The sequence below is a fragment of the Drosophila mojavensis genome, unplaced genomic scaffold (assembly GCF_018153725.1).
Source record: "Drosophila mojavensis isolate 15081-1352.22 unplaced genomic scaffold, ASM1815372v1 contig_136, whole genome shotgun sequence".
NCBI classification, from domain to species: Eukaryota; Metazoa; Arthropoda; class Insecta; order Diptera; family Drosophilidae; genus Drosophila; species Drosophila mojavensis.
Window position 1 is genome coordinate 16,426,964 of NW_025318667.1, and position 72,089 is coordinate 16,499,052.

Sequence of the window (72,089 nt, forward strand, 5' to 3'; positions counted from 1 at the left end):
GCGTCGCTGCTGGGACACCACAAGCAAAAACCACTGCTACTGGTTCTCGTGGTAAATGTTAAGCCAAGAAAAAGAATTATATACCCAACGCGGTTGCTTGAAAAACGCAAAAAGAGGCGGCACTCGCACTCCAAAAGGCGGTAGCATCCAGCATCCAGCATCGAAGCATCTCTGCTGCTGCGGCTGCTGCTGCTGCTACTGCGGCTGCTACTGCGGCTGCTGTTGCTTCGTCCTGTTCTCGTTGTCGCCTTTTGCGGCCCGGCCCCACCTCGCACGCTCCTGCGTCCTTGGCCGCCGTCGTGATTATGATGACGCGCCGCTGACTTCGCTGTCGGCGTCGCCAACCGCTCATAGTGGTCGCGTTCATGGTTACCGCAAAAAAATAGTTTAATATCTCCGTGTCGTTTGATTCGATCGCCAGCCAGCCAAAGAGAGCCGAGCCGTTCTCCAAGTGCCACAAAAGCCGCACCAAAACTCAAGCTCAATTTACAGTCGGTTTTATTAATCAGTTGTACGCGCGTGTGTCAGTGTGTGTGTGTGTGTGTATTAGTGTGTGTGCATATTAATGTGCGTGTGTGCGTGTGTACTCATCAAATTGTTATATATCGAATATCATTCAAATATATATAAATATTAAATTCCACGTTCATTTTTTTATTGTGCCCAATTGTGATATAGTTGAAGTCAGATTCTCCTTTTTTTTTCATCATGTAAAATAAACAAAAAATAAATTTAAATAAAAAAAAAGTTTTAACGCTACTTGAAGGATTCAAAACTGAAATACGCCCTATTGGAATATACGCTTAGTGCTAGAAGAAATGTAAGCCAAATAAATAAAATTTATTTAAAGTGAATATATGAAACAGTTGAAATCGATCTGAAGTGATCAAATGATTTGATCCCAAATGCATGCAGTCCATAAAGTAAAAGACCTTGGGTTAAGCTCAATCAATCAGACAGCAGCTCATGGGTTTTGAGTGACCAAAATATCTCTGAGATCGATTTTTCTTGTAACTCTTGTATGAGGAGAAGGGAGTAAATGGGATTTGTGCAATGTCCGTCCGTCATATATATGGTAAGATCTATGGTATCAGGTTATCCTGATAAACTCAATAGGGTCGGTATGAAATTTGGGGATTATATATTTGTATACCTACGCTTATAGGAGGCGTGGCATTCGGATAGATCATCCGTATAATCTTAACGTGGCACACCGCAATTACCTTCAAAATTTTTGATACTTAGCTCCCGAAATATGACAGTTACAACGTTATAGACCCCTAAGAATCCGAAAAAAAATTCGGTATTTTCTAAGCTCACAAAAAGTGGTATATAATTATTTTTCATGCCTCTAAAGTTCATTGGAAAACATTTATTTTACAGCTTTACACTTAGTATTATCAAAAATCATATATTCGCGCCTTTTGAGGGCGTGACTAATCGGAAATGCTATTATGCCGTTATCTCAGATGCTCCGTTACTTAAAATGATACAACAATCTGGAGCTTTTACCTGCGTTGATCCTAAAAAGTTAGAAGATATAGGTTTATCTTGTTTGCCAATAGCCTTCATTAATTTACTTTGATCGTGAATGTATATTATTTTGGGAAAATACTCTGACTAACTTTTGGGGATCATGACGTTACGTAATTGTAATTTGTAATTTATAATTTTTTATATATCTTGGATCCCGAATTTGGCAGCTTGGTTACTGTAGATCCCAGAGAACTGAGTCCAGACGTATTGGAGCAGAGGCCAATCGCTAAAATCGTTCACTTTTACAGTTAGATTTATTCTATAAAATATATATATTAATGCATCTTGAGTGGCTAAGTATAAAAATATCTGTCAATATTTCAGAACTGCCAGCATTTGCAGTTCGTAGACTACGTTTTTTTATTTGAAGTAAAAATTGTCGACTTTGGGCAACCTAATCTAAGCGGAAATGATGATATAATGTACATTTTTACGGACGTGATAGACTACCGAATCAGCGAATTCGTTACTATATTGATATCTTGAGGGCGGTGTATTAGCTGATTTCATGGCTCTGATAATAGCTGAGATCATAGCTCCAAGCAACCTTATGAAGACTGCCCCAATAAGCTGCCATTTGCAATTCCCCTTCCATTTCCATTTGCATTTTGTGCATCAACGCATTTTCCCTCTTTTTGGCCTTCTGCTGTCTGCTGTCTGCTGTCTGCTTTCTGCTGTCCGTTGTCCGTTGTCTGCTCTCTGTTGTCTGTGCTGTTGTTGCTGTTGCTCTGGCCGGTGCCTTTGGCTCGTGTGCCGCCTCTGTGGCCACATATGTCGCCGCATAGTCACTGGACGAGCTGAGCTCATTTGTTGTCCAGCTGCGACCGTTGTGTATGCAAAAATTCAAACGGAAGTTGTAAAAAACGAGTACATATACTACCTACAGATTGTGCACACACATGCAGACGCACACGCACACGCACTCTGTCTGTGTCTGTGTGCGTGTACATAAACAGCAACAAAAATAGTTGTTGCATGGCAATTGCAAAAACAAAACGCAATGCACGGCACGCGTTTCTTTTATATGCAGCTCCAAAAAGTGTGTGTGAGTGTGTGTGCGTGTGTGTATGTGTGATTGCACATTGTTGATTTTTTTTTTTTTTTTTTTTTTTTTTTTGGTGGCCAAACACAAACGGACAACAGCTGGCGCTTTATTATTATCATTTTTATTTATATACAATTTTTTTGTATCTCTGCTTCCATTTCACGTTTTTTTTTTTTTTTTGATGTCCTGGGGATTCCATTAGCACATATTGCAGCTGTAGGCCGCCATCCATCTTAGTTGAGTAGGCCCTCGGCTGGGCTCTCGCCCGTTCGGGGCAGCAGTTGGCCGCAGGCTACGTATTGGCCATGATTTTTAATATTTAATTGAGTTGCGCTCGATGGCGGCAGCTTAAATGCAAATTGTGCGCAAAGGTGCGTGGTCGCACGGTCGTCCACAAGCAGAGCTGCAGCCGTAGACAACACCAACATATTTGCTCTACACACAAATCAAAATGTGACAAGTTTGACCAAAAATCTGTTGCATACTTTTGCGGGCGAACATTTGTGCAAAAAGAAAGTGAGTTGGAGAGCGAGAGACGGCGAGTGAGTGTGCGTCAATGATCTAGCAATATGTGAAGAATTAAATAGTCTTGATCTATGTATTTGTGAACAGAGAGAGAGAGAGAGAGAGAGAGAGAGAGAGAGTGAGTGACACGGAGAGAGAGAGAGAGAGTGGAATTTGTAGAGATTGGAAGATGGAGAGTGAGTGTGTGCTACTGATCCAGGAATTTGTGAAGAATGAAACCCTGCCTAAGTGAAGATTGTGAAGTAAAGAGAGAGAGAGAGTGAGAGGGAGAGAGAGACTGAGAGAATGAAATATGAAAAGAATTGAAGATGGAGAGTGAGTCTATGCCACAAATCTTGAAATTTGTGTAGAATGAAACCGTGTCTCAGTGAATACTGACAAAGAGAGAGAGAGAGAGAGAGAGAGAGAGAGAGAGAGAGAAAAAGATTGAGAGAGAGTGTGTGTCTTTGAAAATGGAATTTGCAAAGAGTGGGAGACGGAGAGTGAAGGTGTATCATAGACTTGTGGAGAATACAACTGAGTCAGATTGATTTATGTATATCTGCAGATTGACCGAGAGAGAGAGAGAGAGAGAGAGAGAGAGAGAGAAAGAGAGAGAGAGAGAAAGAGAGAGAGAGAGGAAGAGAGAGTGAAAGAGAGAAAGTGAAAGAGAGAGAGAGAGACTCATTAAAAATGAGTGGGAGATGGAGAGTAAGTAAGTGTGTGTCATTGATCTAGGAATTTGAGGAGAATGAAGCATAGCCTCATTGATCTATGTATCTTTGTGAAGATTTACAGACAGAAAGAGGTCTCCCTCTTTAAAAATGTAATTAGTGAAAAGTGGGACATGCAAAGTGTTTGATTGATCTAGGAATTTGTGAAGGCTGTGAGACTGATCTATGTATTTGTGAAGATTGTGAGAGATTCTAGGACTCAGACTGAGACAGTCTCATTGATCTTGTATTTTGTGAGCGTGACTAAGCATCAGAGATCTGAAGATTGCAACGGATTTCCGAGTCTTTTTGCATTGTGAGCTTGAGATTGAGTAAGAGTCCCATAAAATGAAGATATGGGGCGATTGAGGCAGAGGCGCATTGAGCTGGACATTTTTGAAGATGGAGACGGAGAGTGCTGTCCCCTGACTAATGTATTTGTGAAGACCAAGACTGAGTGGCTTTAAGTAAAGAATTCGTAAAGAAGAAGACTGAGCAAGGCTTATGGTAAAATGATTTTGTGAATATTGCGTAGAAGAGTTTCTCTGATCGACAAATTTGGAGTCTCTTTATTGATTGAAGACTGTTAAGAAGACTCATTGAACTAGCTTTTTTCAGGATTCTGTGAAGAATGAGTTAAATAAGGAATTTATAAAGATTGAGATGAAGGCAGAGTGTCACTGATCTACGTTTTTGGGATAATTGAAAAAAAGCTTGTTGGGAATTTTATTAAAAAGAGGACGAGAAGATATTGAATTTAACGACTTGTTCCATTCGGCATTTTTGAAAACTGGGAATAAGAAGGAGACATTTGAGATTGGGAATGAGAATGGAATAAGCAATTATTGAAGTTTGAGAATGAAACAAAGTTACTTTGGATTAGGCAGACCCTAAGACAGAGTCTCTTTGTCCATGGACAGAGAGTGCCTTAATGCTCATTTAAGACTCAACTCAACAAGATCATTTAAATTACTGTAAAATGTATAATTCATTTTAATTTAATGTCCATTCCCCCTCCAAACAAATTGCAGATGATCAAGTGCGCGACTCTATGAAGTAGCTGGAAAAGAAATCGAATCGAATCGAGGCCATTAGTAAACATCAATCAAGGACATAAGCTCTTGGTGTTATAAGCAATAATGCACATTTTAGCCGAGGTCAGTTCGACCACTTCAAATCAAACGCATCAGCAGCAGCAGCAGCAGCAGCAACAGCAACAACAGCAGCCAACACAGCAACAGCAACATCCGGCGGCAGCGACAACAACAATAACAACAACGGCCAGCACAACGAAGCGTCGCAATGCAGAGACCAATAACAATAACAATAACAACAACAACAGCAGCACCAACAACAACAATAGCAAGAGCAACAATAACAACAACAACAACAACAGCAAGTCAGTGGACACAAGTCCGTACCTGACGCCCGAGAATCTGATCGAGCGCACTGTCGACGTCCTGCTAGCCGAGCATCCAGGCGAGTTGGTCAAGACGGGCTCACCCCACATAGTGAGTATGGCGACGAAGAGGAAGAGCTCGGGGCAGAAGAAGATGATGTTAATCTTATGCACTCATAATACTCCTGTTATCCCCATCCCCCTCCAGGTGTGCACCACACTGCCCACGCACTGGCGCTCGAACAAAACGCTGCCGATCGCCTTCAAGGTGCTGGCCCTGGGCGAGGTCATGGACGGCACCATTGTCACCATACGCGCCGGCAACGATGAGAACTTCTGCGGGGAGCTGCGCAACTGCACCGCCGTCATGAAGAACCAAGTGGCCAAGTTCAATGATCTGCGCTTCGTGGGACGCAGCGGCAGGGGTGAGCGAGAATTCCAATAAATTTAATACCCATTGCATCCTTTGAAAATGGAAAATCAGTGTATAATGGTCTTTAAACTTGATTACATTGGGAGAGTTGGCAGAAAATGTGGGTTAAGAGGGGCATCCCGTACAGCACCAAGAGCAAACATTTGTTGCGGGTTTTTGGAAAAATATTTTATATACTGAGGGCCAGTGAAAGTAAGGCATGTCTGAACAAGCTCTTATTTTTTTTTTTTTTTTTTTTTTTTTTTTGTATTCCATTAGTGCACAGAATATTTGGTCATGTAATAATAGTTTTGGTAATATTTAGATGCCACATTTAAATTTTAAATATACTTATACAGTTGAGTCTCGAGTCTCGCTTAATCGAAAAGAATTCTATCCGCTTGAATGAAATTCGGACTCAATAATTCTCGATAATTTTAATTTGTGTGTAAATCGAGAAAAAAATTATTCCCTTTAAATTTCGAATTATCGTGATTTTACTGTATATATTTAATTTTCAATTCATGATCATTTCCCAAAATGAGATTCATCTTTTAAAGATCGGCTGCATTTCTAGCTTAAAAAAAAAAAAGGAATTGAATAAATAAATAAAAAATATTTGCATATATTTATATTTAAGGTATGAATATATGGGCAATAAATAATAAGTTTGATTTTAGCTTCTATTAATTTGGTAATTTTTAGGATTTATTGAATTGAATTTATGATTTGAGGCACGCTTGATCTGAACTTATTTGTTTGTTTTAACTATGACTTACAATCTATTTATATCTATTTATAGTTAGCTTCAATACGGTTCCCTGTAATATATTAAAGGTTACTACATCATGTCCCTAATTAAAATTTGAAGAGCTCTACCAAACGAGCATATATCGATTTTTTTAGGAACTCTATATTTGTATATATATTATTATATTCGTAATTTTTTCTTGACTCATCTTCAAATTATTTTTATATTATTTATTTATTTATTCATTTTTATTTTTATTTTATTTTTTTTCCAAATTTAGAATTTCAAGTTTCTACAGTACATATATTGTATATTGTATTGTAGTATATTGTTTAGAAATCGATATTTATCGAAATTATAGCCCTATGGCGATTTAAGTGTTACGCACTAGACATTCATTTGTATATGATAATCTTATATAGTAATAGTAATAATGGTAATATTAAATATATACCTTACCTAGATCAACATAAACACAAGTATATCGGTGCAAGAATAGCGCTCTCTTTATCTAACTACATATCTTAGTTGTAAATACTCTATCTCTCTCAGCCATCTCAACTGAACAAAGTCCCAAACTTAATTTTGCTGCATCCGATCTAATTATTTTGTATACCAACTCTCATAACCGAAACCAGAAAAGGTTTTTTTTTATTTTTCTTTTTAATTTTGTTATTTTTTTCAAAGTTTGTAAAGTTTGCGCTGATTGTCCGATTGTTTGTGGAGAAAGCACCTGCTAAGTAGCGCTCATTAGTGGAAGTACGAAAGGCCATAAAGTTCCAGAGAAGAAGTTCTTGGCTCTTAACTGCCGCCGCTGGCGTTGGCCGTCGCTCTCGGATAATCCCATTCAGCGTATCATTTGGCTTGATTGTCTGCTTCCTGTCGACGCCCCAGGATACTTGTAGCATATTGCCATCGGAATATGTATTCGCTATTCATATCGCCACACGCCACGCACCACCGCATAGATCAAAAGCGGCGGGCAAACTTTTTGGCTTGGCTTCCGTTCATATTGCGCTGGGGGCCCGTGGGTCGCGGGCCTTCTTCAGTCTCAAATCTTGGGCTGGCGTCTGTCTGGATTTGAGCTCCTGGTTTTCTCTGCTGCGACTTCTTTCGACTGCGTCAACAAATAAGATAAGTAGTCTGTAGTTAATTTTTATATGTCTATTCAGGGGGCGCCGCCTTGACAATTGTCAATTTTCTTCGCATATTTTCTGTTCCTGGTGTGCATGTGTGTGTGTGTGTGTGTGTATTTTTTTCGCGTTTCTTTTTTGGTGGCGTTATTGCTGTTCATTTCGTCAATTTATCACGAAAGCAATTTAAAAATCAAATCGAGGGTGACAGACGACATACTGTGATAGAATTTTTTCCTCGCCAATGATTTGGCCGTAGCCCTTGGCCCATAGCCCTAAGCTCTCAGCCCTGGGCCACGGTCGAACCAAATTAAATCAGCGTAACTGTTTATTCAAATCCCCAAACATGGGCTAACAACGGCGACAGCAACTTTTACTTTTCCTTCAACATTTTCTTTGCTTTTCTTTTCTGGTTTTTTTTTTCGCCTCCTTTGGTTATTTTCTTGCAGTCTTTATCATTTCGTCAAGTTATTTTTCTTTTTTACTTGCCGTTGTTGTTGTTGTTGTTGTTGTAGAGGGCGTAATTTTCTAGATCCCGGCATGTTTAAGTGCGCGCTTTGCCGCGGCATTTGACAATTTGCTCATTAAGTTTGTCTGACCCCAACCTGTCGCCAGACGTCGACGTTTGGGCCTGAGCGCCATGGCCAGGCTTTGCCTTTTGGCCTTTTTTTTTTTTTTTTTTTTTTACTACTGGCACGGCGTATGAGAGTTTTCAGCTCTCTCTCTCCCTCTTTCTGTGTCTCTCGTTCTCTCGTTCCGTCACCCTCGTCAGCTTCGACAGATTCTTGTTGGCATTTTTAAACGTTTCAAGTGGCAAATAATTCCTTGGGATTTACTTGCAAATCTTTTTTTAAACATTTGATTATGGGACCCGGTTACAGTTACGCTTCGATCGCCGCTCGCCCAAGCTCATTTCTTACTAATTACCAGAAAAAAAGTAAAAGAAGAAATTGAAAGCAGCGGCAAATGTTATACAAATGGATTTACATTATCTGGCAATGCTATTGGTCCTTCTATTTTTTTTTTTTGGTTTTTTGTTTTTTGGGACTCATTTCATGAATTTTAATGCGCTACAAAAGGATTACGTGGGTCAACTCCACAGAGCTCACTCCGGGCTTCATGTTTGTAAATATTTGCTTAATTTCAATTAGCAAACAAATGCAAATCCCTTGTACTAGAAAAAGTGATGCGTGCAATTGCTGTTGCTGTTGTTTTTGTTGTTAATGTCATTGTTGTTGTTGCTGTTGTTGTCTGCTCAGCGTATTGTTGCTACAGCTAATGCCACTTGCAGTTGTCAAGGCTTCAGCTACGAAATGCCTTTTCCCACCTCCATCTGGTCAGCTACGAATTATGTTTGTGCAGCATTTGCTTCGCTGGATATTCAAGCGCTTATCGAGGGCTGCTAATGAAGTAACCGACAAACGAGTGCAGCTTTATCAATTGAATGTAGCCAAGCGACAGTAAGGCAGCAGTGAGTGAGCAGATTGTCTGCCTAAGTAGAGTAGTCGGTTCTGGAGAGCTATAACCAGTTGTGAATTCTAAGGCTCCAGCTCTGTGAAAAATCATTTTGATTTAGGCTTTTTCCATGAAAACAAATCAAGATCTAAACGTACAGAAAGCTTTTAAATGCGAGACATTTTCATCAAGGCATTCAAATTGTTTACAGAATCTAGCTTCATGCATGACTCACTTGAGCTAAAGCAGACATCAATTAATTTTATGGCGAAAAATGCCAAAATAAGTCCAAAATTATCGATTATCGAATTGAATAAGAAGAATGCATGCAGACATACATATTATGGCAATATAAACTTATATAGGCCAACTTTTGCAACAGCCTTCGTTATTGTTCTACACAATCTCCAAACAAACTAGACTCGAAACTGATGTAGTAGTTCATATCGATTGTAGATAATATCGATTTATCTATATATAAGCTAACTTTTGAAACTGCCCTCGCTGTATTTATACACAATCTCCAAGCTACATATATATAAATCAATAAACAAATCAAATGGAAACTCATATATGTAGTAGGGAATATCGATACTAGGGCATATCGATAATAGGAAATACCTATATATGTATATGCGAACTTTTGAAACTGCCCTCGCTGATCTGCCAAACTACCAGCATAACAAACAAAAAGAATCAATGCATTTAATAATATATAAGCAAATGATATGATATGTTATCATGTTATATATTATATATCTATAGGTAAACTTTTGAAATAGCCCTCGTCGTGTCACATTGAACAATCTTTAAGCTATCAGCTCAATAAATAAACGATATCTTAATCATAATATATTATAAAACAATCTATATCTATAAATATATTGTACAAGCAATATATAGAAGAGGAAAACTTTGCGAACCGCCCTCGCTGCAGCACTTGCATCGTTTTGGGCTTGAGGTTGGGCGTGGAGCAGTCAGTGGCAGGAGTCGGGAGTTGCTTTTGCATTTTTGTCCACTCGTAATTTTAATGATGTGTTCTATGCTGCGTATGCGTAATGTGGGCGCAATTAGATAAAATGGTGGCGCATCGACTGTTGCAACAGCAACAGCAACAGCTGCCATTGCAGCTGCAGCTACAGTTGCAGTTGCAGTTGCAGCAGTTGCATTCAAGCGGAAACTGAATAATCCACACACATGGGAAATGCATTTGGCCGTTGTCTACTAATGAATTAAAATCTTCTGGACGGCAGCACGGCAGCGGGGTAGGCCGGGCACATGTAATTATTGTTGCTATGTGTATGCATGTAAATGAGATGTGCGCTGCATGTTGCACATGGCTGTGTAAGCACATTGAAGTGCATTACTAAAGTGCATTAGCAGCAGCAGCAGCAGCAGCAGCAGCTGAAGTTGAAGCATAAGCAACTGTAGCTTAGTTTCTTCCTCCTCCTCCTGCTGCCTGCTCCCTGCTCCTCCTGCTCCTCCTGCTGCTGAATTTGCAATAATATGTTAATTAACTGGAGTTTGGCGCTCGCTCCGATTATGGCCTGCTTATCGTTCAGTTGATTCTGACGCCTTGCCACTTGAGCTATAAGCTCTCACTCTCTCACTCTGCGCCTCACTCTGGTCCGAGTACAGTTGCGTGGCTGGGCCAATGCGGCTTCATGGCCATGATAATGTCTCCACGCCTCAGCTGCAATTCATTAGTTAAGTGCATTTCAGACCAATGCACCCGATGCCAAATATTTGGTCTTCATACTTAATTAAGTTAGCAAGTGCTCAGCATTCACAGTCCAACGGTAAATACTAATCGAAATTATTAATGTTGGTAGTTAAGCAGTTCGATTTTTTTTTTATTATTGTATATACATATATATTGTAAGAGAATAATCATAGATAATAATATATTGATATAGGCTATGTTTGTACAGCATGCAATGAAATTTGGATACTATTGCAAATTTCCGTCAAATACTTTATTCCGAACCCATTTGACACTGATGCTGCTATTAAATGTATGATATTAAATAAATCATTGGTGAATAAATTCCAATTTTTCATATTACTAAAAAGCTTTTCAAAGTTTTTCAAGTTAGATTAATTTTAAAGGAATTGAAGGAGTGAATAGTACTATTTCATTCTGATCTTTAACGATTATTTACGAATTTTATTTTGTGTATACATAAATAAAATAAAAATTCTCGTATTTGGTTTATAAATAAAATAATATTATATTTTTTTACTTTAAATATTACCATTAAATAGTTTTACAATTTTTGTATTAAAAACAATTGTTGAATGTTACTTATAAACAAATAATATTTGATTTTTTTTTTAATAATAAACAATTTTACAATGTTTGTTATTATAACAAATTTTGTATTTTATTTATAACAAATAATATTACATATTTTTTTATAATGTTAACAATTACCAATTTATTCATTTTTTTTAATTATTAAAATTGTAGTATTATATTTATAAATAAAATAGTATTAAAATGTTTGTTTATGAATAATAATTAGCAACTTTGGTAATTAAATAATTTCTTTTAACTTTTTTTCATATTAACAATTTATATTTGGTAAATTTATATATTTTTTATTTAACAAATTGAATTTTTGGTAATTAATAATTTATAATTTATTTATTCAATGATTTACACTATTTTTTTAAAAAAAGATTTGATCCAACATGATAAGATATTATATAATTTGGGAAGAAGTATCGAAGCATTGGCAATTAATATCCAAGAGCTTCTTTGAGGATTTTGCTGGCCACGTGAAAAGAATTTGGGTTGTAGCATCGAATAAGAGCTTCGTAAAAAATTGATTTTACTCCAAAAATTATAAGATATATTTACGTACATATAGTGAAAGTGTATAGAAGAACGCATTTCAAATATTTTAAGATAGTCGAGGAAGTAAAAAGTATTAACTGAAAGTAAAATAGTTTAGATTTGGTTAGATTTTCGAGAACTACCTTTACTTTTACCTTTAATTTGAATGAATCAGTATTTGTGTGTCTTGTGAGTCATGTAGGACTAATTAGATGCGCATAAGATTGATTAGGGCTCCCCTAGAGCTGAGATGATGTATATACATATATATAATATATACATTATGTAAGTGCGTATATCCGGAGTGCTTGAATTATTGAAGTGGGATGCCTATTTAAGACATTTGTTTGACCTCCGCAATGGTATGCCAAGTTTCGGGGCTTTGAGGAAATGCGCCGGCAGCGGCTCTAAGCTTCAGAGTAAACAATATGTTGGCATATACTTATTTTTGGGGCGTATTCCGCTACGTTGGCTTTTCTCAGCCATCTTCCAGCTGCCATCTTAAAGCTTCCGGCATCCATTAAACTTCATTAAAAATTAAATATGCGCCACAGTGTTGGCAGCGCTGGCAGCTGCCATCTGGCAGCGGGCAACGACGGGCAACTGTTAACTGGGAAGTGCCTGACGTATATTTTTTTTGTTTCTGTTCTTTTTGTATTTTGTTTGTTGGCTTCTTTGTGTAGCAAATGCTATTTTTGGGCGCTGCGCTGGGCGTGGCTGGTTGATCTGCTCTTGATCCTAAGCGACAGCCGCCCACTCATTGCCTGTTGCCCAGGCTGGTGGCTGTGGAACCCTTTTAGCATAGCACACACACATCAATTTGCTGCCTGGAAATGCTTAAGACTTTTAATGAGATGAGGGCGAAATTTCATTATTAAGTTGCCTGGGGACTGGCACGGCGTCAGCCCAAGATGCCTTGGCTAACCCCATCTCCCACCTGCCGCGCGCTCTCTCTCTCTGTCACTCTCCCCAGCTGCCACCCCTCCTTTCTCTCTCTCCCTTTCTCCCGGCCTCCCTCTGCTTGACTGGGTGTGGTTGCGAACGGTAACCTCGTTAAGCTTAATTAATAGCAGCAATGTGATAAACACCCGGCCAAAATGGTTGCACTGAGGCCGACGTCGCCATTTTGTTCGCCCGGCGACTGGCAAAGTTTTGCCAGGTGTCAGCTACAGTGAGAGAGTTGAAAACTGGCATCTAGCCGTCAACTGGGGCACACTTTATTTTCGCTTCTTCTTCTTCCAGTTGTTGTTGTTTTTTGTTTCTCTAATGAGCCAACGTCGACGTCGCCTTGGGTCGCCTCGCGTCGCGTCGCGTCGCTGCTGGCGCTGACATTTGACAGATTTGCAACGCAGCCGCTTAGCTTAGCTTACATTATTGCAAAACAGTTTTCTTCTGGCATTAGACGGCCTGAAGCTGGGCGATTTCCATGAAGACATATATATACATATATGTGTATATGTATATGTATACAAAGTGACACAGAGCACTTTAATAAACTCGCGCGAAGAGCTTCAAAGTTGCATTTATGACTGTTTAGGATAAGCGCCAAATGGATTCAGCTGCAATCGCTAAATATAGCAAAATTTTTTAAATTTGGTGTTTTATTTTTAAAAATAAATAAATATATATTATTTTAAATATGTCTGAAAAATAAATATTATGGTTTTGATTAATGATTATACATTACTGTATATATATATATTTATTCATTAATTTTTTTATTATCCGTTATTTATTTTATATTTATGTATATATTTGCATTTCTTATATTTATATTTATCTACAAATATATATATTTATCTTCCATTTATATTTTTTTTTTTTTTTATAACTTAATATATATATTTAAAAAAAATATTTTTTATTAACTTTTTTATTAAAAAAAATATATATATATTCATATTTAATATATTTTTTGTATTTTTTTTACTTTTGAAGTTTTTTTTTTTTTTTTTTTTTTTTGTAATATTATTTTTATAAATTTTATTTGTATAGTAGCTTCTTCTTCTTCTAGCCTTTTTTTTTTGCTTCAAAATTCCGTCAAATACATTTTTGCCACTTTAAGCTGTATATAACGGCTTTTTAACTGTTATTTATGCCATGAAAAATTCATTATTAAATAACTTCCGGTTTTCATGACCCAATGCAAGAAAACTTTTTAAAGATTGCATGAAGCCAACGAGCTGTAAAAAATTGCTCGCACTCAATATTCCTCTATTGTGTTGTTGCAGTAAGTTAAAAGAACGCGAGGGAATACTATTTCGAGAATACCGTGTATATTAAACATATCGAAACACAAGTAAAAAAAATCGAAATCAATCCTCTACTTATAGAAAACCATCTGGCAGTCTTGAGGAGCACGCGTGATATCGATAATCATCGATATATTAAAGAAGATAATATCTTCTGGATACATATCGACATCATGTCTACTTCTCAGGCTTTGATAAGCTCCTATGTATACTATCTGCCATCTTTTACTATTAATCGGCGAAATATGTCGATAATTATCGATTTTGATAAGACTTAAGAGCTGTGATGACTCTGGCATATTATACAACTACATTTTTTTTTTTTGTGCTGGTCAACTGCATTGTTTTGGCACTGGATCTGGTAGAGCTGCATTTCGATGGGCTATGGTCTTTAATTAAAATACCTATTGGTCAGGGTATTAAAGCGTCATTGTGTGGTTTATTAAAATTCAGGTCTGCTTGTTTGTTTCCTCATAATATTTGTTTGCGGACCATTGGTGACTGAGAGAGATTGTTTGTTTCTGTGTGTGTGAGTGTGTGTGTGTGTGTGTGTGTGTGTGGGCACGTTTGGTCGGCTGGCTGTGTTGGCTGTGTTGCCTTACATTCCTTGTCGCTTTAGCATTTTGGCTAGCAGAGGCAGGCGAGTCAAAGGCGGCGAGCTCGCTGCAAATATTTGCTGAGGGACAAGTATGCGCAATTAAAATTTGATTTAATACAAAAGTACATATACACACGCGCGCAAGCACACACACACACGCACACTCAAACAGTGAGCAATACATACACAAGTTTGTTTGTTTGATTGTTTGTTTGTTTGCATGTTTGCAGTTGGCATACAGTATCCAATTTCCGAAATTACTTGCGCATCATCAGTTGAAAATTCCTTGAGTATCGAATGGAATTTAATTGAAGTCACGATTTCCACAAATTTTAGCAATTTACAAGCACGCACACACATAGACGCTGCCATAACACACACACACACACACGCACACTCACACATGAGCTTAACATAAATAAATCAGATAACACATTAACACTTCTTTCTGGAGATGTGCCCCAGCCCCGAGCCCAGTCCACCGGCTCGTATAAGTATATATTTGGGTTCTTCGTCTCCGTTTGATGTTGACGAATCCTGTGTCGTCCTTCGTCCTCCGTCGCTCAGTTTGATGTTGAATTTTTAATTTTCATTAACATTTGCAGCCTTGAGTCAGCCCTTATGCCACGCCAGGCCCATGTATGCCTGTGCATGTGGCAGCTGAGCGGAGCAGGAGCAGGAGCAGGAGCAGGAGTAGGAGAAGGGAGCAGGGGGCGGCCAGCGTCTGTTGTGCCACGTCTTGTTGCTATTTTTGGTGTTGCTGATGCTGAGCATGGTGGTGGTGGTGCTGGTGTTGCTGTTGGTGTTGGTGTCGATGGTGGTGCTGCCCATGCTCGGTGGTGGCAGCTAGTGTCCTTCGCCTACACTCACAATTAGTATTTGCAATGGGCTTAATTGATATTTGTATAATGAAATGTGTCATGGGCTTTTCTTGCCTGCCCGCATCGGGTCACAGGTGGCGAGGCATCCAGCACACAAGCTGAGAGGTGGCCAGAGAGAGAGAGAGAGAGAGAGAGAGAGAGAGAGAGAGAGAGCACAAGAGCAGCACAGCTGCTTTTGACAGTCTTCCAGCTGGAAGACAATTAAATGGCTTAGCTCAAATCATTTGATGAAACCGGAATAGCGATTCATTGATGAGAGCATAGAATTTGATGTGCAGATTCTTCACTTTACAATAAGAAATAAATTAAATTAAAATAAAATAAAATAAATTTACTTTTCAAGATCAAAGCAATTAGCTTACATCCAGTGTTCGTCCTCGTTCGTCCGCGTTCGTCCCTTCCTCTATCCGTCTGTATAACGTCTGTCTCTTGAAGCTGGCGATTTCGAATTTGTAGTATTTAATTGTCAGTTCTCTCATCTTATCATCATCGTAGCAGCATACCAAGTCGGGATATACTCTATCAGCTAGAGACTTGATATTTGGAATATATGAATATATATATGTATGTATACGTATATGTAGTCGAGTCTCGATAGTTTGTACTCCGCTAAATCGCGATAAATTGAAAAAAAAAAAAAATAATAATAATAATAATAATAATAATAAATAAATAAATAAAAATTCTATTCCCTTGAAAGAAATTCGTTCTCAATAATTTTAATTTCTGTGTAAATCGAAAAAAAAAAAAAAAAAAATAAATAAATAAATAAAAAACTGATCCCCTTGCCATTTCGAATTATCGGGTTTCTACTATATATAAATATATATGTATATTCATAGTTAAAAATAATATTTATTATCTTACCAAGTTGTGCAGCCTCCTCTTTGCCATTTATGATTTTGAGCAGAGAGATTTGTAATTATAATTATTATAATTTAATGCCGTTATCTAGATGCTTTCGCAACAACTTCGTTACACTCCCTATTGTTGCCGCTTATCGTGTGAAATGTTAACAAATTGCTTTGTAGGCCCTTCTGTTGGCCATGTTGTGTGACCCTCTGGCTGAGAGACATAAAAGACAAAGCCGCAATCAATGCGTCTGGCCCAGAGGCCGGCCAAAGGGAAGCAAACAACAAATAAATTTGTTGTGTTATTTTGTTGAAGCTGTCGCTACATTTTATTGTTTGTCGTCTGTTTAAAATGCGATAAATTAAATTAAATAGCGAGAGATGGCGGAACAGGGGCCGAGATCAAGACCGGGACCGGGACGATGGCCAGGTCCTGCTTTTTGGGAGTCACTTGGCTGCGGGCGCTTTTATTTAGCTACTTACAGATTATGTGACATTTATTGTTCACGCTTAAATCTTGAAAATTGCAATTTAGCGGCCTTTGGCTGCTGCTCCCCGTTGGTCATTTTCAAGCTCTGTGAATCTACATTTTGGGCACTGTCTGGGGTTGGGGCTGGCGCTGGCGCTGGGGTTGGGCCTGAGGGCTGTTGGACCTGATGGGCGATTGCTTATCAGTCAGCCAGCATCGGGGCCAGCGCTGCCGTCGGCCAAGGACATTGTTTGCCATTGGCAAAGCTAAGACGGAATTATGTCCTTGGCAGCGTCTGCTTTGTTACTTTTTGCCTTTGCTTTCGCCATTGCTTTTTCCATTGCCATGGCCATCGTCTTTGGGTTTATCGTGAAAGTCGCATTGCTTCTTTCTTGTGCCGCCGCACAAATGTCTCGAGTTTCCGTTTTAATAAACGTCGATTCCGGCTTCCTGTTTGCTGGCATCGCATTCTCGCCATATCAACTCGTATATTTAGCGAGAAAACCCACCACCAGCAGCAGCAGCGGCAGCAGCAGCAGCAGCAGCAGCAGCTATGCCAGCCGACTGATTCAGGCCAAAGTAATTGCTGGTAGCATCGTGTCGCGTCTGCTGCGTCTTCATTTATTGCCAATATAATATTTGACTTTGCTGGAAATTTAATTTCCTTTTTGGCTGCTGCTGCTGCTCTTGCTCCTGCTACTGCTGCTGCTGCTGCTGCTGCTGCTGCTGCTGCTGCTGCATTTCGTCTGTGGTGGCATTTGGGCAATTTGCGCGTTCGCATCATTGGCAGCAACAGTCGACAACAACAACAACAACAACAGCAGCAGTAAAAGTCAACGTCACTGACACTGCCCTTGGGCCATGTATTACAAATCGGGTTAAACGGCTGCCAAAGAACAAAACGGATGTCAGCATAACAAAAACAACAATAACAACAAAAACAACACTGAGAGCAAAAAAAAAAAAAGCAGCAAGTGTCGCGCTAAAAAGGGTTAAAATTTATGATTATTAAACCATGCCCTGAACCCCAACATCCAGCCTCCACCGCCAACCGCCTCCTCCATCTCCGCCCTCACATTAGTGAAAGCCAACGGCAAAGCGGCGACAAATGCCAAAAGCTGAAAACAACAAATGTATCACGAGCACAAGCCAAACAGCAAAAGAACAGTTGGCTACCCTTTTGCCGAACGTGAAATACCCTAAGTCTATGGCTAGATGAGGGGTATCTGTCTTTGAGCAAAAGCTAGCTGCTAAGGCAGAAGATGACAGATAATATATTCATAAATATATGGTAACTATTGAGCTTTGCTCACTGCCCAAATGGTCTAAGTATACTTCACTCAAACTCATAGGATCAAATATATATGTATTTATATCGATTTCATGGGAAGTAAGTATCGAAGAGAACTCAAAATATTAAAAAAAAAAATATTTTACATGTTCTGAGCTAAATAAAAAACAATTTCGCAAAGGAATTTATGAGCATTTCGAGTAGGTTACACTTCGAGTGCTCTAAATTGCATAATTTTATGTTAGTTTACATTTCTAGCTAACATAGGAATTGCATACATGCAAGTTGTTTCCGAGAAATGTAAATGATTAAATTGTATACAAATATTTGGTTTTATATTTATATTTTTTGAATAATTAGCTGCTTTATGCTTGGCTCTCCCAGAGGCCCGACTTTAAAGTGGTTTACCAACGCATATGATACCTATAGTTATAGCTATATATTAACTATGTATGTAAAGTTGGAGAAATAATGTTCGAATTTGTTTCACAGTTAATGAAGTACTTGGGTGCTTTAATAAGATTTATAATAAACACAAAATATTAGTCTCAAGGGAAAATAAATTAAATTATTAAAAAATTAATTAATCAATTTTCATTATATTAAATATAATTACGGAGTGAATTAAATTATTAAAAACCTAATTCATTAATAATTATTAATACGGAGTGAGTAATAATATTTTATTGATGCAAAACCCAAACCAAAAGACTTTATTATTATATTAGCTATTTTTAATTTTATATTTAAAATAAATAAATTTATGCTAACTTGAGCAATACTCAGTACTAAAAATATTTCTGGGTTAATTTATAACTAAATATGCAGATTTTTGCTCTATATCGATCTATGATATAGTCATTATAATTTCATTGTAATTTAATTATAATTATAAATGCATTATAAATCAATTCATTTGTCAATTGAAACCCTTTTGCCCGCATCAAAATGTATATACCCACTTGGACACAAACGCAAAGAGGGAAAACGGTTAGTGGAAATCGAAAAACTCTAAGCTGGCAGTTATAAAGCGTGTGGCGCTCGGGTAGCTTGGGCTGGGCTGCCCTGGCCTGGGCTGGGCTGGGTTGGGCTGGGGGGCCGAAGTGAAGACAGAAAGAAAGTGCAGCGTTTTCGTTGGCAAAACGTATAAAATAAACATATGAATATTTATGCCAGACAGAGAGGAAGCTGGGCGGGGTATGGACAGAGCCCGGAGAGCTGGTGGGAGAGAATGAGGCACAAGAATAAGAAACAGTGAAAAGTCTCGAATTTTCGTTTAGAGCGTGTTGTTTTAAAGCTACTTGAAATGCAATTTGTGAAGGAAGTGCAGAAAAATGTTCTGAGATGGGATGAGGTAGACAGAGAGAGAAACAGCGAAAGAGAGTGAGACGGGTAGATAGAAATATATGTATATAGATAGGGCAAGAAAGAGGCACAGGAGAGAGAGAAAGCAAAATAAATGTGTAGAGGAAAGAGATATGTGCAAGAGATAAAAGAGTGAGAGGGAGAGAGAGATGGAGAGAATGAGAAAAGAGGGAAACGAGCAGCGAGAAAAATAATGAGAGCTGGAGAGGAGGAGAGAGATAGAGAAAATGAGTGTTAAATGTGAAAAGAGAAATATAGGGAAATGGAGAATGATAGGGATAAAAACAGCAAAACAGAAAGGAGAAAGAGAAAAAGTAAAGACATGCAAGACAGAGAGAGAGAGAAAGAGATTGATAGAGAGAGATAGAGAAAAGGAAGAGAATGAGATTTATATATACAGAAATAGTGAGTAATATAAAGACACAGAGAGAATTTAAAGTCATAGAGGGAGACCAAGGGCAGTAAAAAGTACTGGCACGTTCAAAAAATATGTTTATGCTGAAAATTATTGGCGTATAAATCGGATTACACAACCCGAATGGGATTTTTATTTGCAATAAGTTGTTCAAGTCTTTTCAGCTAGCAAATAAAATAAGCAAACGAAATCTAAAGAATTCCACTGCTCGAGATTGCCGGCAAATTCCAAATATTTGGGGTCAACAGTGTCTCCCCATAATGAGCCCGCCTTGGTCGAAAATAAAAGCAAACTCAGGTCCGGCTGCAGCTTGAAGTCTGCTGAGAGGCGATTTAATGCACAGGTCGTATTAAGTCTTTGTTAATCTGCAGAGATTCGCTCAAAGTTCTGTCCCCCGCCCTGCCACGCCCTGTCCCACTCTCTCTCTCTCTCTCTCTCGCTGCTTGCTGGCAGTTCCATTAAACGTTCCATGGGCATTAGGCAAAGTGTTAAAATTATGATCTGTTAAGTGTCTAAATACGCACACAGAGCCAAGATGTGCGACTGCTTAATAGATGATGCTGATGCTCGTTGCTCTGTGTGTCTGTGTGTGTGTGTGTGTGGTGGGGTGGCTGGGGTGGCTGGGGTGGTGGGGTAGTTGGGGCTGGTTTCGTTTGTGCCAACGATGGAGGGTTGTCCACTCATTCATTGAATGCCGCCGTTGGAGTGTGTATTTAAAATGTCATTTTGTTGTCAACCTCAGACTTCTTGTCTTATGTCAAATTATAATTATGGCGCCATGCTACTAACGACATTAACACAACAGAAGCAGTAGCAGGAGCAGCAGCAGTAGCAGGAGCCGTAGCAGCAGCAGCAGGAGCCGTAACAGCAGCAGCAGGAGCAGGAGCAGCCGTTTGGGGGCTGCTGGGTTGTGTGACGACAGTGCCATTAAATTGCCTATGCGCAGTATGCGAACCCTCTTGGCACTGACTATGGCAATGGCTCTGGGCTTTGCTTCTGGCTTCATTATCAGCATCGAAAGTTAAAATGCAGACGAGCCAGCGGCAAACGTAACATTTTCTATTACACTTGGCAAAATTGTAACGTTAAACGTTTGAAAAACTTTGTTTTAAAATCACTTAGCGTCTGCTTCACACACACACACACATACACACATATACGCGCGAGCACACACACACATGCATAGTTGAAAAGGGTGCAGAGCTTTTCTCGTCGCTGTCGCCTTTTGCAAAGTGGTGATAATTTTTGCTTTGTTGCGAAAATTACAGCATTTTAACCCGGCTTCTGGCTGCCTGTCAGCCAGCAGCCAGCATCCTGTTACGTCCCAGCTCCCTGTTCTCCACTCCTGCTCCCCATTCTCATTTTCTTGCTCATTCTTTGCTGTGCTCTCCTTTGGTTTGCAACGGACGCGACTTGTGTCGACTTTTAATGGTTTTCATCTTATTAGCAGCAAAGTTCTTTGCCGCCGTCGCCGTTGCCGTTGCCGATGCCGTTGCCTTTTGTTGCCACGCCCATGCCCACACCCACACCCACGTCAGTGGGACAGTGCACAAAATGGCTAACAGCAACAGATTTATTTGCAATATTTGCTCATTTGGCAAAACGCCGTCGACGCAACATTCAAGTCTTTTGTCTTAGCCACTTTGTGCCCCATCGGCCTGTCGTCTCGCCTGGCGTCTGTTGGCTGTTGGGTGTTGGGCTCTCCTTTAGCTTACCACTTCGTTAGTTTGTTGACGCTTGCTGTAGCTGCTGCCACGCCCTCTCGCCAAAAACCAACTACCCATGGCCGCTGCTCGCTTGTTGCTCGCTCGCTCGCCTACGACTTGGGCTGGCTGTGTGGGGCGCATAATTAAAAAAGTTTCATTTCATTTTGTTGGTTTTCTTGGTTCGTTTCGTCTGTTTATGTTCATTTGTTTTCTTGTGTAGGTTTCTTGGGTTTTCTTCTTGACTGCCGCATGCCTTACACCATTTGCCGCCTCCCGCCTCCCGCCTCCCGCCAGCCGCCTGCCCCCCTGCCTTCTGCCACAAGCAGGCAATATATTTGTTGGCCGACCCACGCTGGAACTTGGGTGGCTCCACTCCTCTTGTTGTTACCGCCCCTGCCCTAATGATTGCCGCCCTCCAGCATTTTTTGCATGCTTCGTTTAATTTAATATTAATCTAAGAACTTTGTTTGCTCTTCGCGTGTTATTCGTGTCCTTCTGCAGCAAAAACTTGCAAATGAGTTACGGTCTGGCCATGTTTCCGATAGGCAAACAAAACATCACTCCCATCATCAGCGAGAGTCACTCTCCCATGTGGTTAACTAAGTCAAGTTTCGCTCATGAGTGGAAGTGTGTGTGTGTGTGTTTGTGTGTGTGTGTTATAGCTGATCGTCGAATATGCCAATAATGTTTTTTAGCAAATACTTGAATTATACATATGTATGTACGTATGTATGTATGTCTCTATACATCAGTCTGTAGATTAAAGATTTCGCTTACTCTACGAGCTTTGAAAACTATTTTAGTTCAATGCACGTTTTGATTTTTGTTTATAATATATTTAAAGAAACGAGCTCTTTATATGATTTGCTGTATATATTTTTATATATTGTAAATATTTATGCTCTTTTTGTATGTATAATTTTTTTTTTTTCATAAATTTGAAATTAAGAAAGCCAATTTATAATATATTTTTATATAAATAATTTTATTTGAATAGATTTTTATTGTGTTGTTGTGTTTGTTTAATTTTTCTTATAATTAAAATAAAGAACAACAAATATCATAATAGAAATTTATATTTGCTAATTTTCTAATATTTTCATTCGAAAATAAAAGGTTGTAGAATTTTTTTATTGATTAATATCTGGAAAAAATATTTTAAAATGATTTTTCTTGGTTTTTATATTTTATTTTATTTTTTATTATTTTTGTTTTGTTTTAAAAAATTTAATTTTATTATTCTTTTATATATATATATTTTTTTTATTAGTTTTACACACTTACACTGTATATACTGTATACTTAACAAATGTTATAGTTTCTTTTTAAAAAAAATTTAATTTCTTAATAATATTTTGAATTCTATGGTAGCAGTATTTCTAGAATTTTTAAGAATTCTTCAAATTTTCTTTAGTTTTCTTATTTCGGTGCTCAAAACACAAAATCCTAATATTGTTAAGGTATACCTTTAAAAATTATATATATTTTTCTGTTATGAAATTCTATATTTTAAAGATTTCCCTATGTTTTCATAAATTATCTCATAAAAAAAACTATATGCTAACTAAACTATATACATTTAGTACTTAGTTTATATGAATACATATGTTGTCACTTTAATATTGTGTCGTATACCTAGTATTTCTAAAAGTATTTTCACAGAGAATTTCTATAATTTCGTCTCAAAAGTCGCACTCAATTAGCCTAGCTGAACTGAGATGAGATTGAGTGTTCGTTCGGACAAGGTTAAACGCTTCAGCCTCAGCTAAACATTCATATTTGCTGATTAACTCATGCGTTTGGCATTCAAAGTGTTTGCGCCACGCATTTCGTATTTGCGCCCCTTTTTCGAATGGCAGCTAAGGAGTGGAGTGGAGTGGAGTGAGCGATGTCAGCGATTGCGCTGGGAAATGGCATTTTCATTCTTGTTCACAATTCGAAAGTTCATGCCTTATGAATATTTCAAATATTTCAAGTTTTTGGTCTGGGCGTGGGCGTGGGCATGGGCGGGGGTGTGGGCGACAGCCCCGGGGGGTCCATTGACGTGCTGGCTGTTACTCTGGCAACTCTGGCATGCGCAACCACTATGTAGGGTTGCCATGCCAAAGTTACTTAATATTGCAGTTCACTGTCTGACCAATGCATTTGCTAACAATCAGACAAACACACACATACACACACACACACACCCAGACACACCTCCGAACGTTGCCTGGTTAATCAATCAGTTCAATCATTCAATCATGTATTGTCTGCGCGGCTGCTGTGTTTAGTTAATGATGATGCTGCATCAGTTCGGAGTGACTTGGCCAATTCAGTGCGGGTTAATTGAGCGTGAGGCATGCTGCACATGCCACATGCACTTCAGTTCACGAGTGCATGCGATATAATTAAACAACAGGCAGAGCCTCTGGAATGGGTTGGATAGACTTGGATTTCGATTTCGATTTGCTTTAAATCTTGTTTTATACCCAAATCACATACTCAATCCCTCCCATCCTCTCTCTCTCTCTCTCTATCTCTCTCTCTTTAAGGTAAGAGCTTTACGCTGACAATTGTCATCTCAACGAATCCGATACAGATCGCCACCTATACGAAGGCCATCAAGGTAACGGTAGATGGGCCACGTGAGCCACGCTCGAAGGTGCGCCATCAGGGCTTTCATCCGTTCGCATTTGGACCACAGCGTTTTGGCCCGGATCCACTTATGGCCGGATTACCCTTTAAGTTGCCAGGTATGTAAGCCGCTTTCCTCCTTCCCTCAGACACCCCTCAGTGCCCCCAGGCGCCACGCTGCTCGTTAGGCCAGGTATTGATGTCGTTACGCACGATAAGCCTTAATCATTTGTTTATAGAAACATGTCTATTCTAAGGGTTAAACAGCAGCGTGGGGCGCATTAGCTTCATCTACTCCATCTGCCCAGAGGCAACGGAGAGTTTTTTATTAAAAGCGGATTAGATTACTTTATTACGAAACTCAACTGATGACAGGCAATTAGATATGCCTAGCTGTAAATTTGGCTATTATCCAAGTCAAATGCCAATAAATGGATTAAAGGATTGATAAATAAGAAGAAGATTTACATTGCATGAAATGGAAATCGATTACACTATAGAACGTATTTAAGAGTTGGCTGCATCAACATTCACTTGGACTCTACTTAGATGCCACTAGAAGAGAGAAGTCTGATTAAGTGTGCTCAGAAAGTAGCAGACTATAATATCAGACCTATAAGTGATTTAGTACTTAATGAAAGGAGAGTATATTTCTATAAGGAAGGTGTATAAATATGGACTTGGACTCTTGCTTAAATCCACGAGCTTAGACAGTCTTAGTCTCTTTAGAAATAATCAGACTTATAAGAGGTGGTGATTTAGTAACTTATGAAAGGAAAATAGATTTCTGTATAGAAGGTTCATAAATTATGCACCTAGACTCTTGCTTTATTCCAGGAGACAGTCTTAGACTCCTAGGAAGGAATCATTCTATATTATTGGACTTAAAAGTCTTGTGTTGAGGTAGTACTGTATGAAAGCGGAACTGCTTAGGGGATGTATAAATATGGACTGTTGTTAGATTCCACGAGTTGAGACAGTTCCTAGTCTTTTAAGAGATAATCAGACTTGTCACTGTCTGCCTCACTAGACAGACTTGCATAAGTTTATGAAAGGAAAATAGATTTCTGTATGGTGAAAATATGACTGTTAGACTGTTGTTTGATTCTACGAGCTTAGAGACTAGGGACTGTAGTTCCTTAAGCATACACGAGTATGTAGTGTTAAGAGAAAAGAGTTAGAACTCTTGATTGAAGCAGAACCATATTCAACTTTTCTGTAGGGCTTTCGATTCGGGGCGCAAGGTATACAATTCGTCATGTAGGTGTATATGTGCTAAAAATGTGACACTGGATTTTCTACAGTATTACAGCCGGAAAGTCGGGATTTATATTTGTAAAATTAACGACTAGATTACATTTTATATTCTCTATTAATATGAGTATTTGAAAAACAAATAGAAAATTTGGAAAAAATTGAAAATTTAGAAAATTCGTAAATTCAAAAAAAAAAAAAAAAAAAAATTTTTGAAATTTTGGAGCTCTAAACTGGAGCAGTTAAGTTACTGTAGACTTCTGAGTCCTGTTTGCAGACCATTAATGAGTATTATGAAGTCGGTGGCGCCCTACTGCAAAGGCTTTACTTGTTCCTATGTTCCTATCAATATAATTATGAGATGCATTGCTCTACTTGACACGCTAACTGCATTGTCAAGAATTTATGATGTCTTGACAGCAGCCAGAAGACATTCATGACGATAGAAACTTTAGAGTGCCAACATCCACATTAACTCTACCACCTAATCTCGCTACAAATACTCTACCTTTTTGAGAGTTCAGGGGTTTTTTAGTCATAACCAGTTTTCGCTGGCACTCGTCGTCTTAGAGCTGTAGCTCCGTGCTGGATGGCAGCTATCATTAACAGTCGAAGGACATTAGCATACGGACGATGACAAATGCGTGCTCAGTCAGGCGCCGGGTCCTGGCGACAGGCGTGCTAACAGATTCGCGCTGCCTTTTTGTTAAACCCCAATGCATCTGTTTGCCCTATTTATGCGCCCATAATGACACACACACACACACACACACACACACACACACGCGCGCATACATAGGGAGAGAATAGAGGCGACAATTATATAACAAAACAACAGCTTGAAAAATCCATTAAAATGATTTTAATCCTTTAACGAGTCACAAAACGGCAGCGGCAGCGGCATCAACTTCGACTCGCACAATTCGAAGATGAGCAGCAACCCCCGAGCCATCAGCCGGAGTCACCTCCCCGCAGGCAACCCTTAGCAATCAGCAGCAGCAGCATCAGGCGTAGACTTAAATTATTTTAAAGCGCGCGGCGCGACTGTTGCAACAATAAACACGCGATATAACCAGACTGCGAACAAGGATAACGACGGCAAGGACAATGCCGAAGACTGCGAAAAGTCGCTGCTGTCGCCGTCGCCGTCGGCATCGGCATCGACTTCGACAGCGACAGCGACAGCGACATCGAAATCGTCGCCTGGTAAACAAATCCCGTTTGATACGCTTTGATTTTATTAAAATTTAACAATTTCACTATGAAATTTATGAGGCGACAAGTGGGTGAATGCCTCGCTAGGTGGTGCAACCACCACAGCCATCACCACTGCCACTGCCACCGCCGCCCCCGCTGCTCTCGCCGAGACCACTGGCACCATTCATTTGTCTGTTGCCCGCAGTCTGCTGTCTGCTGTCTGTTGTCTCTCTGCTTCTATCACTTTCCCTTTTGCCTCGGCTTCTTATAAACTAAGCCAATTGAAATCTTGGCTTTCAACATTTCCAATATGAAGTTTTCGACCAAGTTTTCCAGCTACACAAACGTAAATTTCTATTTGTTTTACCAAATGCATTTCTTAGGATATTCCATAGTTTATTTATGCATTTGTTAATTGCCTTTGATTTGTGGAGTGTGAAGAGCAATATGATTAATATTTTTTGTCTTAGATTTATAATCGAAATAACATCGCATAGACAGCATTAGATTTGCTTGAAATTGCTCAAAGGTTTTTAATTTGATGAAGCTGAATCAGATGACAGAAATACTCAACAACTTAAATTGCATTAAACATCATGAATTTAGTCTGAGAGTAGGAATCTCATTCTTATATAGTGCATTTATTAAGCTGCTCCATAATTTGATGTAGGCAAATCTGCATAGCAATCCGATTCCTTAAAAAAAAGTGAAATAAATTGAAATTTAATTGAACCGATTCTTTTTTTTATGGTTTTTGATATTTATATACATATACGTATATTTAAATATATTAAAAAAATAATCAATTTTTGTTTTGCATATATAAATGAAATCAATATAAGAACAAAATTCCCTAAGTAAAAAAATTTATAGTTTTATAATTTTTTAAAATAAAATATAACAATGTATATAATTTCAAAATTTCAAATATATAAATAAAATAGATTTAACAGTGATAAAAATTAATATATATATTTTTTTAAATATAATATTTTATATATTTTTAAGAGTATTGATACTTAATACTTTTATTACTACAAAAAAAAAAAAAAAAAAAAATTAAATATAAAAAAATTAAAAATGAAATATAATCAAGTGCTTTTGCCTAGATACATGTTTTTAAAGGCTCTTAAATCTAATTTTAAAATTTTCAAGCTGAATAATAATATATATTGAACACATTCTAAATATTTTACTCATTTAATTTTTTATGTCAAATCTCACTATTCTTTGTTTTCTAAACAAGCTCACATAGTTCTGATATTTATTTATTGTACTTGATTTTATTTTTGCAACTAAAATACAAATACAAGAAAATCAATAACATATGAGATACATATTTATTTTTCTGTCTTTGCTTAGGATTTGCTTATTGTTTTTTAGTTTCTAAATGAGTTTAGTTTTGTTGAGGAATGTTTCGATACAAGCTGGAGCAGATCATTTTTTATTTCATTTTATTTTATTTATCTTATTTTATTTATTTTTTTTTTTGAAAACTTTGACGCCCCAAAAGTTTTTTGCTCTTGCGAACCGAAACTGCAAAGTGACACAGCAGCAAAAAAGTGTCTCAAAATTACATTAAAAACTAAAAGGCTCTAGCCATGAGTGTGTGTGTATGTGTGTGTGTAGTTTTGGCATACACAAAATGTAGTTGACACTGGAGTGCTGCGTGTCACAGAAAGTTTGCGAAATGATTAAAAGGACTCGACGCTGGTGCCTGCTGCCAGGAAAATAGTTGAGCTGGCTGGGAAAAAGCGAAGCCAAGTGCTTTTCTTGATGGAACGGAATAAATATTAAATGGCGTCGTAAGCAGGGCACATTAGTGCCACGCCTCTAGCCATACAACCCCCTCCCCCCCTTCCCACTCCCCTCTCAGACCCCACCCCAGGCAGTTTGGTGCTGCCGGAGTGCAAGGTGCCCGCCCGGGGGCCACGAGTCACGAGTCACGAGTGTGTGGAAAGTGGAAAATTTGTAACTTCCGCAGCGGATATCCTGTTTCATACACGCGCGGCCTCTACTGCGTGTGTGCGTGCCAGTGTGTGTGTGTGTGTGTACTCTGGCAAGCCTTTTGAAGTTGCCTTCATCAGCTACAGCAGCAGAAGCAACTAAAAAAGTTTCGCGTTCGCGTTTTTAGTGAAAATTATATTAAAATTTTGTGCTTGATGTAATTTATGTCATAAAACCCATCTGAGAGTAGACACACATGTGTGCATAATTACACATAGACGCTGTGCATGTGTGTGTCTGTATGCGGGTGCTAATGGTTTAAATTAATTTTCAGCTTGAAATCATTTTCAGCGCATTGTCTTGAGCTTCGCAATAACAAGCTAGCTGCTCATATCATATATAGCTACTATATATATATTCACAGTATACATATATTTATATGTATTTAAAATTTCGGGCAAACGTATTTATTTAAAACCCTTTTGCCGTCAGCCGCTTTGTGCTGTTTGCCTTGCAGGACCTTGCACGAGGCCGCACGTCAAAGGCAGTGCAAAAGGCAAAGGCAAAGATCAAAGTGCGCACCACGCACATCATCATTACACACACACACACACACACACACACACTCCAGTCTATTTTTTACTTATTTATATATTCACTTGGGGCCTTAGGCCTATGCTTAAAGCTAGAGCTGTGCACTTTTTATAAACTGTTTTGCCCTATTCATATATAAATATATATATAAATAAATATATATATAAATATACATATATTTTTTTAAATAAAATCTTTTCTTGAAATCCTTATACAAGAGTTTTAAAGTGAATTAAAATTTGCATTAATATTTTAGAGTATTAAATTATGGACGATTTTATTTAAAATAAGCATAGTTTAAAATTTGTTTAAATATAATTTTTGTATATCCCATATTTTTATTATATACTATCTTCATTTATATTTGCTTTTCTATTTTTAATTTGATTTCAAATTTTTAATATCTATTTAATTTTTTTTTATAAATTCCTGCCAATTCTTTCTTTCATTTATATTTTTATTTTTATTTATTTCAGTAAGCTGCTGGGCTTGATTCGTTTTTGTAAACTTCAGTTAGTCTATAAATTGAATAAATATATGATACTTATATAAATATATATATTTTTGTTTAGCTGGGGTTTCTTAATTTTTCGTTACATAAGAAAACAAACTAAACTTCGTTTTAAAATATATTTGGCTGTGTTTCATTGAGTTTGAAATTGACTTGTAATATTCAAAGTCCAAAATTTGTTTTTAAATACATTCCTTTCTGCCTTGTGTAAGGAAGCACGATTAAGACTTCCGTATATAGACCAAAGATCTCAGTATTAGATGACTTAAATAAGACTTAGATGACAAAAAATAAATAAATTACATAAATTACTCAAGCATAAGCCCAAGAGAAGAACTTTTTCATCACTAACTCTGAAATGCCTCTAAGCGCAAAGAAGTTCCAATAAACTTGGCCAAACGTGAAGTCCATCATATGCCAAGTATATGATTAAATAATGATATAGAGTCTATTTAATGCATGCAAATGCCTGCAAGGGTATTCAGTGTTTGCCCTGTCGAATGTATATCAATGCTTTGCTTCTTTCTGCTCTTCTTCTTTTTTGTTCGTTCGCTGCCTTTTTGGATGCTTCGAGTAATACATATAGAGTCGCATGAGGCTGCAGATGTACGCAAAGGGTTAAGCATTATGTCTTTAAACAACTTGATAAACTCGTTCGCTTGGGCCCGGCGCCCTTGTTGTTGTGCAAAAATGAAATGATTTAGTGCAAATAATCAAACATGCAGACAGACAGACAAATTTGCACAGTCATCGTGAGGCTGGCAGCTCCGTGGGGAAGGCCTACAGCTCAATTTGGCTGGCAGAAAGGAAATTTTAAAGTCATCGTCCTTGCTTGTCCGTGGCCCTGACTGTGAGGGCTGTGGGCCTTCACGGTGTTTTGTGTGTGTGTGTGTGTGTGTGCGTGTGTGTGCGTGTGTGTCGTTGCCCCCCAAGGACATATTACAGCATTGATTCAATTTCATGTCAATTTACGTGTCAATGCGACACTAATACGCCAAGGGTCGTGGCTATTGCGGAAAGCAGCCGAATGCCCCGTGACCCCGTGACTCCTGACCCCGCTGCTTGACATGTGGCACGGCTCGACGCGACACTCCGCACTCGACACGGCCGCCGATGGGTGGGCGGGCGGCGTCGGGTGGCCAAGGTGTGCATTTAAAATTATTTATAACATTTGCGAAAATATGTTTGCCAAATGCCAACAACTTCGTAGTTGCCGCCGCTTTGCAATTTCTTTTTGCCGCGCCCCAAAAAGTATGCTACGTTTTTTCATTCCTTCTCTTTTTTTTTTTTTTTTTTTTTTTGGTAATAACTTGCGGCCTGTTACGCACATGGCCGATGCGTGTGTGTGTGTGCGTGCGTGTGTGTGTGTGGGTGAATTGGAATGTGTGTTACGCCAACCCCGGCAATTCCCCAACCACCAGCACCACTCGCATGTGTTGACAACACTTGTGTAACGGTAAATTTGTGCGTATTGTGCGTGCGGAGGAGGCGGCGTCAGAGTGGGAGTAGGAATGGCAGTGTAAGTGGGAGTGGGAGCAGGGTTCGTGGCCGGGGTGCTGGACGGGGGTGGCAAAAAACGCTTCGACTTGGCTTTGGGCTTGCCAATTGAAACTGGGGTCTTTTTAAGCTCGTGTCATGCCCTACAAAATATCAGCAAATTTGCCAAAACAATTTGCAAAGCTACGGCAAATACGCACGTGTAAATACTGATATGACAGCCACTTGACAACAGCAACTGGCTCAGCAATTGATCAGGACCCACTCACAGCTCACCTGTGGCGGTGCTTAAATTGAATCGGACTACGTCTGCCTGCTGCCATCTGCCTTCCGGGCTCTGGCTTCTGGCTTCTGGCTTCTGGCTTTTGTCTTCCGTCTGGCAGCCACAGCTGGTTCAATGTCTTTATTAAGTGAAACGATTTTACAAATTGCCAGCATCAGCTATGGATGCCAAAGCAGGATGAGTGAAAATATCGATAGCCAGCGAGAGCAAAGCGAAAGCAGATAATCATTTTAAGTCTGTTTTGTATACTGAATAACTGTTTGTATAATTAGAAATATTAGGAATATGAAGAGAAATAGAAATAGAAATAGAAAAAGAAATACTGATTATGCTAAGCAGGGATTAGCTAGTATGAAAACGATATATAAACACATACTATAGTCGATATAATAGATAAATCCCTATGACTTTCAAATTATGTTTGTTATTTAAAATTATATTAAAATAAATATTAAATAATAAATTTAAAAATTATGTTAAATCAATAATTAAATTAAATATAAACGTATTTATTTATTTTAAATAATTATGATACTCAAATTAATTAATTTTTATGTATTTTTTTTTTAATTTTTTTTATTTTTTATTTTTCTATTATTTATATAATTATTTCTTGCCGAGGCAAAAGCCTAATTTTAATGTATTATCTATATTCTAAACATTTAATATGACTCTTGCAAACAATTTCAGTATTCGAATTAACTAAGAAGAATAACACTAAATATAATAAAAAAAAATATAATTTATATATTTTTTTTCTATTTGAAATTATGAATTTAATGATTCTACATTTTAAATATAATTAATTTTATTTATTTACAAGCCGAAGTCCTCAGAGCTATACTTTATAGATGTGCTTTAGAATAATGGAAACTCTACGTCTAAATAAATAAATAAAATAATCGAATATATGATTAACTATGATATACTGAATAAAACTAATAGACTCAACGAGATTAGTTTTTAGCATTTTTTCGCTTCTTTACATATTTCTGCGAATTCTATTAAAATGAAGAGAATCTAAAAATTAAATCCATTCGAAGGATAAGCTAAGGATATGACTTATATGGCAGCCATAGGTCACTTTTAAAAATAACTTTGACAACTTGTAGTCACCAGAGTTAGACGGGAATTCGTATTATCCATATGCTATGAAGTCTGTCTAATGCAGACTCAATACAACAGACACTACTACTTAGAATATGAATATTAAATATATAGCTTCTATTTATAGTAAAATCAATTTACAAATCGAAACTGAAGTCTTCAGCTGCTGCACAAAATCAATAGGCTTAAGCCGAGTCAGTTCATAGTTTATACTCTAGAGCTAGACATTGCAGATGTTACCACACACACACACACACACATACGCATACACACGTCAGGGTTTTATCATCATCATTATTATTATTGTTGTGAACTTTAAAATGTAGTAGTCCTTGCTCTTCCAGAGCCGTTCGCCTTGGGTTTTGTTTTTACTTCGGGCCACTTTTGTTGATTGCCCAATAATATATATATATACATGTATATATATATATATATATATGTGTATATATAGAAGAGCATAAGAAAAACAAAGGCAAAATCCGAATTTAAAAAAAGGCCATTTACCGCAAAGTGCGCACCAAAGTAACCAGCATTTGGAGCATTTGCTGGAGCTGGCGAGCGAGCACGCTGAAAAGTAGGCAACAGAGCCGCTCGTTGCTCGTCGCTCAATGTTGTTGGCGCTGCCGCTGCCGCCGCTGCTGCTGCTGCTGCTGCGGCTTCGCTGTCGTCGCCGTCGGCGATGGCAACAGCAACAGCAACAGCTACAGCAACAACTGTTGGCGCAGGCGTCAACTCTGAGCGCAACTCAAAGCGCGCTCTCGCTTTCGCACTCGCTTTCTCTCTCTGAGTGAAATTCCAGCGACTGTTGAAATTGAGTCGAGTTGCTTTCCGAGCCATGTACTTTGGTCGATTTCCCCTGATTCGTTGGATTCGCTCAATGTGCTCTGTGTCTCTCTCTGTGTGTGTGTGTGTGTGGGGTTGCTGCTTACCACGCTGTCACCCACCACACATTGTGGTGAGTTAGGGGGCGACTTGCTTAGGCCACGACGACTTCTACGCGTTTTTTAGCCAAGTCGCTGTCTTGTGGTGAGAAATTGTTGCGCGCTGTTGAGCTCATTTCTTTTGCCTCTGTTTTGCTCTTGCTCTTGCTCTCTTCGGCTTCTTTTCTTCTTCTTCTTCTTCTTCTTTTTTTGTTGCCTTTGGCTTGAGCGCCTTTCGTTTTCATTGCGGGCTCGTCGTGTTGATTGTGTAGGGGGTGGGGGGTGGTGGGCTGGGTATTGGGGGCGTTACGCTTCATGCGGCAAGTGCCTGGCGTCGAGTGGAAATGCCGTCGGAAAAACGTCTGCGCTGTATTGGCCGACGGCAAGTGCGCTTAACGCTAAACACAGCTCGTTTCCAGGCAATGGAATGATGGTTTAGCATCCGCTGGAATGCCAATTGATCCATACACATACATATATACATATATACCCTTCACAGATTACAGCTCGGTCAGTTTTATATAAAATAGATTGCAGAGCTCACACTCGTTCACACATAAGCTGCAATGAAATTTCAGACGTCTTCCCCATGCCCCCAGCTCATGCCGCAATGTGGTGCACAAGGATACAACAACAAAAAAGAAGAAAAGTGAAAAAAAAAAAAAAAACCAAAAACAAAAACAAAAAAAAAAAAAAAAAAAAAAAAAAAGCGTGGGAAGTTGGACGCATGAAAGCTTTTTGTGGCGCACCAATAGCACCGCGTTATGCCCCGCTACACAGACACTGCCACACACACACACTCATACACACATAGGCAAACATACACACAGAGAACACGCTCACTCGTGTATGGGGGCTGGGCTATGGCTGCCACCACACCGAAACCCAACAATCGTCAACAGGCTGGGCGCCCACCTAGCCCAACGGCCCAGACGAGAACGCCCGACTCCGACGAATACCGTTACGTGGCGTGCCGAAGAAAGCCCGACCCCAAACTGACACCAAGCGCGGCTAACCCTTTATCGCACATAGGGTTTCCTTACAGGACCGCATATTTAGGTTTTTGTTATGGGGTTTCACTGTCGCCATCCTTGGTATGCCGTCATGCGGTCTCTCTCACTCTCTCTCTCTCTCTGGCTCTCTTTCTGTGCACATGTGTAAGTGTGAGTGTGTGTGTGAGTGGGGGGGTGGGCTTGGCCACTGCCCGCAAACACACACACACACACACACACCAGCACTAACACACACTCTGACACACATTCATATAGTCTGGGTTACCAAAATCGACGTGATGTTATATTATATGGAAACACAATTTGCTCAATGTCTGCCGCCGCATCCGCCGCATCGAAGTCTTCGTCGTCGTCGTCGTCGTCGTCGTCGTCGTTGCCGTCGCTGCTTCACCGTCGGGTGCCGCTGTCAGCTTCAAATAATTCTCGAGAGCGTGGGCGTGTCTGTGTGTACCATTCTGTGCGTATATGTGTGTGTGTGTGTGTGTGTGTGCTTGTGATCGTCGCAGTTTTGTGGGCTGTTACTGCTGCCATTTTGTGTGACACAGCTGAAATCCAACAAATATGGCCCCAACCATATGCCCCAGCTGGCGATGTACATAGCTGGCGTCATATACCTAAATAGTTTTATCTCTCTATACATATATAAATATCCATATATATATGTATGTATGCATGCATATTTGTGTGTATTATCATAAAAAGGAACAGTGGGTGCACTGAGCCTGCTAATGGCATGGATACACTCACAACATTCTAATGATATACAACTAAAGTAAATACTATAATTAGTGCTAGTGCATGATAATGATGAAAATCAAGAGGCAGAAGAGGTTGCCAATGGAGAATACAAATGATACCACATGGGGAATGTGTTTGACATAATATGGATAGATACTATTTTAATATGAATATTCTTATTGGGAGTGACAGAGAATTTTTAAAATAGTTATAGTAATTACATTTATCCTATAAAAGACGTTTATTAATTGAAATTTAGAAAAACAAAATATTTTTTTTTGTTCCAAAATATTTAGCTGTTTATTTTATGTATTTTTTAATTCTTTAAATATCTGTTTAGTGATTTATTAATAATATATTTACATTTTTATATTTAAAATATGCAACATTAATTGGATATATAAAAATAAAAATATTTATATAAATTTTGCTTAAAACTGTTGCTCTAACATAATATCAGATAATAATAATATTATAGAAACAACACAAAATATATTAGAGGTAAATTTTGAAAGCTACAATATCTGAATTTTGAAAAGAAAAGTAGTTTTGATATCATTTTTAGTATATTTTTAAAATGCTAGAATATATATTTGGATTCTATAAAAATTAAAATTAAAATAAATAAATAAAAAATAAGCAAGGTAAAGTTGGTTACAAAAAAAAGCAAAAATAAAAAAAATAAATAGATAAAAATAAAGAATGCTATATAATACCAAATATTTTACAAGAAAAACCAAACTTTCAATCAATCAAATAAATCAAATATCCAGTAAAGTTAATATGATAAATAACTTATCCTTGGCCTTAAAACAATCATAAGAACAATAGTTGTTAATTATTCTAGAAACAAAATCAATCGAAAAATTTTCAAATATGTATATTGTATTTGAAATTCCTTGGGGCATTCACAGCAAGCAATGTCCATAAATTGAATTAACCGTAAATGTTTTCCTTGAGTGAGCTGCGACTTCAACTATTGTGAATTGCGTTGTCTGCAGTAAGAAAATGAAATATAAAAAAAATAAAAATACAAATATGAACAGCTCAAGTTTTCAAGATCTCAGACAGCCAACAGTGCAGCAGCGGAGCAGCGGAGCAGCGGAGCAGCAGCAGCAGCAGCAGCAGAGTTTGACCTACTTATAGGCACTTGTACTTAGCAGCGGTATCAAGTGTCATATGTGATTTTGAATCAACTTCAACTTGTTGTATAGTTCATGAAGTAGTTGTAGCTGAAAGTATGCCAGAAGATAAGGATAAGGATAACGCAGCATGCCAATCAAGTAATGCGCCAGAGCAAATATAGCCTCAGTCTTGTTGTGTCTATGAATGTGCGTAGCATCTTGGATGCCAGTCCCGTCTCCTCCGTCATCTCCATCTCCGTCTTGCACTGAGATTCAGACTCAGTCTCCTCAGTCTCCGTCTCAGTCTCAGTCTCAGTCCCAGTCTACGTCTCGGCCTCTGTCTCCGACTGTGCGCCCAGAGTCTCATTCCTGTGCTCGGTCCTGTGCCTGTCTGACTGGTTGGTCTGGTTGGTTCGTTGGTGGGTTGTTGGTGTCACATTTTCGGTGAAATTTTGGTTGCAAACTTTGGCAAAACTTGGCCAAGTATTTGGCCTCAAGTGCGTCAGAGCGGGACAGAGGCAGCCAAGCCAGAGTACGACAGAGTCGTCTGGGCGCGACTGACTGAGCGAGACGGAGAGAGCCAAAGCGATTGCAATTGAGAGCGCGCATGTGGGCGGCGTATGTGTGCGAGTGTGTGTGTATGTGTGTGCAAGTGTGTATGTGTGTTGTGGTCGGTCTTCGTCTTCGACTGTGCGAGCAGAAGCGAGAGGCGCTTAGCAAGACGAGATTTTCTCAATGCTTGCTGCCTTGACGTTTTCTTAAGTACTCACACACACACACACACACACATGCATATGTGCACACACACATAGTCAGCAATGAGTCGACTGTGCTTTGCTTAGAGCAGCATCTTCAGTCAGCGTCGCCGTCGACCGCGTGCTATGTGCGACTGCGGCCTGGCATTTGAGCCTCTTTGGCAGCAGCCCCTCTGCCCTCTGCCCTCTGCCCATTGCCCTCTGCCCTTTGCCCCCTCTCCGCTTCGCTCTGCTCTCTCTTCTATCTCGCTCTATCATTGCCCGCTGCAGCCTCCTGCTCCAAGCAACACTGTAGACCCAATGGCTTGCAGCCAGAGCAGCTTCCTTCACGAGCCCGCAAATGTGGGCTGCCACTTGATAGCGACAATGCCGTAGGAGTTGGACCATAAGGGTCGAGACGACGCGTCGCTCCGGCAGAGACACACAGAGTGACAGAGAGAGAGTGAGAGAGAGAGCAAGAGAGAGAGAGGCCGTCCAGACGGTGCAACGACATTGTCGACTGGGATAATTTTAATGAATTTATTTAGGAGTTTACCTTCAGCTCGCTTCGTTGCTTTGGCTGGCTTTAACCTGACTCTGGCTCTAACTGGGGCTGGGGTCCTCCTTCTGGCCTGCCAGATTTGCCCAGGTAGCATCCAGCGCTGCCTCCATCCGTCCGTCCCTCCGTCCGTTCGTCTTGCCGTGCTGCTCTCATTGGGCGTGCACCGTCTGCTGGCTGAGGGCGACTCAGAGATGCATTTACATAAGCAGCAATATGGCGGCTTGTTGATCAACATGTAGACCAGGGCAGCGGGCGGCAGGCGGGGTGCAGAGCCGCCTCTGGTGGGCGGTACTCTTGCCCAATGTTGTTTTGCAGCGACCAAAATGTGCGGCAACGTTTTTGGTCTTGCACAGTGGGCTATATGTGGTCGGGTCGGACGGGCTACGGTTTTGGGCTTGTCATTGGACTTGGCTCTGCTCCTGGACTGCGACTTGGAGGTGAACTCATATTTTGGCTGTTCGCTTTAACTTAGTCTTGAGCCACTCAAATTTGATGGCTAAAAAATGCAACAATTTTGAAAATAGCCTAAGTTTATTTTGATCCCGAGCTTCCCAATAATTATTGAACTTTTTTTCCGTTCCATAGTCAGTGACTTTCGGTGCAAAAGTTATAAAATCCGAGGTTTTAGGCACTCGTCGAAGGATTTGCTGAAAGCAAGCGCGAATTAGTTGAGATATAATCGTATTATTTCCAATAAAAATTCAGCTACCAGCTCAGATTCAGCATTCCTTGACTTGCTTACATTTTTGAGATTTGCATAGAGAGGCAGTACGTAATAGTTCGATTATAACATAGCTCGCATACAGACAGACGTTGGGTCTGTCACAGAATTTCAGCTAAGGGACTTTTCTCGGTAGTCATAATAAGAAAATCATTAATATAATTAAAATTAAAGTTAGTTAGTTAATAATTAACATAGGGCGCCATTGCCAATCAAAAAGCTAAGAATTTGAATCGACTTTCTACTCAATATAAATATGATGAAGTATACTATATAATGTATGATATTTATATGATTATATTTTCATTTTTTAATTTTTAAAATTAATAAATACCGAAAAAATAAATACGTTGACAGAAAAAGAGCTCTGAGGGGAATTACGTATTCAAATTTGTTATAATTGATGCAACATACAAAGTAATTGCGCAGAAAAATATTCCCTTCTTGTATATATGTATAAAAATATATATATATATCTTTTATGTATTACATCTTTACATCTTTATTATATTACATGTTTTATTTGCGTATTTTATTAGTCTGTTTCCTATTTTTTTTTTTTTTTTTTAGGCCCAATTTTAAATTCTTCAAAAATTATTGAGCTATTAGCAGATAACTTGACTTAATTTGTTTAAATTGGCAACATTTCTTATTAAGTATTTGAGAAATACAAACTGATGCAGGAATTATATAATATTTTAAGATAAGTAAACAAAAGATTTTTGTTTTGATTTCAATTTAATGTTAGAAATTCAAAGGAATTTCTACCTTTTTTTTTTTTTTTTTTAATTGTAACTTTACTTAATTTGTATTAGAGTATTAGGTATTAGTAGGTCATATGTGTATATAACTACTAGATTGGCTTCTAGAGTAGACTATACAGCCTCATATATGGATGATGACTTATTTCTCTTCGTTCTCTGGATTCTTCTGTCTGTCTTCTAGCGAGAATATATATGAAGACTATGGCATTTCTGGTTTGTGGGGAAAGAGAGATGGGTCTAAAACAAAGTAAAATATGTGTATTTCATTTTAGATTGAAAGTGTATTATTGGATTTGAGTAAGCAAAACCTATTCTTCGCCTCATTCTTAATATATTTAGAGCTATCCCAACTAATCATCATTACTGAACCTATTCTAAACTTGAGTTCCACAAAGCCTAGCCAAACATATACTTGATGCTCATATACATAAGCTAAGCTTAGTAGTTTACTTATCCCATCCAGCTCCTCGGCGCATCTTCTACTCGTTTAGTTTAGATTTTCATGCATTTCATCTCATCTCTTGCTCTCTGCTTTGCAGGCTTCGCTCATCACCTGGTTGGGATGCACAGTCATTTGCATGCGCCCGATTGGCGAGCTCACATGGCGCTGGGCGGACGTCCGGGCTTTCCGGCTGGCCCCTTCTTCGCGCACCACCATGGCGCCAGCTTTCCGGGCGGCGCGACCGGCGGCCTGCGCGGTCTAAGCGGTAAGTAGTCAATGCCATTCAGACTGTTCCCAGTTTAATCAGTGATTTCTCTCCGCCTTCGGCTCGGCAGACAATCAGCAGCAGATGGCGACAGTGGGCGCGGCGCACAGCACCACCAGCCCGGAGGGCTCTCCGACGACCACGACGAGCGCTACGCTGAGCGCCTTCGTGCAGCCGCCGGCGTGTAATGCCAGCGCTGGGGGATCGCCGCCGCTGATGCTCAGCAGCTTGCAGCATCACGACAATAACAACAACAACAGCAGCAGCAACATCGACGCGGGTTTCGAGAGCGACAGCATCTCGGTGACGGGCTCGCCGCGCAAGAGCATTAGCTCGCTGACGCACGACGAGGAGGAGCCGGATCCGGAGGCGGGACGCAGCCGCAGTCCGACGCTGCTCAGCGCCGATGCGAGCAGCGTGGCGACGCTTGTGGAGCCAGCACCAGGAGCTGGCAGCGGCGCTCTCGATGGCACCGGCACTAGCGGCAGTGGTGGAGGTGGCGGCGCCTTCACTGCCCTCATCCAGCGCAGCAAGAATCCGAGCGAACTGTTTGGCGGCTTCGCAGCGGCGGGCGGGGGTCACTTTGCGCCCACGGCGCACAGCTTCAATCCGGCGCTGGCCGCCCAGCTCTTCCTGCAGAGCCCGCTGCTGCCGCAGTCGAGCCAGTGGCTCTACACCCAGCTCTATGGCAGCTACAGCGAGCTGCCTTGGCTACGTAGCGCGGCGGCAGCAGCCGCTGCCAGCTCCACAGCTGCTCCACAGCAGCAGCCGCAGCAGCAGCAGTCGCTGCCACAGCAGCATGAGCCATCGATGCTAGCAGCGGCGGCGGCCGGCGCTGATGCCGACGGCGTGAATCTGATCAAGCGCTGCGTCACGCTGATCACGCACAATCCGCCGGATGCGGAGAATGCCAATCCGAATGCCTCGCCGCCAGTGAGCTCCTCGCGCCGTTCGCCCTCGCCCGTGGAGACCATCGATCTGGACGATGTCAGCACCACGTCGCGATCGGCCAGCGGCTCCAGCGGCGCCGGCGGACCAATACGGACGCGCACGCCCAAGCCGACAGCGGACGTCTGGCGTCCGTACTAGCGACTGGCGGCCGCCTTGCTGGGCACCTGCCTGGCGGGACAAGGACAGAGGGAACGAGCGCTGCCGTAGCGGTAGCTGGTGCAGCGGCCATTGGATCGTGAATTTAGGTCATATCGCAGCGTGCGAGGGCTGCCCCTCAAGTATTAGCAGACGAGCATTTCATATCACAGGCACAGCATATTTAGCAGTTCTAAAAGTCTAAAGGTTCAAGTTGTCAACTTCGAGCTAAGTTTGATTTTCAAGAGTTTTTATTTCGAAAGATCTTGAAGTAGGTAAAGCTAAACCTAGAAACGGAAATGTCCACGAGTTAAACCTATTCCATTGATTTCTCACAAGTTCAGCTTAGACTCATAACTCTTTGAACGCCCCTCGCACAGTGTGTAAAATTTATGTGTGTTTTTTTTTTTAGAGGTCTAGATTAAGCCGGATCACATATCGAATTTAAACTAATTAGCATTGCCCAATTGTAGTTGTTGAACGAGGCTTTGGGTAATTATTATGGTACTATATGTAAACAAACACTGACACACACACACACACACATATACACATTATACATATATATATATAGAGTTACCAATCTGTGTAAATTGAGAAATTGAACATATGTATTATTATGCTCCCTAAAACTATTGCAAATATTCGTTAAGTCTATAAGGAAATACAATTTTTTTTTTGCGCAAAGAAAATATTTATAAAAAAGAAATATTATTAAAATTAATTAAATACATATATAAATCACAAAATATTTGAAAAATAAATCTAAGCACAATTATAAAAAAAAAAAAAAAAATATGAAAAAATAAATAAAAATTATAAAAATTGTATATAGTTTCTTAAGTAGCGTATCAAGTTTCGTTAATAAAATTTCAATTAAAATGCAAAATAAATTTGAAATAAATAAATTAATTTCAGGGAATAATCAGAGGCTTTCAGTAGCTGGCAAACGCCCAGAAAGCCAGACAGCAAATAAACAGAGAAGCGTATGTGTGTGCGAGAGAGAGAGAGAGAGTGAGGGAGGGAGAGTGGAAGAGAGTGGGAGCGAGCTGGTCAGATAATCAGCGCCGCCAAGAAAAGCTTTTAAGAAAATTAATTCGTATTTCTTTTGCACGGCGCTCCCGCCTCACCCCCTCGCTGCTCACCCCCCCAGCCCTAATTTAAGGGGTTAAAACCGGGCCGGCCGAATTTATAGCCGGGTCTTGCAAGTTGGCTCTGTGCATAGAAAGCTGGCAAATAAAAAGTTGAAATTAATGGGCAAACTTGAAAGCGAAAAACGCCAGCCGAAGCTGCTGAAAGACAGTGAGACTAACCAACCGGTAAAGGGCATCACATACATACGTACTTGGGATATGGGTGCGATACTCTCTCTCTCTCTCTCTCTTTCACTCATCCGCCCTCGCTCGCTCTCTCTCTCTCACGCTTTGTCTGTGGGATCTAGGAATTTGGGCATTTGCATGCACTTTGGCCCATTCAATTCGGTTCCAGTTGCCGAATAATAAATGAGCGCTAAGCGCATATTAAATTACGCTGACAGATTTAAATAAATAACATAATTAGCCAAGCAGACCCAAAAGAAAAAAAAAAGAAAAAAAGAAAGTCTAATAATCATGACAAAGCAGCTAATGCAACTGAGCCCTGGGAAATGCTGCTCGAAACACTCATTCACAGTTACTTTGATATATTGCATGGAAAATATTCAGCTATGTTTCAAAAAATTTTATCTCAATTTAACACAAGTATTTATTTAGTATTTTAATAAAAAATTTAATTCTTTTAGAATTTTATTTCTGTTAGAAATAATTAAGACAGCTCGATGAAACAATGATGTTTAATTAATTACAATAATAATAAGAAGAAGAAGAATTTTTTTAAATTAATAATAATAATAAAAATAAAAATAAAATTAAAAAATTAAGATAAGTTATAATAATAATAATAAAAATTAAAATAAATAATAATAATAATAGTAATATTAATAATAATTATAAATAATAAAAAAAATATATATTAAGACAAAAGGTTTTTGGTGTAGGCTGTATAATCGATGAATTGAAATAGAGTTGGTCGACAAGGATTATCATATAATATACTGAACAGTACAGAGTTTTAGATTAATTTTTTTATTTTTTGAAATATATACTACATTATTCTTGGTAAATATAAAATTGCCTAGCAGTCGTTGATTAAAATTTAAGTGTGCTCTAGTCAGGGCTGCCCGTCTATGAGATACCCCTAATTTTCCTGTTATTCCACTCATTTTACTCTTCATATATAAAGGAACCGAACTGTCCATAATTATGAAAAAAATTATATTAATATTTAGTTCTTAAATATTAATATAAGTATATTATTTATGTGATCTACCACGCCTCCATCTTTCCATTTACAGAGAATCTTTATAACCTGATATATATGATATATTTCGCATTTCCAATGGGTTTTATTGGGTTTATATATCATGAATAATAAACTCTGGCAATCCAAATCATTATTAAGTATAGCTTCATTATGCCTTAGAAATCAATTGTCATGAGCTAATGTATCCAAATGCCTCAACTTTGCTTTCATCTCATATGAGCTTAGATCTTAGATAAACATGTAATTTTTCTACATCAGGTGACTATGCAATAGCCAAGGCCAGAGTCAAAGCTAGTTCAGGTAAGCCATCAAAGTTATGCCCAAAAATTGATATAAATCATATCGTAATCAGCATAAATTGTTTATAATCAATTTAAGGCTGGGGCAGCAGCTGCAACAACAATTTCAATCGCATATAATTGCGATAATTTGCAGAAATTAACAGCGGAAAATCATTTAATTGGTGTGCGAAAATTTGACAATTAAAGATATGCACACTTGCTCAGAGATAGGCAGAGAAACAGACAGACAGGCAGACAGACAGAGAGACAGACAGACAGACAGCTTGACAGGCGAATCATAATAGACAGCAAACAGTGTGGCTCCAGCTGGGTAAGGGAGGACATACACAGCAGGTGGGGTGGGCGTGGCCCTCACATCAACGCAATCTATCCGCAAATTGTCGCATAACCGGAGACAATGACATTTCAATTTATTGCATGTGTGCACATGTGTGTGCGTGTGTGTGTGCGTGTGTGTGTGCGTGTTTCTCTAATGATGGCATAATTAGCAGGCTGCTGTGATATCTGAATGCTGGAGCTGGTTCTGGTTCTGGTTCTGGTGGCCGAACGCATCGGCAGGCGCCAACTGAAGGCGTTAATAATGACCTGAAGTCAAATTGCTTACGCGTGGAGTGTCATCGAGGAATGTGAATGCAGGAGACGGCGCCAGGAGGCAGGAGGCAGGAGGCAGGAGGCAGTATGTTAATTGAAAGCCCACTTATTGCAATGAGCAGCCGATATGTGTGGGTGTGTGTGTGTGTGTGTGTGTGTGTGTGTGCGTGTGCGCGTATGCGTGTGGGTGTGTGCTTGAGTGAGCGACATGACTCGTGTGTGTCGCAAAGGTGCTTCAATTGATGTCGCCAGGGCCAAGGGAAGTGTTGCCAGGTAACGAAGCAGACATAAAGTTTTCTATTTAACGCTTGAGCGCCACGCGCTCAGCCCTGTATGAGCTGCGGTGTATGTCTTTCCTAGCGGCTCAAACCTCAAACTGATGCGCAGCTTTTGCTGCTCCTGCTGCTGCTCCTGCTGGCTGCTGCTGCTGCCTTGTTGTTGGGGGCAACAGTTTATTAGGTTGTCATTATCGTTTCTTAAGATGGTTTTGCCAGTCAGCCAGCCAGCCAGCCAGCCAACTTCCTGTCATTATTGTGAGCTTGAGCTGGAACTGAATGGTCGCCAGGACGACGTCATTGCCGCTGTCCCAGCTAGCTGGCAGCCACCATTACAGCCAGCAATCCAATTCCGACAAGAAGTTGTGCGCCAGCCTTGGATGCCTCGTCATGCCAATGACCAGACGGTGTCAAAGGTGACATAAAGACGACAACGACGACGACCAATTTAAAATGAAACAACCCCAAGAAGAACACACACACACACACACACGCACGCATACAATGCTCTTGACTGAGATCGAGTGCCCGGTGGGTAGTGGCCCAACCAGACGTGTTGATTTGCTTCCGACAGCCCTGCTTATGCTTAGGTCCAACCGGCTGTCGCTCAAACCCCATTGAACCCAATTCCAATTCCAACTCCAACTCCAACTCCAATTGCAATGCCCGCTCTGTATTACATTTTCCTTCTACCCAAGTCTGCCTTATTTTATGTTATTCATTTTTAATTTCTGCCTTTCACGTTTTTACACTTTTTGTCCCAAATGTTATGTGTGTATGTGTGTGCGTGTGAGGTCCTGGGACTGTTGCCTCATTTACTTTAGCATGTTAATTTCGTAGCCAGCCATATCTTCCCTGCTGGCGATTTGTCAGTTCCAACTCATAAGCCAAATTTAATTCTATGCCATTTGTTAATGATTTCCACACGAGACATTAAGTTCCCTGGGATATGTCCCTCGTTCGAAATGCGATGTCCTTTTCTCTCTGCCGTAGGTTGGTGCGTCATGTGTGGGCACAGTTTGAATGGCGGCAGGAAATAGGGAAATATTTTAATATTATGATAATAGTTAGACTCTGATTGCCTATGGGATTTGATTGTATGTAAATATGTATATGAGAGTAGGTCCCTTAGGTAAATCCCACTAGCTCGTGACAATTGTCAGAAACCATCATAAACTGACGGAACGAAGAAACTTTTGTACTGCAACTATTTTGAGTCTCAAAAATAACTATTCTATATTCCATGAGATTAGATTTGAGTTAATATATGTAAACAATTATTGTAGTTGGCCCTAAATGCATATATGTTGCTCTCAGGAATTAACAAGAAGTACTGATTGCAGTTCGTCGATCTAATTATTTATCCTGAGCATTTCAGAGGAAATTCGAGCCCATATACAATGTATAAATTTAAGGAAATATATTATTTAAATTAAATACAAATTTAAAAAAAAAGTATATTAAGCAATCTGACGTCTTTGTGAAAAGATATAGGGTTGCCGGAAGGGTCCGTCGAATATGGACAAGCCCTAATATTTTGTAATACAATCTAAGGAAACATATATATTCTATGTGCTTAGGGATTATATTTCCGTAAACAATTGGAACTTGATCGTAGACATATATGAGAACATATTGCTTATATTTGCTTTCATTAATCGTTTTTGTGGTTGTTGGACCATTGTTTATCCTGAAGAATCTAGAGACAGCTTGAACCCAATATGTATTTTGAATGATAATCGAATATTCCAGCAATTAAATATTCTGTATATGTAGAAATTATATCTAACCCACTCAACATGTCTTCAATCAGAAAGTGCCATGATTAAGATATCCGAATGTTATCATTAAATCTGTCCAGGTGCCATCATTGTTATCTCCCTACAAGATACCTCCTAAATATTTTTTTTTTTATTTTTGTACACATCGCATTTAAATAATATATGTATCTATTCCATATACAAAACATTTAATCTATATATTGATCATTTCTTATGATTAAAATTAAGTTGACATTGCAAGCGTACAAAACTTGCTTAATATTATATAAAAAATTAAAAAAAAAATTCGAATACACAAAACTTGCATTCAGTTGAGATTGGACTCGATCTGCTTTCATCATATGTAATTACTCCATTTCAGATTCAGTTCCCATTTAGTATTAACTGCTACATTTAGCGATCTTGATGCATTGGCAGAGTCAACGAGACACTTACATAATTGTGCTCCACCATTAAAGACTCATTTTGGCAATGAGTCCCAGTTGCAGCTGCAGCTGCAGTTGCAGAGATGTTGCTGCGTATCTAAAATAAACAACCAGCCGGAGGCACAAACTTTGCAACGGGCAATGGGAACCACAAAACATTTTGTTGGACAGCAAACAGCCGGCAAAGGACAGCAACAACAGCAACAACAACAACAACAACAACAACAACAACAGCAACAGCAACAACAGCAACGTCGCCTGGTTACTCCGTTGTCCGTTGTCCGTAATATGACAGGTGGCGGTGCTCTGCCCGTTCCCATTGCAGCCATCTCTGCCTGACCATGCCAAGAGTTATCCATGCCGAACACACACACACACAAGCACACACACGCACACACACAGACACGCCCACACCACTCAGCTGCAGTCGGGGCCCGCGCTTTGTCACAGGAACTGTTAATAATGTGTCGCCCGTGCGCAGGAACAAAATCAGCGTCATTGGCGCACCTACAACATGCGATGTTGCGGTCTGGGACAACTTCGTGCCATATCAGCGCGTCGCGAATAAAATGACCGAAAATAAAAGTGCAGCAGGAGCAGCAGCAGCAGCAGCAGCAGCAGCAGGAGCAGCAAGCCCTAGCCGAGAATGTAGGCGGATGGCCGTACCCAAAAAACCGAGCAGCCTCATCATGAGTGACGGCGCCGCTGCGTCAGCGGCATGTAATTTTCACGGTTTTTCGCAAATACGAAAAACGAGAAAATACGTAAACGAAAACTCGATGCCAAAAACTAAACTAGAAGCAAACGCAATTAGCGAGATATGCGCACAGCAAATACTCTGCAATATGTGAGCGAATATGTGAGATGCTCTCTCTAAGCCATATTGAAGACTCCAATTGAAAGAGTTACCTTAAAGCTGTTAATAAGGCTAAGGGAAACTGAGCGCAAGCCTGGCTACATCGCAGGAATTATTGAATTATTTTATTGTATTTTTTGTTTGGTTTTCATAAATATGTAGAACTTGATATATGTATGTATCTATCATAATATTTATTAAATGTTGGATTTTTTCAGAACAATAAGTTAGACTTGGGTCTGTGAGGTCGCAAGCTGAGAGTGCTTATGCTGAAGAGAAGGTATATGCATGCTGGAGGGCATCGTGGAGGGGTCGGCGGAGCGAGTTTTGCGTAAAACAAAAGCACCCTCTGCGTTCTGCGTGTGACAAGCAATAGAAATTGTAGGTTTATGTGGAGCAGCAGCAGCAGCAGCAGGAGCAGGAGCAGCAGGAGCAGGAGCAGCAGCAGCAGGAGTAGAGGCTAGGGATTGGCGTTTGTATGGGTGCCAGGGCATAGCTTCTCGGTGCCTACGATGGCGCAACTAAAATTATGCAACGCCACGCCCCTTATGAGCTCCATACCAACCACCAACCCACTCACACGCACACACACACACACATATACGCGTTCGCTCGCGCGTCCTGTGCATTATAGCGTGCAATTTTTGGCTCACATGCTGTGAGTGTCATTTAATGAGCGCAGCTCTGCTGCTGTTGCTGTTGCTGCTGCTGCCGGACCTGGAGCCTGAGCCTGAGCCGGAGCTGGAGCCGGAGCTGGGCGTGCTCGCCGGCTTTACAATTTTCGTAGGCATTCCATGCATTTTGGTCAGTTTGATGTGGGTACGTTTTGGGTGTCGTTACGTTTTCAACATGCGTTTTACACGCCCAGCTCCGCAACAAAACAAGAATAGAGCCAAAAACAACAGCAGAATTTAGAAAAGCAAAAAAAGAAGCGAAAATGAAAATGAAAATAAAAATAGAGCTGAAGCCAGAATACAAAAAAAAAAAGAGAAAAGAGAAATAAAAGAAACGCAATGCAACGCAACGAGTTGACCCACCCAAAAGTTCGCTATCAACGTCAACAAATATCCCAAAACACATAGCACATGCTGCCACGCCCCGCGTCGCCCCCGCGACTCTAACGAATTTTTGGCAAAATTCGCGCCAATGCAAACACCAACAGCACCAACGAACCCTGGATGGACGATGGACCCACGGACACGGGACACTGGACACTGGACACGGGACGCTGGCTGTGTCCATGGCCAAGGCCCATTGTCGTCGCTAACAATAATGAGTTCGTAATTTGATGTCGCTGCAGAAAATTGTTGAATTTGGCCATGTGCGTGTGTGTGTGTGTGTGTGTGTGTGTGTGTGTGTGGGAGAGAGAGGGCCAGCGGGGGACTTAGTTGAGGTACACTGGTTTGTTTGCAACGTCGCGTTTTCAAATAGCCCGCGATAGAGCGGCATGTGGCGCCGTACCATGCTTTCTATAGAAAAGTACACATATGTGATTTATCAATGTCCGAAATGCCATCATCCATCTATCCAGTCCAACATCGGGCCCCATGGCCGCCCAACGTCTCTCCATATCGTATGGCCCGCCTTTGCTGCTCCGGCCATGTGTCAGCGGCATATGTTTCACTCTTTGGCCCAAAACTATTTGGCCATATTAAGTAATGTTGTTGCGGCCCCCAAAAGGGCGTAAACTGAATTATCGTGAAGCACAAAAGTCAAACGTGCATGTACATGCATACATCTGTATATGTGGGCATATTTCTTTGCTTGTAAAATCTTATGAGATATGCTGAGACTCTGACGAGATTCAGCCGAGATTCTGCTGTTTCTGCACTCTCACAGAAATAATAGTCATAGAATGGTATAACAGTAGTAGAAGTGAAGTCAGTCTAAGATTGAGGCCTTCTTCGGCTCTATGACTCGACTTTTTCTTTATGCATATGGATGCTGAAAGCGTATGCGAAACATATCACTCTAGTTTCGGGAAAAAATCAATTTTAATTTAAGCGTACAAACAATAAATAAATTAAAAAAAAAAAAAAACTTCCTTAAAATTACATTTATCGACATACGATTATTTCGCGGGAATGCGACGATATGTATAAAAATCAGACAGTGTACTCAAGGAAGGTCTCTGTTGAAAATTTTGATAAATATATGCATAATACAATTTGATGAGCTTACATATATACTTACATACATATAGTGATGGCAAATATATACGCTAATCTTCTCTGTATCGTTCCAATTTTAGTATATGTTCTGCCGAAGCAAGAACAATTATTAATCGTTTATTTAATTTTTTTTATTAATTTAAGATAAGCGATTATTAACTTCAATTAAACGACGATAAATAATCGATTAATCCAGTAATCCAATGATTTTATTTTTTAGCTAATTTTTCTATATATTTAAATTGTATATTATTTTATATTCTATTTTATTTTTATTTTTATTTATTTGTTTTCTTGCTGAAAAAATGTTTGCGTTCATTAATTTAAGTCTAGAAATCAGAAACAATAACCTCGACAGATGAGGATGGTTAATCTCCTTTTCATTTCCGTAACCCTAGCACCCGCATTAGGCAAATAGCGTTTTGCCCGCCTTGAATTACCTGGTGCTATTTCGCGAAGACACTCTGGAGACCGGCGCGATTATTTTTTGAAATAATCGATTGTCGATTTCAAACGCAATTATTTTTGCCACTCAATTAAATCTCCGATGGAAGCAAAATAATCGATTATTGTGTATCTTATGATTAATCGATACATGCAAAGATAATTATGAGCTTGGCTCTCATCGTCTTCGTCTTAATTATATATAGTAAATTTGATGATGAATATACACACATTATGAATATACACATATACATAGAACATTATTAACTTGCCTCTCATCAGCTTAATTATTAATATGTATGTACATATATAGAAACAAGTTCAATTTCCTCAAGGCAGCTGGAACTTTAAGGCTCGGTCCATTCTAGGAGATAAGCAATCGGCAATGTCTGCTCGCCTTTAGCAGCTTGTGGTCAGCCTTATCTACGAGCTGCAGATTTTGGCCCAACATGCAAATGTGACAAAGGTAGTCGAAGCGGGCGTGACAAAGCCCAAAAGAAAAATGGCCACAATCTTGGACACGGAAGGAAAATTAATGACTGCTGTCGTCTCGCAGATTTGATTAAAAATTTACAACAGCTACGAGGCGTGGCGTGGCGGGGTGGGGCGGGGCAAGTCAAGTCGAGGCGAGTCGAGTCGAGTCGAGTTGAGTCGAGCGCCCAGCATGTCAGGCCGTCTTCAGCTTGCCCTGACACATTCGGTGTCAGCTTGTCGTCTGGGGTTCACTTCGGCTTAGTGGACAAAGTGTCCGCTGACGAGCTTCAAGAGTGTATTGTCCATCTATCTCTCAAACTTGTTTGTCATTCTGTGTAAAATTCTCCTACTCCTTAGTGCGACATTTCACTCCCTTTCATTTTCATTTTTATTTTTTTGTTTTTTTTTTTTTTTTTGCCTGTCTGCAATTCTTATCGAAAACGAATGTGTAGAGAAATGGCGACGTCTATTAAGCAGTAGTTGGTCTAGACTGGAACTTGTCAATATGATACTCCTCTAGCTCTTCCAGCCTTGCAATCAGTTTTCTTTAAGGCTCTTATTCGATTGGAACGACTTTTGAGTCTTAGTTGAGATTGAGCAGATGATTCACTTAAGGATTTATTTCGGTAATATTTTGGTATCTACCAAATATATTCGATTAATTAAAAGGAATTAGTATTATTGTATAGATTTTATTATATTTATATATATGTACATATATATGTATAAGTGATGTAAAATATGAAAGTATGTGAACATAATTATTCAATGTGCTTTAATAATACAATAGAGTATATGCTAATATACATTATAATAAAATATACGTTAATCTTATAATGAGTATATAACACTAAAGTTAAATGCTTGAAGAGCTTGTGCTTAATTTCAGTTTATATCGTATATCTTTATAGAGCCTTAAGCTCAGAATATATTTCTGAAATCTTATCTACATTTGCTGTACTCAAAATGTATTTTCCGTTAAATACATTCGGCTCTATCTGACTTTAAGTTGTTATTATTTAATTTTTAGTTCAATTATTTCATAGATTCAATCACTAATTCATTTGTTTGTATGATATTATATATAGCAAGTGCTTCTAGAACTATGTTTGCAGAAGAGTCTATAAACATATATATGTATATATATGTATGCCGGAAATATTTGGAGCAGTCGGAAAATAATCTCTGAGCACAAATGTCTATGCAGAGCTAACCAGTTTAATCAGAATATCTGTAACAAGCAGGAGTGATTCACTTCATCGGTGAAGAGTTCTTGTCTGAGTTCTGTCTATACCTAAGGACCTGTACAAGCTCAGAAAATATCAATAGCTACAGACCAAATATTGTGAGATATGCATTAGCCTAAATCCAGCTCTAGCCATACCTTGGCCAGGGCAGCTGCTAGTCGAGCACTCCCCGAACTGCGGCAGCCTTAGCCCCGTTCAATATGTTTATTCCACCTACCAAGTACTCGGCTTACATTAGGCAGTCTCAGTGAAAGCGAGACACTGTGTGCGGGTTGATATAATCAGCCGTCTGGGCGGCCCTTCCCCAAGGGGGGGCTGGGACTGGGATTGGGACTCAAGTAAATGCCAACTAATGGCCAAGGCGGAGGAGGTGGAGGGGGCGGACGCAGCTTGTAGCACCCAAATCAAACTCAACTTAACTAAACACGCCTTAAATGGGTATTATCTGCTGGCCAGCACATTTAATTTCAATAAGTCAAGTCGGACCGTGGGGTCGAAGCTGGGAAAATGGGTTCAGGGGCGGGACGGGACGGGGCGGGGCGGAGCAGGTCGGGGGCCATGGTATTTGGTATTGGTCAACTGCTGCTGGGGGCCACCTGTGACCAATTTCGATTATGAGACTTGGCAACTTTTTTCTCTTGTTGTTTTTTGTTGTTGTCGTCGCTGGCCGCCTCAAGACAACCCCAAAGGCGTTGTTAATTTTTGTACCTCATAAAACTCAACCACCCGGGCAGCCCTCTCGGCCGGCCTGGGTACGGCGGAAGGCTAATCAGCTTCCGGATTTTTATAGCCAGCTGCCCTGGCCCTGGCCCTGGCCCAGGCCCTGGCCGGCGGGCATGTAACGGAAATCGCAAGTAGCTTAGCCTAATATGCTTTGTGTTTTGTCGTTTATTTATTTGCGCTGTTTCGCCTTCGCCTTCGCCTTCTTCGTCGCCTGCTTCTGCACTTCATTTCTCATTCCCCCATTTTGATTGTGTTCTGTTTGCTTTTCGCTCCGGCCTTTTTTTAATGTGCGTTTTCCGAAGACGGCGACGATTGTTGGGTCATTTGTTTTACTTGGCCTCAAATAAATCCAAATATATAATTCATGGCGCTGAATTCACCTCTAGGCATTGCCAGTGCAGCCACAGCTCTAGTCTCCCTACCCGAAATTTGCCTGATTGACCAGTTGAGCGAGTCAAATTTTATGTCTATAACATAGATTGCTAATGTGATAAATAGTATAATGAGAGAGAGAGAGAGAGAGAGAGAAAGAGAGTGAGTGAGAGTAGCCAATCAAGATAGTATACCTCTCTGAGTTTCTGTTAATCTCAAGAGCTTCATTTATTTGTTCTCAGAGAAAGTTTTATATATATGTGTACTTGAGTTCGGCTCGAAGATCCTTGAACACATGTGACTCAGGCCAATCCTTCGGACTCACTCAAATTCAATATTGAGTAAGTAAAGCTCAGCACTTGCTGGAGAGGTATATACATGTGTCTCTTATTTATTGCACTACCTTTTGCACTACCTACCTATCATATACCTAAATATATACTCTATACTAATAGAGCACTGAGACTATAGAGGGCTTCGGCTATAATACTTCATGATTGTATTTTCATGCCTGAGCAGCAAAACAGCTAAGCTGTTAAGATCGTAAGCTGATGGGCATTAAATCGTATCAGTTAGCATATCTTCTTTATATTAATGTAGTTATTGATTTTATGGAATCCGATTATTCTCCGTATTATGCGGCTTGTACTTATTCTGTGAGATGAGCATTGAGTTCCGCGCTGCACTTATCTAAAGCTGTCAGCCAAAAGATGTAATCCTCCTGCTTCCCTAGATATGGAAGCTCGTTGCCATAAAATTCATTTCATATATAGTAAATCTAATCTATATAAGTTTTATAAAATCCAAAAAAAAGCGCTAAAATATTGTAATAAAAATATACATAAATATATAATAAAATATAAAAACAAAAATAAATAAATAAAATACAATAAAAATATACATAAATATAAAATAAAATATAAAAACAAAAATAAGTAAATAAGAAACATTAACAGAATCTCAATCGATTGCTAATAAAGGTGATTAAATATTATAATATGATAAAATTAACATGAATATATTGAATATTATATATACTAGTATTATATATACTAGCAGAATAAATATTATAATATGATATCATATATAAATCATATCATAACAAAAATATTACTAAATATAATAATATTATAATAAATATATGAAATACAAAAATATTATTAAAAAATAATGACATACAGTGAGTAAAATTGATATTCGTTTATATTCGTTTTTTTTTTTTTTTTTTCAACTTCAAACGCCAGTAAAAAGGTGAAGTTATATATCAATATATTTGACATAACAAACAAAGATTATACATAAACCGGAAAAAAGTTGAGAAAAAAAAAAAAACGAATATGTTACTCACTGTATATATGAAAATCAATAGTATTATATGACTTAATTGTAACAGATATATTAATTAAATATTAATGTATGTATTAGTTGCACACATAATTTTTTCTATACTCATCGCTCGACTTTATTGGCTAATAAAAATAAATTCGAGCAGCGTTTGCCGCGCTGATTTGTGCGTTGCCTGTTGACCGCTTGATTTGATTTGAGTTATGTTTGCCGTTAACACTGTGGCACACGGGAGAGGGGAGAAGGGGGCCGCCAATGGGCAATCGCAGGCGCCAATCGCGACAGCAATTGAAGAAATTAATCAAAGCGCCAAAGTTGGGTCAGCGAAATGATTTATGTGCGAGCAAATAACTTGGGCATAAAGGTAACAAATACTTTGATAATCATAAATCACAACCGACCTCAACCCCCCGCCCCCCGCCACACATGAGACACTGGCCAGGGCTGGGCTGTGGGCTGTGGGCTGTGGTGGGTGGTGGGTGGTGGGCGTGGGATGGGCACTCAAACCGCACACTGGAGCCCGTAGGCAAGACAAATGATATTAAATATGCTTGCTGAAGATGCATGACCAGAGCCAAGCGAGCCCAAGACTTCGGCGTCTAATGTGTAAAACATTTCATTTCATTTCATTTCGATGCATTCGGCGAGTGAGCCAAACAAATTGCCTATTGAATGATTAAACAGAGTGAAGCCAAAGCCGAAGCAGACATCGAAGCTGAAGCTGGGGCTGTGGCTGCGGCTGAGGCTGAGGCTGAGGCTGAGGCTGAGGCTGAGGCCATCCAAGGACGTGGCATCGCCTTTCATTTCGTATTCGCGTGCGTCCACCATAAATCATCGAGCCCGGGTCTCGAGCCGGCCGCTGCCTTGGCAACATATGAATTAGAAATTGTTATAAGTTGTGCCAGATACAGGGGAAAAGGGAAAGGGGAAAAGGTAAAGGGGCCTGTGACTGCGGCCAGTGCGGGAGTGCGCTGTCAACGGCTCTGTCTCGCAGCGAGCACGTGTTGACGTCCATGAAATTCTTACGGTAAAGGATTTCATTACATTTCGTTTCGTTTCATTTGCCCTTTGCCGCACGGCCGAATCGCCAAGTCAACCACCAGGTCCAAATCCAAGATGCGAGCTGCGAGCTGCGAGATGGGAAATACGAAATCTAGATCCGAATTCAACTCCAGCATTCAACTCCCATTGGCAACCCGTCAGCACATTGCATCACGTAAAATTTGGCCAAAATGCCGTTGGCATTTGCCTATAATTCTCCCAGCCACTTTGCTGTTTCGTGTCTTGTCCTGTCCTCGCCCTCCTGCTCCCTCCCTCATCCACGCCCTGGCACCGCCTCGCTCTCGTGTTAATTTCTCGCTCTCAGTGTTTATTAGTCTGGGTTTGGCGGCTGCTTCTGCTGGCCATAAATCCTGCAACGTGTCCTGCATTCAATTTTACGTTTCCCTTTCGGTTTTCACTATATTTCATCACTTGTTGTCGCTCTTCGGTTTCTCACATTTTAGTTCCGTGACTTTAAATGCTCGCTCTCCCTTACCCCCCACCTTCTTTCTTTACACTGTGCTTGCTCTGCTATTTCCAGCAACGGCAATAGCAGAAGCTAACCCCGTTCCCTGTCTTTAGCGCCCGTGAACAACAATATTCAATTTCATAGCAATTTTCCCATTTAGCGCCCTGAACTGCCAGCGAAATTTTATATGTGCTTTAAACAAAACTTGTGTACAGCTCAGCTGATGGCACAGATTGACCGTATAAGACAATGGATTCATTAGCCAACAACTCCATTCTTGGCTAAGACATCTGCAAGATAACATCAAGGCAGAGAACAATTTTGTGCGCTTAATTGAATGAGAAATCTTGAATTATCTCTTTTTTTATTTTTACAATAATCTAGAATATATATTACAAGCATTACATAGACTGATATGCCATCTGTATGCTAGATCTTTTATCAGAAAACTATCGATAAATATATGTATCAATTATCAAGTTATTTATCCAAATTCATATGCGTATACCACTTACATTTTCCCATTTTCAGTAGGTTCAGGGTACAAATGCAAAATGCGAACAAGGTATCACGCAGTCGGTTGCACCCGACTGCAACTTACTCGCTTTCTTTGGATAAAAGTCTAATAATCCAGTAATAATCGAATAATAATCTCCATATAATATCAATAATCGATAACCCAAAATATGTGAACAAATATATATTATTGTTTTAACTTGAGCTTTAATAACTCTTCTACGATATCGATTGGATTTTCCATTGACACAATTTGCCTGGATGAAAATGTTTTTTAAAAATTATTTAAAATACATATATTAATTATTATTTCTTCTTGTCTTGCATTGTTCTATACACATGAAAAATTATAAAAATATATCGTAAATAACCATATTTGTTTTCCTTAAAACATGCGATATTAAGGCTCTCATCTAATACATTTTCAATAAATATGTAAACTGTTCTATAGAGATGATGTGACAAAATATTAAAGTATTATAGAGCAATATGTGTTACCGTACCAGTTCACATCAGGTTTATTAAGTCCATGGCAACAACAGAAAAAAAAAACAACAACAAAACTTAATTTCAATTGCAGAGCCTAAAATTCCAGCAGCCAGACCAAAGAGCGGAAATGAGCTAGAAAAAGAAAATGTGAGAAGGGCAACCACGGCGAAATTTTATAACGTGACGTTGTGTTGGCTTTGCCTTAACTGGGCTCCTAACAGTCACTCCCAACAGTCTGTCTCCTGCACCATGAGCGCCTTCGGCTATGTACAGTACTTGGCTCACACTTTGGCCTTTGAGTGGGACTTTATAACACTACGTCAATGTTGACCTTCAAAAAAAAAATTAAAAAAAAAAAATTAATATAATTCAAATATCTCTAACAATTAATATCCTCTAAATGCTCATTGAGCTGTTAAGCGAATGCTAGTGTGTATAGGGTATATTTTAGTCGTGCTAGAGCATTGTTAACTGATTTTTGTTTTGTTTGCTTCTTTTGGCTTTTTTCTTTCAGCGTTTTTACCGCCAACACAAGATTTAATTAAACCAAAGACTTGATTTATGAACGAAAGGATTCGATGTCCGCACTGGGTTCGTCTGAGGAGCAGCAGGACGGGACGAGACGCGACGGGAGGGGACGAGGCACTACTGCAGCAGTTGAAAAATGCCGAGCAAATGGGGCGCACGGCTTACGGCGCTGAAAACAGATGCAGAAGTCGAAGCAGCAGCAGCAACAGCAACAGCAACAGCGTAGCAATAGCGTTTAGAGTTCATTGTTGTTGTAATAATGATTTGGCTCGCCCAGCCGCCAGACGGTGGCAGGGGGCGGTGAGGCAAAACGTGGCATACTATATAGAACAACAGCTGAACGGGCCGTTAAAAACGTTCCCAGCGTAATACACATAAAGAATTGTTTGGCGAGGCTTGAGCCCTCCAGCTCCAGCTGGAACTCCAACTCCAACTCCAACCCCAACTCCGATCCGAACTTCAACTCCAACTGTAAGCACCCAACCACTCGTCGCAATTCTGGTTCACATTGTCGCTGGCAACATTTTCTATTGTTTTAACCCTTCTTTTTTGCTCTATATATGTATATATTTATGCTGCTGCTGCTGCTGCTCGTGTGGAAGGGTTTTCGGGTGCGGGCTGAAGGAAGTGGTATTTGTGGCATTCCATGGAATCGATTTTAACAAAAAAAAAAAAAAAAAAAAAAACAATATATTGAGAAGAAATTCAATTCAATTTGTAGCAGTTAAGAAATTGTGAATTGATACATACGCGACTTTAAGCACAAATTTTATAGTATTAAATAAATACTATTATTTTCAGAAATCAAAATAAATTGCGGCTTTTCTTGAATAAGTACTAGAATTATCATTTTATTAATAGATATACACTATATATAGATATACCCTGCAGGTGAGCTGAATGAGCGCAGATCTCATTGAGAAAATTTGAAAAAAATAAACAACTCTATTTTAACTTAGGCAGATACTAGTTAATACACATATAATATCTATGTATATGATATACTTGAAGTCCTTAATTGTTCTACTTCCGTTCAGATATACGAGCAATTTTTTGATACCGTATATAAGGGACCGTCGTTATATGATATATAAATTATCTCATATATCTACGATTGCTAAACTAGAATGTACCGTACTATACTTCTCGTCATACGTATGCAATCTGTAGTCAAAAAAACGTTTTAATGTTTCATATTCATATTTACATTCATATTCATATTGGTATGGAAATAAAACCCTGAATGGATGTATAATTATATATACATATATATACAAAAGTATTATTAATAAAATAATAATAATGTTAAATGTTAATACTAGCACCATAAATTTCTCATCGCTTGATTGTCACAAAGTATGCGGTATTTGTTAGTCGAGCTATGAATTTATTAGAAGCGAATTACTTGAATGTCTGTTCTACTACTAATTAGGTTTCTTGCGATAGCCACTAATAATGCATTGCAATGTAAAAGTCAATTTATATTATAAGAATGACCTAAATCTCTGTTCTACTACTATTTCCGTTTCTCTTGATAGTCATCAAGTATTATAGATCAGTTCACCATTGCTTGGCAAACTTCTTATTTCTAATAAAGTGAATTGGCATACTGTTTAAATGTGATCTACTGCTTATTCAATGTCTAATCTATTCAACGAGCATCGCCAACGGGATCAAAATTTCAAATCAACTGAACTGATTTCCGATAAATTTCTATTCCAAGTCTCTCGATAGCATTAAAGTAATAGGTATTTGTTAGTCGAGCACAGCTAGCCAGCTTATTATCAACTAAATGCATGTGTGCTACTACTAATTCTACTACTAATTCTTTACTATTAATTCTATGTCTTATCTACATATTCACCGGGCACTGCCAGCTGCATCATATTTTCATATGAAGTCTGTTGGTGTCTGCTGCTACTATTCTACTACTAATTCGGCTACTAATTCTTTACTATGTCTTATCCATTCATTGGGGACTGTCAACTGCATCGTTATTTCACATCAAGTGAGTTGATGTCTGCTACTACTATTCTACTACTATTCTACTACTAATTCTACTACTAATTCTACTACTATTCTCCACTATTAATTCTATGCCAATTAGCTCACAATTGCACATAAAGTGAGCTGATGTCTCTACTACTATTCCAATATCTTTCGCTAGTCCTCGATGACTATCGATGGTATCCAAGGGCAGAGCTAATGCATTGTATGGGGTATGTGTTAGCTGAGCATGGCTCGGTCAGGTTCAGGTTCTTATTTCTAATCAAGTGAACTGATGTCATGCGAATTATTTTAATAATCTCCGCTCCGACGAGCGTGCACAATGGCGTCTGGCCAGCTAAGCTCTAAGCCTTGCCCGCAATGCTCAAAATCTGGTTGCACGTTGTCATGGCAACAATGCAGTTTATTAATTTCATATTTAGTTCACTTTCCGATTGGTGTTTTATGCTCTCTCTCTAATTTTGGTATGCGTCGGTCATCGGGTCGACTGAATGTACATATAGATGTATATTTATTCAAATATGAATGCTAATTGGGCTGGCTCGGCCCACTGGCCGACCAGCTCTATCGACTGCCCACAGCCGACCGCAAAAATGAGTGCAGCCCTGGTCAGTTGCCCAAGGCGCATACAGCAAACGGCAACGGCAACGGCAACGGCAACGGCAACGCAACAAACTGGAACAGAAAAACTACAAGAAGGTCCACAAATTTCTCATAAAGTTTGTTATTTCAACCGCTGGCGGTGGAGTCTGCACTGGCAGTAAAAACTTTATAAGTATCCAGCCGGGCAACAGCAGCTACTATCCAGTCCTGCCCTCTGCCCTCTGCCCTCTGCATGCTGCTCTGTTGCTCACGCTGGCTGTCAGCTCGTCCCAGCGCTTATTGTTTACCACAACCTCAGTTTTTGCTAATTTTGAGTATTGCCATCGTAAATCTTTTCATTAAGAAAACTTTGCATAAGTTTTTGCAGCTGGTTGTTGTTGCCTTCATCAGAGCACTTTACCGTAGCAGGAATCCGCACCCCCCCCCCCACCTCCCTATTCCCTTCTCCTGCATCCCTCACAAATCCACACCCGCATCCGCCTCTGCGAGCCATTTCTTTTTTGCCCAGCCGGCTTTTCGTCGGCGTGTTTTCGTTATTAGTCTGATTAATTTGGCTCTTTTCATAAATTGCCAACAGTATCCTAGCCGCAGTTGCCCCAAAATCCAGCCCTCCTGCCATCCCCATCGCCGCCCCCGTCAACTGACTGCAACCCTAGGCGGAGATAAGTCCGCAGAGCCCGAGAACAACTGAAGAACAACTTGGCGCTGGCCAAGCACAGCGAATTTCCAATACACTACGCTCTGGCCTGGAGTTCCCTTGGATATACGTTCTATATATAAAGCTATAGAATATACGCATACATATTATAATGTAAGATATTCCATTCACCTCTCTCTGGTCAAGCTGCTTTAGATAGTGAATGGATCCCTTTTCGCTTGTAAGTCTGTGTAAAAGCCAGCGAAACATTTTCGACTTGTCGACGTTGTTTGTTGTTGTTGCAGTTGTTGTTGCTGGTGCTGCGTGAAGAGGCAAACTCTTCAGAGAACCACATCATACATTATCCTAATAAAGGATAATTCATTAGTATTTGAACTTTTTGGCATTTTTTGAAGTCTCTTTGGCCGACGGGGCCAAGCGCCATTTTAATTGCTGCACACAGCTCCAGCAGGAGGAGGAGGAGGAGGCGCAGCGGCAGCAGCTTCTTCAGCTGCTTCTTCTTGGCACATTTTATTACACTGATTCGAGCTCAATTGTTGTTGCTGCTGGTTTGCATTTCGTTTTCGCCTTTTTATTATTATTATTTTTATATTCTTTTTCGTCTTCTATGTATTTTTTTTTTTGTCGGCTAGCTGTTTGCTTCCATTAAAAAATTCCGCAGTGTTTCAATTTTCTGAAGCCAGGATATTTCACGAATGTTTATTAATAAAAATTTTATGAAATCAATAAAAAGCGGCGGCTATAACATGCGCGGGGCAGGGGGCAGGGGGCGGGCTGTGGGCGTTGGGTGCTTGCTGTCTCGCTTGATGAGAATGCCGAAATTCGCCGGCAGTAGCATATTGAGGCTGCTTTGGCTAGATGCTCTCGTCCCTCAATCTGGTAGTTTCATTAGTGTGGCAACCACTTGGCCTGGCCCGAGCTGCGTTCTCCGCTCTCCGCTCGCTCTGCGGCTCGCTGAAAAATGGCATCGTCGCACTTAAGCCAAAAGGTAAAGTGGAAAAGCGAAAAACTGACAAAAACTGCGGAAAGTGGAAACTGGGGAAAGTGAGCAAAGTGAGCAAAGTGCAAAGACAGCGCACAAAGAGCATGTGGTATCTTATTTTAAGCTGTCAGCTGAGGCCAACCACCCAACCACCCAACCACCCAAGCCACCCAACCGCCCGTCACTCATTATGCGCTGTGGCATGCGCTGCCTTAGCGTGACATATATTAGAATGGATTTTTAATGGATTTTACGCCAAACTAATGTCGCTACGTTGGCCCTGTGGCTGCCTGGCTAAGGTGAGCGAACCAAGGCGAGCCTCTGCTCTCTGCCCTCTGCCCCGTGGCCTCTGCCTCTGTTCCAACATATTGTCCTCGGCAGCCGAGACTCAAAAGGCGATTCGTTTCAACCTGCGAAACTATTAATTTAACGTGCCAAGGCACTGCCAAGCCAAGCTGCTTATGCCTTTTATGCTAATGCCACAGACAGATGAGATAAGGCAGTACGTAAATTTCACAATGTGATCGAGGTATGAGGGGATTGTATAAGAGCGCAGACTTGATGCCAGTCAAAGTCTCTGCTGCTCCAGTTCCCATGGAGATGAGATGAGGCTGTAGATATAAGGCTCATATACGTATAAGAGATTTTATAAGAACGCTCAGGCACTCTGCTCTGACCCAAGTCTTTGCAATGCCAATAACTCTTAGTATTAGTTCGGCACACAGGCAGGTGAGCTAAGGCAGCAGGTATATCATACAATTAGACAAAAGTATAAGAGATTTTATAAGGGACTCTCAGGGACTATGCTTTGTTCGCTAGTCAAAGTCTGCTCTGATCGCCAGCCCAAGTCTATGCAAGGTCATTTGGTCTTAGTATTAGTTAACTCCACAGACAGATGAGATAAGGCTGCAGGCAAATTTAACAAGCTGATGAAAATATAAGCGATTTTATAAGAGCTCTCATAGAGTCTGCTCTAATAGCTAGACCAAGTCTCTGCTCTAACTATAATGGTATTTGCTCTGTATCATCTCAATTCACACACGAATGATAAATTCACAATTTGATCAAAGTATAAGAGATCATATAAGAGCGTTTGAGCATTTTGCCTGTCACTAGCTTCAATTTTGTCAGCTTTAAATTAAAATACAGCTTTTCTATCTCAGTTAAGATTAACTAGGCTTACGGGTAAACTGCTAAGTGGCAGTATCTTTGATCTAGGTATAAGAGATTAGATTAGAAGAGGTCTCAAAGACGTTGTTACTCCAACTGCAATTATATTTACTCACATATTTTTCTAGTTTTGCAAATTAGATTTGAAATATATAGACTTATAGTATATGCAAAAAATTCTTTCCTATACTTATAAGACTCTGATTATTTATATTTTCACTTTACTTGGAACTCTATGTTCAGTGCAGCGTTAAATATATAGTTATAAAGTTAAATAAAATATTTATTTTATTTTTTCAATAGGTATGTAATATTATTTCTTAATTCTATATTTGATAATTTTTTAATAAATTCTCTGCTTCGGTTTAATTTTTTAAACATTTAAATTCAGCAAATACTAAAAACATCTTAAATTTAATTTATGATTTATTTCAATACAATAAATAAATTAGCGAAGCCAAGATTTGACCATACCAGATATTACCCTGCATTTAGAAAATGCTCTTCATAGAATTCTTCTGCTCTTCTCATTGAATTCATACACAAAATAAATAAATAATAAATAAATAAATAATAATAATAATAATAATAATAATAATAATAATAATAATAATATGAAAATGCAAGTCGTGCGCAGCAGTTGGCATTTGCTCAGTTCAATAATGTTTCCAGCTTTCTAGTTTCCATATCCACAAACACAATTCACTCTCCCTCGCATTCCGTTCCATTCCGCCTCCTGCTCGATGCCAGAGTTCGCTCAGCCAACCCAGTCCGTTGCTCTTGAATCAGTATTGCCGGCCCGCTCGCACGCACGCCCAGTCAGGCATATGCCGAACATTTTCTTGAATAAATGTTGCGGTTAACCACAACTTATAATTGGTCGAAATGCCTTACGCTCGAATAGAGCATGAGGCGTCTCTCTGTGTGTGTGTGTGTGTGTGTGCGACTTACCCTTAAAGTGCGAATGAGTGTGTGTGTGCACATAAAGTAATGGCGATTTCTTGAAACAAGCAGTTTGCATTTCACATGAATTTGCCAAAAATAAATATAAACCTAAAAAAAAAAAGAAATAAAGAAAAAAAGCAAATAATCAGAAAACAAAAATGAAACACTTGAGATTCAGCGTAAGGCAAAGCTTTTAGCTGGCGCCATCTGTTAGCTTTGGGCGGCAACTCAGCGCTAGAAAAAAAGCAGCTGCCAGCGAGCGAAAAGTAAGGAAAAAAATCCGCCAAGCACTGCAAAGTTGCGCCTTGGCCAACGTCTTGGACTTGGCGCGCCAAGGAAACGCCAAGTCAGGTCGAGAATCCAGTGCGAAAGGGGGTGAATGTCTAAGTTAAAAGTAATGCGCAGACGCAGCGCAGCGACACACGCACACACACACGCACACACACACACACACGCACACGCATATTTAGAGCTGTGTTTGGCAACCCTCAAGTATTTCGGAAGTAATTTTTTGCTGCTGCTCGGCAGAAGAAAACTTAAGGAAAACTTTGCAAGCTTTTCGCTGCTTATGAAAATGGCTTATGATATTTTTTCTTGCCGGTTTTCCGTTTGGTCTGCTTCGTTTTTTTTTTTTTTTTTTTTTTTTTTGTAATTCGGCTGCTGCTCATTTTGGCTGCTGGGCGCAACAGGCGCCGCTAGATGGCGCCAGGCGTGCAGTGAGCGCAACGAAAAGTGCAACGAGCCACAAATGTTTGCTAATAAATAAACATGCGTAATGAAAACTAATGAATAATGTAATCATTTTCCATTTTCTAATTTTGATATTTTAATTAAAATGATTTGCAGCTCGTAAAAACCGCAAAACGATTTCAAATCATTCTGCCCGGGTCCCCAAAATGTATTCAAATCATATCATATACACGTGTAGGCATAAACACACACACACACACACGCACACGCACGCACACTAGTGCATTGTTGTTGGCATTTTGTTTTAAAATGATCGTATTTATTTTGCAATTGCCAAAAATCAAAATCATTTTTGGTGCCATAGTCGCGGCTGCCGTTGCCAAAAACATGAACAACAACAATGTACCTGAGTGTGCGTGTGTACGCGCGTGTGTGTGTGTGTGTGTGTGTGTGCGTGTATGGGTTAACCTTTTGTGCGGTAAACGCAACGAGTTTCGCTTTTTGTGCGTTTGGCTGGAGTGGTCAGCGCTTTGAATGTTTAACAGTTTGATTGCTCGCAGCCGAAAAATAATAGAAATATGCTTAATATAATGAATATAATAATAATGCATGCAGCGCATTTTATTAAATATGAAATATGATTTTTGCCGCCAATTTAAAATATAAATATATGCACAAATAAATGCAATCACGCTGCCGAACACCACGAAAATTAAATACCCTATTTAGGAGGGAAATGCAAATGCTTTCAATGTACGCATATAAATATTATTTTAAATTTAAGTGTTGTGTACATATCTACAGAAATGTGATGTAGTTAAAGGAGAGCTTAGATAATATGGAGAGATTCATATTATTATGATATATGTACATTTAAATATTCTATATCAAATAATAATTTTTTGTGTTGTTTTTGGCTTAAGCATGAATACAGGTATAAATTCTCTAAACGAGAAGCATTTGTTATGAAAGTGCGAATACAACAACTCTTAAGACATGTTAAACATGTTGAAGTATGTAGTAAAATTGATATTATAGAATTACTAATACTAATACTAATATATAAACATGTTATGCTTGACTAAAAAGTAAAATTTATTTTAAAGATTTACTCTTACAAGTTGGAAGTACGTATGAGCAAAAATGTATATGCATGTACATATATCACCATTTATGTATATACTATCTACATGTTTATCCCATAGCATAGATGTATATATTGTATTATAATCAACATGGATTCAATTCTTGATTTACTTGGTTTTCCAGTCGTTTGTTGATTCGAATAATCTCGCCGATGTACTGAGAGGCTAGCCTAAGCAGCTGTAGTACTTGTTGAGCCTATGAGAATTGCAAAGAAGAGCAGTACTCAGCAATATATAAAGAGAGGCAGATAGAGCAGTGCTATATATATATATTGGCAATGACTGCTCCTCTCTAGCTCTGTCTGTCTTAGTGTGCAGCTCGTAGGGTTGCAACGTACTGCTCTACTATGCAATTCTCAATTCTCCTATACAGTCTGAGCTGACCACGCGCCTTCATAAAGCTGTTTGCAATGCAACTTGGGAATCAATTCGACTTGAATATCATTTATTGATGATCAAGAGGTGAGACTTTTCATGAGATCAATCAGATAATCGATAGGCTGCAATTGATAGCATACATTATTTATGAAATATATACATTATGAAATATTTTCTTCAGCTATACTATGAATATATATATATAAATATATTTACCTTCATGTTGTGTACATTCAAGTTACCATAATAAAATCTAATATTCATTATCTATATTTTTTTTTTTTTTTTTTTTTTTTTACAAAAAATTCTCTTTAATTTCAAATCGAATCGGATTAAGTCACGGCCCCATCTGAGTTCACTTAATTTGTAATGAACCAACATTTTATTTGTATTCTCTATCTCTTTTTCTTTTTTTTCGTAATAATTTCATTACACTTTATACATATATACTATATGTACATGTATAAATATGTGTGTGTGTGTATGCATCTAGTTAGACTGTATGCTCTGCTCTCTCTAATAGATGCCATCTCTGTCTATCTGCATGCGTCGTTTCTTTCGTCTCTTTCGTCTCTTTCCCTTGCCCAGCTAAATCTGCAGCTGTGCAAATGCAATCAATTTAGTAGCAAATTGCATAATTCGACTTCAATATGCATTTTCGTTCATTGCGACTAACTAAAACGTTGCCACTCTGTCGCCTCTGTCTGTGTGTGTGTGTGTGTGTGAGTTTCTCTATGTATTGGAGCATTAAAATTAATTAGATTCGAGGGAGTAATTCCAGCGACAACCGCACGAATTAATTGATTCAAATCAATATTCGGCATTCGGGCCGTGCTCGAAAAACTAACCAAAAACCGAACCAGCAGCCCTCAAAATAAGGTGACATCCGACCAGCTCCACAAACGGCTGACAGCGCCACCATGTGTATATCCGTCCGTTGCCCACACACGCATCCACAGCTTCATTCACATCCACATCCACATCCACATCCACATTCACATCGACATTCATCAGCAGCAACGCCGTGGTGGCCACACTAACAAACCATATTGAAAACGTGCTCCAATCGTTGAGAGTTGAGTTTGATTTGTCTGACAGTTTTGTTCATCCTCCTCCCACCCACAGCCACACATAGCCCCCCCCCCCTCTTTCTCTCTCACTCACTCTCTCCCTCTCGCTCTCCTGCTGCTGCATGTGGCATGCTCAACCAGGACTTCGATGGCGCATCTATTTGCCTTGTCCAAAAATTGCAATGCCAACACTAAACACAAATGTGGCCGATGATTGCTTGTCGACTGGTCAGCGGGTAGGCGGGACTTGAGAGGGGGACTTCAGGGGGCTCAGCTAAACAGAAGTCGTGCGGATGAAATACATTTCAATTAGTTGATAAAGCAACTCTAAATGGTCTTAGCTTAACTATCGCAACAGAGCGAGCTGGAGCAAGCAGTGCAGAGCAACAGAGCTATGAGTAAAATCGATTATTATCGACGTCGATTCGATATTTGCTTAGACTCGAGATGCGGACTGTTGAGGCGGATAGTCTAGAAAGTAGTAGAAACTCTTTATAAATCATTTCATTCAAGGGAATAAGAAATGGGAGTAAGTGAGTGAAATCATTAAGTGAAATGGAATGAAAATAAGATTGAAGGTATAATCATATGAGGCTTGTTGCTGTGAATATGTAAACTAGAATGTATTTCATATTCGCTTTCTTTAACCTAATAAAAACTGAGTGAAATCATGAAAATAAATAAAAAGATACAGGTCTTTCATTATGGCTTTAAATATGATAAGTAGAGAATATCAGATCATCCATAAGAACTTTATATATATGAGGACTGTTGATATAGGTAAGTAAAGTGCAAATTATTTGATCAACTTTTTATTTAACCGAATAAAATATGTGAGCAACTGAGCGAAATAATGAAAAAAAAATAAAATAAAAATAAAAAAATAAAAATAAAAAACAAAATAATAATAATAATAAGATAAAGGCTTTTCAATATGACTTTCAAAGTGAGCTACATATGTATGAGGACTGTTGATGGGGATTTGTAAACTAAACTAATTAAACTAAACAGTCTAGGAGTTTAAAGAAACTCTGTTTTTTGTTTTATATTTTATTAACGAGCTTACTGCTACCTTTAGTGGCAGCTTAAGCTAGTAATAGAAACTCGAAATGCATTTTCTTGATCAGAGTGACTAAAAGGAAAGTTCTATTGACGAACAAGTCTGATTCAATGGTATATGAAAATCTTAAAGGTCTGTCCAACAAGAGAGAAAATCCGGGTAATCATGCTAGGTATAGTATCAGAGGAGATTCCAGCCGGGCTTAAATGCATTTGGGCTTTCGATTTATTCCAATGCCCCAATAACAATGACAGAGCAAATAATGCACAGAGAAATGTAACTTTGAGCTCATTTATCCTTTCATTTGGGCAACGGTGAACCGTAAACCATGTGAAACGGGCAACGGCCAGCGGCCACTGACGACCTACGACCTACGGCGACCTGTGCGACCTGCGATTGCCATTGCCACCAGGAAGGAAGGGGGGAGGCTATCAAAGCGCGAATGCCAAAAATGCAACGCCAACCAAACGGAAATGTAGAAAAACAATGGAAACCACAGCAAAGAATGTTTTCATACCTTTTAGTCAGCGCCAGCGTTTGTGTGCGCATGTACATACATGTGCATGGGTGTGCGAGTGTGCGTGTGTGTATGCATATGTATGTGGCAGGGTGCACATATGTAGCAGCCGTTAAATATTTGCGCGTTGCGAACAACGCGAGTTGCGGCAACAGATTTCCAAATGCACCAGCAAGATAAAGAGAGTGAGGGAAAGAAAGCAAGCGAAAGGGAAACAGAGACGAAGAGACACTGAGTGAGAGTGACTGAAAGAGAGAGAGAGAGGGAGAGAGAGAGAGAGTCATCGCATAATTTGCGCCGACCAAAATCTCTGCAATATTTTGCTGGCCATTCACCTGCATCTGAGTCCATTTGGGAGCCATTCCGAACTTTTCTGCTCATTTGAATTGTTAACGTTTGTTGCTGTTGGCGGTTGTTGTCGGTTGTTGGTGTTGCTGTTGTTGCTGTTGTTGTATTCCGTTTGTGGGATTACAAGTATTTTTATGTATTTTTTTTTTTTTAATTTAATTTTATTTTTTTTGCACACTTTAGGGTAGTGTATCAGCAGTTTGTTAGCAAATCCGCAAAGCAGACATCAGTGGGGTATATCAATAGCAATATCGAGTCAATTTAATGGAAGAGATACACTCAGGATAAGGACAAATTGAATGGAAGAGATATATTGAGGACAAATAGAAAGTTTCGGGTCACCAATAGAGAGAGATTATCTGAGGAGTTATTGTAGAAATATCAGAGGAAATTCCATTTGGATGCAAAAAAGTTTGTGAAAGTCATATAAAGTGGGACTCATTTAGATATGGTTAACTATTTTTTTAGAAATATATTTCCAATTGGAATTAAATAGAATTACCAATCGATACTGGGAGAGGATCAGTTCTGAAATACAAAGCAAAGAGAGAGCTATATCACTGTGATAACATTGCCTGTATATGTTATATATATGCTATTAACATTAGCCATAATGCTCTGATTAGAATGGTGTTCATTTTACTTGCTTTTTCATTTATATTTTGTTTATTATTATTTCGAGCTACTAAAAATAAAGATACCATAGATAGTCCAAGACAATAATATGCTAAAGGCATATTAGATATTATAATAAAATAAACTAAGAAACTAGTTAAGGCAAGGAATATAACTCTGAAATGTTTGAAATGTAATTTTATATTATTATTATAATTTTAATTTTTTATTTATTAAAATTTTATTATCACAATTCAAGCATTTTAGTAAATAAAATGCTAGAAATTTGATTTATTTTCATATTAAATAACTAAATAAACAAATTTTAAAATAATATTTACTAACTAAATACATATTAAATAATAAAATTATAATTAATAAAAAAAGTAAAAGCGATTATAGTAATATAAAATCATTCTATGCATTTATTACAATAATTTCTCAGTGTATCTCTGCCTCTACTCTGATCTGATTGGCCTATATCTCCGAGCTGATAATAATCATGAAACGAGGGCAATTTCATATTCGGCGTGCCACAGAGAGAAGAGACAAGGCATTAAAGCCTTGTCAGTGGAGTTTGACGGCGTCAATAACGCAAACAGCAAAGGCGAAAGGCAAGCGGGGAGTGGGGTGCGGTAACAGGTGGTGGGTCTGCATAAACAAGTTAAATATATTATCACATAATTAAAAAGTTTGTTATGCCGCTTCTCAAGGCGACGCCAAAGGGGCTGAGCTGGACTGGGCTGGGCTGGGCTGGGTACGGGCTGGGTACGGGCTGGAATTTGTTGTAGGTGTTGCTAATTAAGCGTGCGCCAAGACACACAGCAGTTGCACGGTTGCTGTCATGTGAGTGGCTTTAATTGGTATCATCATAAAATTTGTATATGCACACACACACACACATGAACACACATACTCATGCTCATCACTTGCATAATTGAGACATAAAGTTTTGGCAAATGAAGCGACTCAGAGAGATGATTGTCGTTACGCATAAAAGCCAAGCACCTGAGGGTTGACAGCCACCCATAGACATAGACATATACATATACTAATACATATACATATGTATGCTTATATAAATTTTATATATTTTTTGAGTAATTTCTTAAGCTGTTCGCTAATTTGCATACCCGCTCGAACATGCTCCTCATTTTATATTTTTTAATTTAATTTAATCCTTCTTTTTGTTCCGGCTGCCAGAGCAGGAGCTGAGGCGCTGGCTCAGCTTTATCGCCTTAATTGAAGCAACGGCAAATGAGTAGCTTGAGCTTGGCGTATGTGCTGCGAAATACCGCGTAGTTAGGTACGGATAGGCACTGTGGCTCTAGCAACTGTGGCAATCATTCAACAAACGTGGCCAATATCTCACTTTGGGCATTTCTAATGCACTATAGGAACCTGCTTTGGTCTATATTCCAAAATGCAGCTATATAAGTATGTACATTGATAAGTCTCGTACGTGAGTCGAAGTATCCTTTGTTTCGCTGAACTTCTTTCTGCTTTCACTCAGCCAGTTTGTCAATCAGTCAATGCGGTTGCCAAGGGACTTTTTGTTGCTCGTATGAAAAGTGTTAATATGCGAGGCACGCAGAGTGGGGAGAGGGAGAGAGAGAGAGAGAGAGAGAGAGAGAGAGAGAGAGAGAGAGAGAGAGAGAGAGAGAGAGAGAGACAGAGAGAGAGCGAGAGCGAGTGAGTGAAAGTGAGAGAAGTAATGAGAAGTAACGCTCGTATTTTGAATGGGATTCGCAGACAGCATCTCAAGTGCTTTCGCAGTCTCCATGCAGCTAAGCTACTCTTGAGTAGCTGCCAAAGACATATGAGTGTGTGTGTGTGTGTGTGTGTGTATGTGTGTCTTACTATGTTTGTTTGAAATTTTATCAAGCGACGCAAGTAATGGGTAACATTTTTAATTATTCAGTGCCGCCACACATTCACACACACACACTCATACACTTGGTAACGGCATTTGGGGTAGTCGAAAATGGTGCTGCATACTTCAGGGCGCCAGCAGACTGCTAATTTGCTATGCAAGCCATCTTTCGAATTCTTCTAAGTAGACACAAACAAAATGATTAAAGCTTCGCCCCAGACACCAACCAAATCTGGGCGTGGCCAGACGAAATACGCAGCCCAAACGCTCAGTCGGCTGCGAGAGCTAAATAAGCTACTACTATTGCGGTTACAGCTGGAAAGTATTCGAACATTTCGACTCCGATTCCACTCAGCCGCACTCACGGCATCTTTGACTTCTTGCACATGGCAAAGGGGAGAGTGAGTTGAGCACAAACGATTTCGCTTTGTTAGCCATAAGCCGTTGTCTGGTCTGCTGCTCCGCTGCTCCGCCGGTCTGCTGGTCTGCTGGTCTGGTGGTCCGCTGCTTCTGGCCTGGCTGGCTGCTGGTTTGCAGCTTAATTGGTTGCCACAATGTGAAATAAATTGAGCGGAAAATTACGTAGCCCGCCAATCTAAACCGCAGCTAGATGCCACTCACCTCGTCTC

General features: G+C 39.4%; 1 protein-coding gene and 1 non-coding gene across 5 annotated transcripts; one reads left to right on the forward strand and one right to left on the reverse strand.

The window, feature by feature from the left end:
- The first annotated feature begins 204 nt into the window (after window positions 1-204).
- Window positions 205-41,549, forward strand: LOC6584000 (protein lozenge). 4 transcript variants are annotated; one of them, XM_044011318.1, is made up of 7 exons: window positions 212-491; window positions 679-820; window positions 4,830-5,309; window positions 5,406-5,622; window positions 24,150-24,350; window positions 39,737-39,904; window positions 39,975-41,549. In XM_044011318.1, the coding sequence occupies exons 3-7, from the start codon at window positions 4,938-4,940 to the stop codon at window positions 40,991-40,993; spliced, it is 1,977 nt and encodes a 658-aa protein (XP_043867253.1). In that variant the 5' UTR covers window positions 212-491; window positions 679-820; window positions 4,830-4,937; the 3' UTR covers window positions 40,994-41,549. The 4 variants fall into 4 exon arrangements, with proteins under 4 accessions (XP_043867256.1, XP_043867253.1, XP_043867250.1 ...); XM_044011315.1 differs by having other exon boundaries at window positions 212-820; XM_044011321.1 differs by lacking the exon at window positions 24,150-24,350 and having other exon boundaries at window positions 205-820.
- Window positions 41,550-49,801: 8,252 nt separating this feature from the next.
- Window positions 49,802-49,856, reverse strand: LOC116804533. Its single transcript, XR_004364529.1, has one exon. It is a non-coding gene; the product is annotated as a U6 spliceosomal RNA (small nuclear RNA).
- Window positions 49,857-72,089: the final 22,233 nt, after the last annotated feature.

Bases quoted from the DNA above. Each gene is read 5' to 3' on its own strand.
- LOC6584000 (XM_044011315.1), top strand. From the start codon at position 4,938: ATGCACATTTTAGCCGAGGTCAGTTCGACCACTTCAAATCAAACGCAT. The intron at 24,351-39,736 runs GTATGTAAGCCG...TCTGCTTTGCAG, and splicing joins ATTACCCTTTAAGTTGCCAG to GCTTCGCTCATCACCTGGTT. The intron at 39,905-39,974 runs GTAAGTAGTCAA...TCGGCTCGGCAG, and splicing joins CGGCCTGCGCGGTCTAAGCG to ACAATCAGCAGCAGATGGCG.